This window comes from Corapipo altera, unplaced genomic scaffold (assembly GCF_003945725.1).
Source record: "Corapipo altera isolate COAL_440 unplaced genomic scaffold, ASM394572v1 44, whole genome shotgun sequence".
NCBI lineage: Eukaryota > Metazoa > Chordata > Aves > Passeriformes > Pipridae > Corapipo > Corapipo altera.
The window spans coordinates 18,128,474-18,200,562 of NW_020884880.1; the positions used below are offsets into that span (position 1 = coordinate 18,128,474).

At 39.8% G+C, this 72,089-nt stretch overlaps 1 protein-coding gene across 3 annotated transcripts; it reads left to right on the top strand.

Moving 5' to 3' along the window:
* Positions 1-2,749: 2,749 nt before the first annotated feature.
* Positions 2,750-49,550, top strand: LRRC3B (leucine rich repeat containing 3B). 3 transcript variants are annotated; one of them, XM_027639380.1, is made up of 2 exons: positions 2,750-2,855; positions 47,322-49,550. In XM_027639380.1, the coding sequence occupies exon 2, from the start codon at positions 47,485-47,487 to the stop codon at positions 48,262-48,264; it is 780 nt and encodes a 259-aa protein (XP_027495181.1). In that variant the 5' UTR covers positions 2,750-2,855; positions 47,322-47,484; the 3' UTR covers positions 48,265-49,550. The 3 variants fall into 3 exon arrangements, with proteins under 3 accessions (XP_027495181.1, XP_027495182.1, XP_027495183.1); XM_027639381.1 differs by lacking the exon at positions 2,750-2,855 and adding an exon at positions 3,601-3,619; XM_027639382.1 differs by lacking the exon at positions 2,750-2,855 and adding an exon at positions 14,738-14,755.
* The last annotated feature ends 22,539 nt before the right edge of the window (positions 49,551-72,089 follow it).

Below are 72,089 nucleotides of genomic sequence, written 5' to 3' on the forward strand. Positions count from 1 at the left end.
ATAGAGGACTAATCCTTTCACTTCTACTTATGTAAAAGGGACATGAGATGTCAGTAAGCTAGTCAGCGAATCTGCTAGTGGGTTTGTTCTAGGATCTAAGATTCTTCCACCTGGAATAATAATATAGTCTTTCTACTGCACACAACAATCATGACATCATCAATATTTCATTTCTTAAAAATCTGTGACATTTTTAACAGCAAGTAGCTGTCCATCCCTTTACAGTTATTTTCCTCCAGAAAAAGTACTTTCTGTCTGTTTCAGAGATATACTGAACACCCATTAATTTCAACTGAAGCTGTGACGTTTAGCTGCTCTCAGGAGTGAGTCTTTGAATACAAGCCTGCAAACCAGCTACTCATGTGCAGCTGGTCTAAAAACACAAAATAAGGTGCAATTTCAACAACAAAAATAAGTATTTCTATCTTTTTGTGAGGTTCTTTTTCCCTTGACACAAACAATCACACTCAAGTCAATACGATGAATAACATCATTGGCTAATGTGGTAAATTAAGTTATGCAAGCTAAGATCAGTTGTCTCATTGCTATAATAGCTAACTATGTTAACTATGTTCACTCCACAAACTACAACTAGAGGTTCAATTTTAAAGTGAAATTACCACATTTTTATTTAATCTCTTTTTTGTTTGGTTGGTTGTTGTTATTGTTGTTCTGTTTGTTTGGGGTTTTTTTGGTTGTTTTTTTTTTTTTTACTGTTGAGCCAAATGAAAAGCAGATCTGCTAATTTTTTTTTCATTAAAAAATACTTAAGAGTAGTAAGTTGTTCCAAGGAGGTTTGCAATGCTTGCCATATGGTGTATTGCAGGGATGAGCAACCAAGTGCATCCATTCTGGGTGCTATACCCAGTTCTCAGATACCTATATACTGAACAGTATAAATATGAGCACAAACTGAATTGTAAGAAAGGGCTCCTGCACATTAGATTTTGGATTTGGGTTTTCAGTAATGATTAATACTTTTCTACTGTATTAAAATGAATCTGAGTCAGTTTCAGCTAAAGGAGTAAAGCTCACAAAGCCTGAAAATTGTTTCCCATTGCAAATAATACAAGGCTGGTAGTTCAGTCATGGCTTCTTCTGTCTGTCTTCACTGGCTTTGTGACACAATCCAACACATTGCACATAGAAATGCATGCTCATGCACTATGCTTTTGTTTTTTAACTGATTATGTCTTCAAAGCTGGGTTGAGTCAGTCAGTGAGAAAAACATGTAAGAAACCGATGAAAGTGATTTTTATCAAGTTTCTTTGCATTTTTTATTTCCTCTTACACTAATAAGAATGTAAAATGACAGGCATAGATGAAAGCGTTCATAAATCAATTTGCAATAATTCTTAGGAGCAAAAAGAGTAGGTTTTGATATAACAGAAAGGCCTGTTCCTACATTATCTTGCTAATATCATTCAGACTTATTACTCAGGAAGGTAAATATTTACTTGTGTAGAGACTCACAGATGGAAAATGCTATTTAGCAATGTATTAGTTTCAAGTTTTCCTCCCCTCCCTTCCAAAGACCACCTGTATGTGGCCATAGTACAGGTCCTTCTGACTTAGGAGTTTCTTTTTAACAATGGCCTATATGGAGATAAACCACTTTGTATAGTTAGAGGCAAAAAAACCCTTAACAAACAACGTCCCAAAAAACCAAACCAAAAACCAACCAACCAAAAAAATAACAACAAAAAAACCCAAACAGAGGAAATCCAAGCCAATTAATTTTCTGTTCCATGCAGCATCTTAGACAGCTTTCACCTTAAAGCAAATCAGCTACCAAGTAAAAATGGATCTTTCTAAAACCCATCTACCCGTGTGATTTCACCTGGAGACAGGCAACAAAATTCTTTGCTGCATGAGATGCATAGAAAGTTTACTTTGCAGAGCCAGAATAGAAAAGTGCACAACAGAGAATGCACGTTAGAGTGAGAGAGGGAACCAGCTGGTGATGTTTCTTCAAGTCTGTGTTTTGACAGTCCACGCAATTGCTGCAACACAGCACATTTCACAGAAGAACCTCTCAGAGAATTGAGTCGCTCCGGCAAGAACCGTGGTAAACCCAAAGCAGGGTCTGAATAACTGGATCAAGGCAAAAAGTTGGTGAGGTTCGGCGCAGAGTAAGTTCAGCTATTGTAGGTGAACTGTGCTACAATACACAAGTCTGCCGAATAAAGTATTATACATTGGCAATGACAGCTGTTCATTCAGACTGGCAAAACAATCAACCTTATTCGTATTTTGCTGGGGAACCCGGCGGGCACTGGGGGGAGCAGAAGCACCCTCTTAAGGCACCCCGCGCCCGCTGCGGTGCTCCCGGTAGGCAGGGCTCTCTGCCCCTCGGCACCCCGCGGGAGAGAGCGCTTGTGCCCGCGCACTGGCCTCCACCGGGCGGCCCCGACTCTGCCCGCGGAGCTGCAGGGTGAGAGCCCTCCGTCAGCCCCAGCGAGAGACGGGCAGCATCACCCGCCCCGGCCAGCACCTCCCCGCTGTTCCGTGGGAGCGAGAGGGAGGTCTCTTCCTTCGCTCCCTCCCCGCCCCGCTCTCTCCTCCCTCCCTGCCCGCCTGCCTCCGTACCCGCAGCCGCAGCGGAGGGGCAGGAGGGAGCGGCGGCGCGGCAGCACAGCCGCCCGGCGGAGGCAGCAGGGCAGGGCGGGCGGTGGCCGTGCCCGGGCCCCGCCGCCCCGGCCGCGCCGCCCGCAGGCTCCGCCCGTCGCTCCCATGGCGCGGCGGCCCCGCGCCAGGTGAGGCTGCGCTGCCTGTTGCGCCGAGCGGAGCGGAGCCGGGCGGAGCAGCCGGGGGCAATAGCCGGGAAGTTTTGCGGGAAGGCGCCGCGCCGCGATGTGAGTTGCGGGGCCTCGCGGCCGTGCTGGGGGGACGGTAGCGCCGGGAAGAAACTCCACGGGAAGGGAGTGGGGGGGGGGGGGTGGCGAGCAGCGGTGCTGCCGCCGAGGGGCTACCGCCGTGCCATGCCGTGCCGTGCCGTGCCGTGCCGCCTTGCCTGGCACTGATCGGCGAGGGCCAGGGGAGATACTCTCTCCCCCTGCCCGTGCTGGCGAACCTCGGATGCCTGTGAGTGCTGGGGGGCTGACGGGGTCGGAGCTCCGCCGAGGCAGCGGGGGATGGGGAGGGAATCAAGAGGCGGAGGCTGCGGGAAGGGGGCTGACACCCCCTCGCTTGGGAGCAAACGAGGGATTTGAGACCCGTGGCCCCCGGTCCCGTACCGGAGCGGCATCAGAAAGGCGAGAGGAAAATAAAGCGCCCTCCCATATATCTCCGCTCCCAGGGCTCCTGGCCGCTGCCCCCCGGCCGTGTGCGGGGCGCGCTGCCGGAGGTCGGTCGCGCCGATCAGTGTGCGGGCGGCGGCCGGAGCGCGAAGCGGAGCTGGCGGGGAAGGGGGCGGTGGAGGTGGGGAGGGGTGGGAAGACGCCGTGTGTGTTGCCTTAGGATTTTTCCACTTTGAGATCTACCAAGACCAGTTGCTACGGATCAGGCGGCTGTGGCTGCGATGGGGAGGAGGGGGCATCTCCCTCCGAACGCAAGCAACAAATGGCAGCAGCGGGGGCAGCCGCGCTGCGAGGGCAGCGGCGGTGCCTGCTGCGCCCAGGTGAGCTGCGTCGCCCCCGCTGCACGGCGAGGCACCGGGCGGGACCGTAGCGGGCGGCGCTGGGGCTTCCCCGGGGGGCGAATGCCGCCCTCCGGGACGCAGCCGTGGCGGGGGATGTGTTGCCCCCCGGCCCTGCGCGGGGACCGGCGGTCGGGGGTCCCGCTGCCGTCCCGGCGCACCGAGCGGTGCACGGCAGCGACCTTAAAGCCCGGACAGAAACGTCAGGATCGCTTGTAACAACCGGGTGCTGGGTACTCAGTGTCTGTGGGAACCGCGGGTTCTTCTCTCGGCTTTCTGGCGAGCTACACATCCAGAATTTCCCTTGCCAAAAATTTGGAAAATGCCTCAGATGTGCCAATGAGAATTCTTCTTTCCTTTTTGGCTTCTGCCTTCAAAAATTAGATGATTTTAGAGTGCCTGTTAGAAAATGTCAAAGTGATTCAGGCTACAGGTTATCACCCAGTCTTTCTGATTGTCCCTAGATAGCAGAAATGGTGTGATTACAGAATAAAAACAGCCAAATAACTTGAAAAGCATAAATAAACCTTCTACTTAAAGACTCAGAATGAAAACCAAGCAAACAACATTTAGTGCTCTTCTCAAAGAAGTAATCCCAGAAGTATTTACATGTATATGAAAATAACAAAATAAGGCAATGCTTATGAGATTATTGTAATTATTTTAAAAAAATAGTTGCCATGAGAAAATGTTACAGATTTGGAAAGGAAAGGAAAATTACCTCTTTCCGAGCTGAAAACTCCAATGTGATAGCCTTTTCTGAATGCTGAAAACGAACAGGAAAAAATTTCTTCTTGTAGTAATCTGTCTAATAATTTGTACATTTAAATTGCAAGGTGTGCGTCATGCCCTACTGAATGTGGTAGCTTGGAGGCTTTGATATAGAACACCACAGTGTTCATATGGCTTACCCATTGATATTGTTCTTAGTAATTTAATTAAAAAGGACAGGAACACAGTGGGCTTCTAGTTTGATTTAGAGGGAAAGAAAGTAAGCTGTAGAATGAACTAATTTGCAAAACCTTTGTTATGTTCAGAGTCTAATTTTCTAGTTTAGTTTCTAGTAAAAGTGCTAGGAATTAATTATAACAATGTGATTGCTGCAACCCTTACTTGTGCAAGTTGCTGTGGGTTTCTGTGGGATTACTTCTACAGGTAATACCATGATGGCTCAAGATAGCAGGATCAAGCCCACTGTCAGAGAGTTCCAGTGTACAACACTATGTAGCAATGTGCTCATTGGTGCTAATGAGATGTCTTGGATTTTAGTAAGAGAAGAATGTGAGGTTAAGTCCAGATCTCTTACATTTATTCAGCTATTGCTGGTTGGGTCACTGAACCCTGATCTTGCCTTCCCTGAGGTCCGCTGTAAAATTTGCGCTGACTTCAGTCCAACTAAAATGAGCTTCTGTGTGTGATTGTAGTTTTCAATTGCCTTAGGGAGAGTTGAAGCTGCTCAGTATCTTGGAGATCAGGGCCTGAGTGAATAAGGAGGAGGATTGTACCTGCAACTATCAAAAATGAATGTGGTTTGCCTCAAATGAGAGACTAATCAAAAAAGAAGTATAATTTAATAGGCATATAAGTCTGTGGTCTGGATCCAGTGCTGAGCTAATACAGTCCGTGAGAGCTCTGCCATATATAAGCTGAATAGCAAGACTTAAGGATACATGTGCTTTATGGGCTCTATTTCAAATCTTTTAGGAGGTAGGGAACTCTTCCTCTTCACACTGAAACGCTGTTAGAGTAACTAGAGTAACAGAGCAAGTGCATGATATGTCAGCTCAAGAAATATCCTCTTGGCAGGAGAACTGAAATTTATAAAATTCCACTGTATTCAGAAGTGCTAACTCAGGTGTCTAAAGCTAGAGAAAATGTATTGCTTCATTACAAAAGCACCTTTAGATGTTCAGTTAAATAATAAGGTACTTCTGGGTCTTGCTTTTAAGGATATTTCCTGTCACTTCACTAGGAATATTTATGGAAGTAACACAAGGATACATGGCTCACTGGCAGGAAGGTTTTAACCTTTTTTATGAAGTGGATGATTTAAGCACGAAGGAATATGTGTAGAAATATTTGTTGTTGCCATTTCAGTTAATCAGAAGATGAACTAAGGAAAGTACTTATTCTCAGAGTGGAATATTGCATCCTGATGACTTACAGGATTTGCACATAACTACTGTCCTTGTCATCTGCATGAATGGTCTTTGGATCAACCCTCATTAGAGAATGTAGATTAAATTAGTGTTCTGTGGCTAGCAAAAATGTGTAAATTTGTTCGTAAGCTTAGAGAAAACTCTTACGGAACAATTTAGAAACTTACAATAATGTTAAACAGAATCTTTTTTTAAAATAACAGTATTTTGAGCCAGGAATAAATTATTTGAGTTCATGGAATATGTAGCATTTACTTTGGCTTGTTTGGCCAAGCATTTTAAAATTATATTTTATTTATTAGTAAAACTAACCTCCAGAAAGTGCAATTTTAGTAGAGCACTTTGGTCTTGTATGAATCAAATGTCAGTATGTCTACAGAAAGTACAAGCAAAAAGGATATAGGAATTTCTCGGCAAATTCAGTAAGTATTTTTATGGGGATTACAGTCTGCAAACACATGCATGAACAAGGTGTACCTTCTGCTCTTAGATCCAACGTCCCATGGGTGAAGTAGCATCAAATTTAGGGTTGTTCTGGTGAATTTAATCTCTGCTTCTAGTTTCAGTCCAGCTCTTTTCGTAAGTAGTTTCTGTGCCTCCATCTTTCTGGTGAGTTTGGTAGTCTGGATGTACAACAGATTTGTGGGTGCATCCCAGAGGAAAAAAGAGTGTGATGTGGTACCAGTTTTACTTGCTGCTTCATCAGAGCTCATGGTTCAGATGTACAATTGCTGAACCCACTGTAGAGGAAGATCTCATTATTTCACAACAGTTAAAGATGTATGATTGAGCTTCATGGGGATTTTTGTGGGTAACTGGTGGCTGTGTCTGTACTTGCCATTGATGACCTGCTCTGTTTACCCCTATAGACTTATCAACATTTGTATCTAGCACTGGCTTGCTTTACACACTTGGTTTGAACTTTGAAATATAAAAGCAATGCTTACCATTACTGAACAAGAAAGTATCTTTTATTCCTCTCCGCCTGGATATTTAAATGCTCCATTAAGTACCTTAAGCAAGCAGATCTTTTTCAGAAACTGGCTTATTTCTGACTGAGTTTGGCAATGGGCATGGGGAAAACCTTTTACCATAAGGATCAGTGCAGCTCCTGGGTTCTGTTTTCCATCAGCAAGGAAAAGGCAGTGATTGCTGAATTAAAATGGTATTCTTTCTCTGGAGGGTATGAACTTTTGTAGGGATGAAAGAAAGAGAGGAACCAAATGAGAACAGATGAAAAAGGCCAGATACTCTCAAAATAGGGGAGAAATAGAAGACAGCAAGGAGAAAGGTAGTGGCTGAACTATGTAGCTTGACTCTTGAAGTTTGGGGTGACTGGTGGGGTTGTACCATAGCCCTCTGGCTCAGCTCCGTGCTGTGCCATGGGTTTGCCATGGACCTTCAGAAAAGATGTTTTGGTCAATTTGAGTGAGACTAGAAGCCTTGCTCAGGAGTTGAATTTGGCTTTTAGTATCTCAGCTCCACAGACAGAAAGTAGATAAAAATGCGTCTCGAGGAAACAGGACTGGTAAAAGGCCTTTTCAGAGATACGTTGACCTGAATAATTGGTCTTTTTACTTAAACAGAGATGAAAATTAGCGCTGCAGATCTTGATTTACTTGATTAAGGCTTACCTTTGCGTTTCAGGGTCAATTCAGCTGGTTAGCATGTGTTTTAAAGAATTTGGCACTTCATTAATGACAGTTTCATAAAGCTGGTAACTTACCCTTTGGGAAGAAGAAGAAAGTTAATCTGTGCTTGCCAAATAACACTATAAAGATATGCTAACAAGAGAAAATGAAAGGTGATAGAAGTGAGTGATAGCACATAAGTGGGATGCTACTCTGGCTTGGAAGCAGGAAAGCAAATGGAGTCTATTTAATTATTTAAGGAACAATAAATGAAAAGTCCAGTTATAAAGTGACAGTAAAAGGAGAGACAAACAGAATTTTAAAAAGTTAGAAAAGGGAAACAACGCATAAAGAAAGCAGAAGGTGGACAGGAAGGGATCAAAGGTCAGGGGATGGACTTAAATTTCCATGGAGTTTTCAATTGGAAAATATTATCTGTATGAATCTGTATATTGTGGTGCTTACATAACAACCAGTATTTTACTCAAATTGTGAAAGTCTGACACAGAGTGTTCTCCTGGCAGGTCACTTCACGTTTCTGCTTCATCCTTCTGATGCACAACCTCAGTTAATAAGGCATGTGCTTTTAAAGATGGCATATCTAAGGTGGCAGGCTGTCTTAAGAAGTATAATTTGTGGATGTTATTTTTAATGGTGTTATCATTTACCTCTGTTAAAGTTGCTTTCTCCACCAAATCATGGCATTGATTTTAAAGGGAGTATTTTTTTGCAGTTTACCAAAACTGGGTTGCATACTTTTGCAACTGTTCTAAGTTACTTCATATGTAAAGATCATGAGTATTCAGCATTTCATTACAATGGTTGAATGACTGGGTGTTTAATATGCCTGCACTGGAAGTTAGTGGGGCTTGTGAACAGTGTGTGAGGGCTATTTCCCTCACCTAGATTACAAATGTGTATCGCTTTGGCAGAATTTGCTTCATGCAAAGTATTCTTGTAATACTTACAAAGTATACATTTTTAAATGCATGTGAATAATTTGCAGCAAAAGGGTGAAGCCTTTGGACATTCAAATGAATCCATGGTGTTTGGCATTGTAAAAGCATTATAATTAGAAGAGAAGGAAAAGCACTGGGTGAATAGTATTGAGTTCAGACAAGTACTCCCTCGCCTTTAAGAGCACAGGCCAATACTTCTTTCTCTTGAAAGAGGAACTGCAACAAAAATTGTATATGAAGTTGCTTGCTAGATCATATGTGGTTAAGCAAGAAAGGTTGGTTATATATCTTATTGATGAAACTTCAGCTTATCAACATTAAAAGCAAAATAAATTTAAGCTATTGGCATTTTAATTCTTGACTTTTTAACCCATTTTTATTCTGTGTTTGGCAATGAAAATTGTCACAATCTCTTTAGATTTCCATTTCAATTAATTTTATTTTTAATTCTTTTAGCGGTGTTTGTGTATTGTTTTCGATACAATTTTACCTTAAAAAAAAGAAAAAGGCAAAAACTCAAAAAAACCTTTTCTCACACTTTTAAAAACAGATTCTGTAGTGCTTTTTTTACTCCGAAGATTAATTTTGAAATGGCAAAAATGGTATTTGCCAAGAACAAAAATCTTAAAATTAGTATGTGCAAATGTAGGAGCTTCAGAAGAGGGAAGATACTCAAAGGCAGAAGACTGTTCACAAGACTGGGAATCAGTAAATCCAGGGGTCATCCCTTATAGTAAGTTTAGCTAGAGTTGGGTTTGGTTTTGGGTTAGGGGTTTTTTCCTAGATGTACTGCAAATGGTCTTTAAAATTTAGCTTGATTCCCATGTTTTATTAAACATAATTTATTAAACATAATTTGTTATTAGTGTCAAAAGAGAGAATGACCCTTAGTTCTTTTCTTCTGAAATGAACTTAACAGAGTACAACTGCCATTGCAACCTTCAGATAGTGTGTTTCTAAATGTCCTTTTTGCAGTTGTTTTCACCTTTGTTGACACCGAGTCATTGAGATAGGAATGGGTGACTTTTGAATGGTCTATTTTTAACAAGGTTTGTAATGGAGTATTACTGTTTCGATATGTGTAAGTCCCAATCTGCATAAGCACTAAAAAGGAAGGCATGTATCAGCTGTCTGCTTCTCATTTTCCGGTTTTGCTGTTCTCTGGGTGTGCCTGGTCCTGTTCTGTAGGTGGGAGTACCAATTTTCACTCTGCTGCTGCAAGGATATCCCCTATCTTTTAAAGCTGAGAGATCCCAAACTGGAATATTTTTTCAAAGAAATTATCTACATCAAGTTATAAAATGAGATACAAGTGGGAAATTGTTGTTTTGTAGGATCTTCTAGCTTAGAGTGAAACAACTCCCCATATTTCAGATCACAGTATTTCTCAGACCTTTAGTTGTCACTTCTTGCACACTGCGTGTAACCAAAGCACACCAATCCAGATAGAATAAGCTTTGACTGAAAAGCAGCACATGGATGACAGCATGCAGTAAATAGGCAATCCTTTCCCTGTGAGTATGTATTGAGGCTGCAAAGCTGACATGTCATGTCTCTACAGACCAGATTGCTGATCCCATTCTTAGTTATAAGCAAACTGTTGCCATTGAAAGGTTAATAATTTCTGTTGAGAAAATGTATTGGTCATTCTCTGTTTCCAGGGTATTTCACAGTTTTTGGCCTTTGTCAGAAAACGTTGTATGCATATTATGGTCATTGTTTTCATCATTTACTTGGTATGCTTATTGGCAGCCCTGATGCACAGTGGATGTTAGGAATAATTTCTTTACTGAGAGGGTTATCAAGCATTTTAACAGCTGTTTGAGTCACCATCCCTGGAGGTATTTGGAAGATGTGTAGATATGGCACTTAGGGACATGGGTTAGTGGTGGACTTGGCAGTGCTGATTTAATGGTTGGACTTCATGATCTTTTCCAACCTAAACAATTCTGTGATTCTATAAACAAGTATTTTGCTAAAGTAGAACTTGACAGGATTTAGATATGCAAGAAACCTAAATCTTTGGCTCAGAAAACAATCCTGATGGATACAAATGGTATTTCAATAACTTTCCATTTAAAAATTTTTCCTGCAAAGCAACATGACTGTTCTTCTTGCCAGTCATGGCAGGTGCTCCATCTGTACAAATAACACCTAATTTGAAGGAGATAAGCTTAACACTTGTTTTTTTTCCCCCTATCTGCCACATTTTCAACAATTTTTTTCTCAGTTCTTTAAACAAGTGTGAGGCAGCAGTGTGGAACAAAATTGACAGAGGCCAAGCAAGTCCTTAATTATAGTAGACTTTTCTTAACAAACTGGAAAACAACATTCAACTGTGCAGTGTCAGTAGCATTGCAACTTCCTTTGGTTGTGAGCAAAAAAGAAAAAAAAAAAGTATGAATCTGTTAAAAATTGAATGTATACTGTTGTGTTGTCTAATACCATCTCAGCCCTTCTCATTGTCATGCTGCATGAACAGCTATGAACATATCAGCTGTGTGCTGTTCTTTCAGTTTGGTTTGTGCAGCAATAATTGATGTACCCTCTCTTATTCAGGCTTTGTTGTCTGAGAATGGCCCTTTCTCACAAGCTTGCCATAGGAATATTTGCTATTACACCTTTGTCCCTGATTTCAGCTCACAAATGTATATTTATTTTTTCCATGCAAAAAGCTGTCATGCTGGGGATCTTTCTTGAGATGAAATCTGACCACAGATCAGATCCAATAAAATATGTTTTACATTACTTTCAGGTATAAAAATACCATTCCAATTTGGACTTTCTGTGTGGCTGTATCACCACAAACATACTTCTACAGACCTTGTCCGTTCTCCAGAGAACTTAGTCTTCCCTCAGAGAAAAACTCTCCATGCACTGTCATCTGAGTATTTTTTGCATTGTGGCATGCATGACTTGGCAAGCAATGCTTTGACGATATGTCAATTTCTTTAAAAAGTTTATGGACATTTGAGTTAGCTGGGAAGTCCTTAGAAAAACATGAGGTGAATGAGGACAGAATCTTTATTTTCCTCTTGCTGTGGAGTTGCAGAGCAGGTAAACTCTGGTGTTCTGTGGGGTCCCAAAAGGAGTCTTTTTGCCTGGAGTTAATATGTCTTGGTTCTTTTTTCACCGAAGCACTTTTTAATCTGCAGGCTGAGCCTGCTAGTTTTAAATTCTGATTCTAGATGGTATGGAGTGCAGCTTTGAATACTGAGTAAATGCTTGGGCATCTGCAAAGGGAGACTAAAATATTATCAGGCTTGCAGAGCAGTACTTCATTAATGTAAAGCATTGGGGAACTAAAGGCTGATTCTATGACCACATGCATTTTTCCATTCGTTTAGCTACTCCAAGTAGCCTCCTCCATTTCCTAGGCATCCATAGTTTCCTTAATTTATTTTTTTAAAGAGTATTATTGCCTTTCTTCTAAAACTATTTAAAGCAAGGAGTTAAAAAAGACTTCTGAATTTAATAAATAGCTGTATTGTAGTAAAACTAACATTTTTGTAAATTCAGATGTGTGTATGAGGAGTTAATGTGACTCTAAAAACATTTGGTCTCAGCCCTTCTGACGTTGTTTCTTCATTTTGCACGGGTCAGTTGCAGGTAAAGGGCACTGATAGAGTAATGTTTTAGCGACCTTAAATACCACAGCTGACAGAGATTGAATTTTTAAAGATCAGCTATCAGGAACTACATTTCGTTATTGCCATCTAGGAAAAAAAAAAGGGCATGTTTGTTTTTAATTACAGGTACTGAGCTTGTGGTCAGTTGATCTAGAGGTAGGCTGACTGCAGAGGTGGAAAGTTTGTGGTAGTGAAAATTGGAGATTGGAGAGAGGTGAACTTCTTGCTAACACTAACACTACTCAAGTTCACTGTTTTCACCCATATCCCTGACTGTTCTTGGAGTTACCCAGCAGCATCTTGGATAGAAGAGTTGCTCCTGGAAACAGTTTCAATCTGAGAAGTTAGCTATTAACTTTGACCCTTCTCCGGTATAACTTAGACTAGATGATTTTATTTGACAACTTAATAGTTGTACCTAAGCTACTCTCTAAAAATATTTTGCACTTGGATTTTATTAGTCTTGAATATATTACTTTTTCAGAAGAATTTTTATATTTATTACTAAATAAGAATGAACCTGGAAAAAGGAAATTAAAAGTGAGTAACCTGTGTCTTTGCTTCCAAAACAAATGGAGTACAAATACTTGCAGTATCTTTTCAACATTTTCACATCAGAACAGGGGAAAAAAAAAGCCCATCTTTTGAAACCTGTTTCCTGTGCCAAAGCCCTTATTTTTTCAGATTAGAGAGAAACACTGTATTCCTCAAGTGCCGTAAGGAGAATATTATGGCTGTGCTAACAAGCAAAGAAAACATGGGGCTGAACATCAGGTGCCCTGCTGCCTGACAGCAGCAGTGCCGCTACTGTCTCACTGTTAGTATTGTAGAAGGATGTAGGTGTTTGCAGGTTTCCTGCGAGCCTCCTCACTGCAAGGACATGTTGTACCTACAACCACATCAGACCGCAGCTTTGGGGCACACCTCTTTTCTTCAGGGGCTCTGTGGGACATTGTGAAGTTCACCTTGCCTCCTTATGCTGTGTTGTAGTTCCCTTTAATGGTGAGAGCCTTTAATTTTTCGTTTGGGGTTTGACCCTTGGTTCATTTGAAGGGTGAACTTCATTTCCTTGCCCATACAGAAAAAAACCCAAACAAACAAACCAAGCAAAGCACCAGCCTCTGTCAGCACTAATTCGTCAGATGTGGCAGAGGTTTGGAGTTGCGTGTCAGGCTTGGGGGATGGCACGAGAGGGAAGTGCTGTCTATAAAGAGCTGGCAGAGATGTACCAGATAAAATACCTGTGTAAGAAGGCTCATCTGAAGAGATGAAGGGCAGAAAGATCAGAACATGCTGAAACATTTCCTGTAAGATTTGTGCTTCTGGTGAGAGGTAAAAGATAAAACATGCTGCTAATACTAAAGCATGTCCTTGCTAAGCCCACATCTACTTTCTTGGCATCCCTGATGGAGGCATTTTGCTGGGCCCTGAGAAAATGAGTTTCCTGGGTGTGCACAGGACATGAGAATTTGTCAAGGCTGAGACATGGACACTGGTTCAAAGGGCAAGTCATGGAACTCCTAATGCATCCAGAGAAGCATCTTGGACAGGAGCTCAGTCTCTGGCCATCTGTGTGACGGGCTCACAGCTCTTAGCAGTAATAGGCTTCCCTTAAAAGTCTGTTCAAGAGCTTTTTTATACAAAAGAGGAGTTTTTTTATAGGATGGGTGTCTGGTCCAGAGTGTAAAAAGAATGATGGCAAGTTTTCTGTACCTGCTGCTGCCAAATTTAGTTATGCTTACTGCACTCTTAAAAATACCACTGTTTGATTTTTTTTTTAATATTGTTAATGTGAGTTGAGGGTTTTAATTGCTGTGGTTTTCATAAAGCCTTCAAGGTAGTGATTCAGGACTACAGGAAGGCTTTCCAAAACTGTACTGAGAAAAAAATGCTCAATTCTTCTTCCTTAGTGAGTGGCATGGCTTAGGGGAGGGTGAGTAGGTGAGATTTCAATGTTCTCAGCAATGGGGGAGTCCCATGTGGCATTTTGCAATGTGAGTTTAAAATGTTTTACTTGCCAGACATTTCTCCCTTTTTTTTTTGTTTTTCTTCCCCAGTACTTTTAAAACCTTGTTCTAGTTTTCCTTTGAACCAAAGTGATGTTCCAACAACAAAGTCCACTAGAGATGTTCTTACAACAAAGAAAAATATCTTTGAAGAAGCTTAGGAGGTCTGAAATGGGAGCTGCATAGGTTTTTCCTTTCTCAGGGGAAAATGTCCATTCTAAATAAGAAGGTAAAGTGTTCTCAGGTGATAGAAAAGTCTTAAAAAGGCTTAAACAAGTACAGCGTTTCCCAGTCAAGAGTGGAGAGATGTTTTATTATAGCATAGCACTGTAATGAGTTAATAAAAAGTAAACTTTGTGTAATTTTCCTTGCAAATATTTGGATACTAATGAGAATGTTTACAGTCCCTAAACTTTTTACTGTTTTCTTTTTATCTTACTGTCTTTCTTCCTCTTTCATTGCTGCTGCTTTCAGGAAAAGTTGTTTCCCCCTCTCTCTTAGAGCTGCCAGCTGCAGAGGACTCTTCCACTGCACCAGCTTAACACTTCGTGTGGGCTGAGGGTTACATGGAGCAGGGCACAAAAAGACTTTCAGTGCAGGTGCTTGGCGCTGGCTCTCCTGTACCTGTGCTGGAGCTGACAGAGAAGGAGCTTACAAGACAGATTCTTACAAGGAGTAAGAATGGGAATGTGCATAGGTTCAGACCTATGGGGTTGTACTGAGATTGTGATTAGGTTGGTATTTGTTTTGGAAACATCAGTATTGTGGATTTATTTTTCTTTTTTTGCTTGAGAATCCTCATATTTAAAGACTTGATGTAAACCCATGTCTAAGCTTGGTGAATTTGCTGTGATTTATGTGGGTGTAAGCCATAGTAGGTTAACGTCCATAGTGTGCATACAGTCTCAGTTTTTTATAGACTTATGCAAAATTGTAATAAAAACACCTTAAGAATGGATGTTATTTGTACTGATTTGAACACAGCATATTTCCAGATGGGAAGTGTGGTATTGTTCCTACCTTGCAATACAAAAATACTTGAAATAACTGTTTCTGGGACTTCAGTATTATCTGTTGAATTCATATCTACCCTTATCATCTGACAGGCTACTAAAACAAGATTCTGCTCAAAATGATAGAAGTGACAGTCATACAATGCATTTCATTCCTGCTGAGCCCTGTTATGTAGTTAATTCAGGGAGATTGGGATCTTGCTTCAGTCATTCTAAGGAAAGTCCTTTGGAAAGGATTTGCAGAATTTGTAATTGTGTCCATAAATCTCCTGGTTCCCCCCTGCAAATAGGGTAGAAGTTCTGTTGCAACCTACTGTGTTGGGGAAGCAGTATTTTTTTATTATTATTTTTTTCCCTTACTTGCTCCCTCTTTTTCAAATCCCAGCAGTTGTGATGAATTCCCTTTGGCACTGCCATAGGTCGTGCTTTCCTTCCTCTGCAGTGTTATTGTGGAGAATTGCTTCTGTGTTCTGTCAGCATTTGACCCCTTACAGCTGGCAGTGAATTGAAGAAATCATATGTATGGAGACCCAAACTCTGCCCTTAGCTACACTTGTGAAAACCTGTGGCATTATACAGTTGGCTTGGCAAGGCTTAAGAAATCCCATGAGATCCACTCCGCTGAAAGTTACTCTGTAAATGTTAGAGAAGACTGTTGTTTTGTGCTCGTATGTTTTACTTTGAAGCTGTACCTGAGCTGCAGTTGATGATACTGTTTCATAACATTGAAATAAAGGGACAGATCTGGAGTATGAGATGTGCTGTGCTGTCAGTGGAGTTTGTCACTAAAGCTGTCTTAGCTAGGTGCCGCGGCAGTGTCTGTGCTGTGAGAAAGATGTGCTTGGTGGCATTCTGGTTCCTGGCAGTGTTTAAGCTGCTGGTCACCATGCGACCATCCTCCTCAATAGCCTCATCTCTTTTCGGAAGGAGCCTGGGCCATCTGCTAGCAGGGTTGGGCAGCTGTAACGCCCAGTATCCTGGGTGCATCTTGGTGGACACTAGCCTTGTGGCACAATGAGTCCTAGGCAGCAGCGGATGTTCTCCTTCCCGGACCAAAAAAACTGTGTTTAGGTCTGCAACATTGCTACAACCATCAGTGGTACAAGCAAAGAGCTGAGGCTTGCTCTGGGGCTTCAGGCTCTGGGGAAGCTCTGGGCTCTGGCCCATGGTGGTGTAGCTGACTGTCCTGAGACTGTCAAACATAGTGTACGTACATCTCCATTTCTGCTGTTGTATGGACAGGCCCATATGATCTTTTTGCTTCAATTTTAGTGCAGAACCACAGGAAATAATGTTCAGCCTGTAGACAGACACTGTACTGACCACAGCATCTTTGACTCATACTGATCTCTGCGAGTGTGGAGGATACTGCATGAAGCTGGTCCACAAATAACAAAAGAGCTGAATAGTTGTATAATTCTTCTTTTAAAAAGTGTTGCAGTGATAGACCTTAGCAGATTGAAGTTGCAGTCAAAAAAGCCCTGCCCTGAGTCATTTACTGTAATTCTTGGTTTCTGTGTCTTGTGATCCTATGGAGACAAGAAAACAAATTATGAGACATGAGGAAGTAAATCAGAAGATATGATGAGAGGTATTATACACACCTCTAGTACTATATTTGGGTATTTTTATCAATTTCTAATTTTTGGAAAATTTTCAAAAATAAGAGGTTTGTGTATTTTTTTCCCGAGTGGAAATGTTTTCATTGGTTAATGTAGAAAGGAAGTTGGAAATATCAGAATTACATGTGACTTATTTATGTGTCCAATTTGCTGTGGTGAACAGATGAACAAGGATTTAAATGCTGCAGATTTTATTTCACCAACTATGGTTGTACTTGCAGGCCATGCAGCCTCCGGAGGGTGACCTAGTGTCATGCAGTCTAAGGACACTTCTGGAAGGGAGGAGGAAATGTGCCAAAATGCTCAGTGCTGAGTAATGAGGTTGCATCTAGGTATTTTGTCATGTTGCTGAGGTAACAAGTCCTGAAGATGAACAGCCTTATTTATGTTTCTTCTGTCCAGAACAGAAAAAAGAATAGAACAAAAGTTACGATTCTGTAGTACTGCATCTTCACATTTTTATTCTGTGCTTCCTATATTCAAGGGATTTCCTAGCAAGAATAGAAACATCTGCAATAACAGCTCCTATTTATGTTAATCTTTTCCAATCAGCATGCAGTCTGAAATAATTACAATAAATGCACCGTCTGCTCCAAAGACTCACAACTTGCATTTATTTCAGGCTTCTTGGCTTCAGAAGTCTGAGGACATAATCCCTCATTCTGCTCTGCTTCATCTCCTTTGCATGAATTTATCCAACAGTATCTTTTGTGAGCTTCATTAATAATGGTCATGCCGTAATAAATTACATAAATTGAGAAGTTCTTAATTAAATACATTAACCAAAAAACCCCACAAAGCATAATAAACTTCATTAGGTAACATTTTCCTGTAATAAGTTTGCACACAAAGTGTGTAATGAAGTAGGCCAGAGTAAAATCTGTAATCTGAAGTTTTTTAAACTTCATAGCTGCAGAAATATTTGTATTTCTTTTTTTTTTTAAATACATTAAGAGATCATGTGTTAAACATATCTTGTTGTGCAAAGGATTATGCAAACTTGGCAGAAAAACAGTAGTTACTGTCAAAGAGATGAGTATGTTTGAAACAAAGAAGACACATCTTCCAGTCTTTCCTCAGTTTCTGCTAGAGCTGCTCACCCAAGTCAGGGTCATTTTCTCCAACTTGACAGTGATGCTTTAGCTCTGTTAATTTTTTTTGGTACTGGGCAGAATTAACAGGTGTTTTTGGTCAAACTGACCAACGTATGTGGTATAAAGAGCACATTCAGAGCTGAGTCTCCATGCCAGTGCTGTGTGCATTTAGCTTGGCTGCTTGCCCAGGCATGTGGGAAGGAAAAGTAAGATCAGCCTTGGCTCATGTGTGCAATGCTGTGGAGTGACTCCTCAGGTGTCCCTTGCAGCTAACAGCACCTGCCATTGCTTCCTCTTTCCTAAACCTGAATCCAGAAATATTAAAATTGTTATGCCCTTAATGTTAAGATTGTTATCCCCTGCCTGCTATTCTCTTAGGTAGCTCAACCAGGCTGCTTTCTCTTGGGCAATGTACTCATCTATGGAACTTGGTTCAAAACCATGATGTCCAGGATATGCAGCTTTGTGACAGTAAATGGTGCTCTGATTTTTGATGGTGAGACCATGAAGGGATTGAACAAAAAAATAGTGGCAGAGGACACCGAAAGGAAATCTTTAAAATTATGAATATTGGTTTATGTTTTTCCCTGTGACTCTGCAGAGTCACAGAGAGCAGTGCAAAGGGAGTACACTGGCACATCAAATTCACTGTTTTGCTTTGGTGATGCATAAAGTCAGAGTAATGTTTTGTAATTGTCTTTCACAAGTGCAAATGACTGTGTATTGAAGGCTATGAAAAATAATTACCAGAATTTATTATCTCTGTGAAGCATCTTTCCTTTTGATATTTTAATTTAGGGCTGATTTAGAGAGACAGGTTTGATGTCAGCAACATTAGTTTACAGTTTGGAGTGATTTTCTGGTTTTTGGGGCCAACTCATGTTATTCTATGTATCATCAGACTCAAACCAGGTAATAAAAATTTTGGACATTCTGTAAAAAAAACACAGCATCAGGTCATTTGATTTGTGTGTGTGTACAGTTGGACTTACAGGGTGAGAAAAATATGTACAATGAGGGAGATAAGGTAAAAACAGCTGGGTCAGATTGTGACAATACTGCCTGTAGTGGCATTGACAGTGCTGTACCTCCACCCCCTCCCTAGTCACTGGTTCCTCATCTCAGGTCACTGCAGGGGTAGCTCAGTATTATAGGTAACAGAAAAAAAAGGTCTGTTGCATTTTAATACAGAGTCTGCCAATAAGATTCTGCTTTCGGCAAGATTTATGAAATATTTAACCAGGTGAGGTCTGTTGGGCAGATGAAATGACAGCTTATCTGAACTGGTGTATAACTTCCAAAATTCACCAGAAGGTTGCAAAGTTGTGAGCAGGTGGATTTCTTACAGTTCTCTGGCTCACAGACTACAGTTAATTGTCTACCAGAAGATATTATAAAGCATTTCAGTATGTCCATATATCCTGTCTCTGTCCCTGCCTTTTTACAACTGAGAGAGAAGCAGCTGTAATTCTAGGGAAGGTAGGAGGGCATAAAGTTTATGTAGCAAAAGCACATCTATTTTACAGAAAATATTCCGCTTAAATTTTGGGGTTCTACCTGAACAATTGCCAGGCAGCACTCCTAGACTTCTAGAGTATTGCACAGAAGTCATGACTGTAGTTCTTTGCAGAATTTGAGATTTGTAGCACACGTGATAATCTGGTGGTAAAGGAAAAGAGGGACACATGGTCTGGAAAGCAAAACCAAGGTGAAAGCAAAGAGTTAATGGGAACACAAGAGTAGGGGGAAAAACTAATGCACAGAAAAAGAGGGGAGAAATTAGTCAAGAAATGATAGGAATTAAAATACTAAGTGTTGGCTGAGAAAAGCAGCTCACTAGCAGTCACTTGCTAGGATGAGAACATAGAATGTTCAAGAAGAGACTCAAGCAGACCTTCCTCAGAGGTTTGGGAATCTCCGATGTGAAGGACCTTGGGATGAGCAGGAAGACACTTGCCCTCTTGAAGTGTTACAAATTAGATAGCTGAGGCAGAAAATTTTTTTCATAGTATCTGGAAAAGAAGATATTAGAAATTAAGGTCTTGATGACAGGAGTGTGTCAAATTAATGCATGATGTATTTTTGGAATTATACAATGTGTCATAAGCCAGTTTTGTTCTAGAGGAAATGTGACATCTTCTCCCTTGTGAGTGAGGTTTCCAAAGGGCTGAAAAGCAAGAAAAACATGAAGTCACATGGAGAAGAAAGGCATTGACTGTGCTATTTAAACTGTGTAAATCAGTGGTGATGTCTCCTGCCTCTCAACCCCTTCTGATAGCTCTGTGTATTTAGGGTGCTAGATCTGTTTTCCATTTTCCATACATTTCAGGACAATAGGTTTTTACCTTGACCTGTAAAGGCAGTCATACCCTTTTACGTAGCAGTGACTTCCCAGGAAGCAGAAACATAAATATACACTGTTGCCATGAGGTACATGCTGTGCCTCACAGCAGATTTGGTTTTTAACTCACAGAAACAGGATTTTGCTGGGCTGCTGAAAATATTTGAACTGCAATTTTACATACTGAATTCTTGTTTCTTCTGCTTCCAGAATCTGTACAGTTTAGAAAGGAAATGTAGAGTTAACATCTGCAGTCTGACAGTTTTTAGAAAAATGCTGTTTCTGGCATTCGTATTGGGAAAGGGGAGCCATCCTTTCCAAGACATTAGGTATAGTTATGAAAATGTTCAAAGAGCTGACAGTTAATAATTATTATTCACTGATACTGCTTTGCTTCTAGTACAGTGAACATATTTTTGGAGTAGAATTAAATCCAAGTCTCTCCAGGGGCTATTGGTATTTTGCTAATGCTAAATTAAAGTGTGCCATGTGCTGGGCACTAGAGGTGGTCAGTAGAGGCTTGACAGAACTTAATTGTGTGTGTGGCGGGGGTGCTCTGGGTCACTTCGTGGTAGGTGTGATGCAGCCACAATCTGGTGAGAAGACAATCTTTTCACAGCCGCTTGTGTTTTCATGAGCAGGAAGGAGACATTCCCAATCTGCTTTCCATCCTGACCGCAGGTGAGGTCCATCTCCTGGAGTGTTTATCCTGCACAGACAGGTTTTGTTCCTTCTGCTCATCACCTATCCCTTTACTTTTTCTATTCCCAAGCTGTAAATACTTAAAATAAGAAATAAGCTAATTAGAAACCATGAGACAGGGATGGAAACTGAGCTACCTTAAAAAATCAGTAAGTGAAGAAGCAGCTCCAGATTGGAGAAGAAGAGTTGTAGTCTTAATAATCTTCAAAATTATCTTCCTATTAAGTTGTTGAATCATGGGTTTGGAGGTATCAAAATAAAAATTTAGTAGTAGTCCCTCTTTGGAATATGCTGGTATATGTTGCAAGTCCTTAAATGGCATATCATCCTGTACTGCCCTGTTTTGAGCACTCATTCTCTTAATACATTTTTGGTATTATTTTTCTTGATGAGGTCCTCACCTTTCTCAGCCAGATACTTAGAGCATGTTCACTCTGCCCACACTGATGCAGTCAGTGCACAGTATGTTGCAGCGTGGCTGGGCTAAAGTGTGGGTAGGAAGAGAACCACCAAAATTAAACCTGTGAATCTTGCACCTGAGCCAGCAGTCACCGTGTGGGAAAGTTTCCTGAAGAGCAGACCTGAAGGCCTTATTCCCAGGCTCTCCTCCTTCCTGCTCTCTTTTCTGTCTCTCACTGAGGGCTAAACTAGCTCAGCCAGTTCTGCACTGACTGTGGATAGGGTTTTCAGGAGAGTGGTAGGCATGACCTCTGTATCATGCAATAACCAAAGGGGTAATTAATTGGATGCAATGCTCAGTGAGGTATAGGTGCAGGTGAAGGTTTTGGGGGAAAATACCCCTAATGTGTACTGCACCCACAACGATCCTCAGTGCTGCCTTGGAGCAGGGAAGAAGGAACTGTGGTTGCAACACAGTGCAGGTGCTGTGGCTGGTTAGGTGGAGACAGAGCAGAAGAGTTCAGGAAGAGAGCAAAACATCTGCAGATTCATAAGGCTAGCATGATGTTTGGGAATTACTATGTGGAATGGTGGCATTTTGTTAATTTATTTTGTAGTCTGTGATGGCAATAGCTGAATATTGAACAGCTTAAATCTAAGCAACTGTCATTTCATGCTTTGGTGAAGAGAGAGTGGGTGAGATAGTAGGGGTAAATTGTGAATAGGAGTGAAACCAATATGTGCAGCTTTCTCTGAACCTGCCCACCTCTTTCTTTGTGTAATATCAAGCAGCTGGGGCTGTGCTATCTCAGCTTATCATCACTAATCAGGCTATAGATCTCTGGGGACATGTTTTGCTTTCAGTTGCTTTGGTAGAAATCTAAACTTATACCTAGATTATTTGCATTTAGACCAGCAAAACTGCACAGATAGATTTTGAGTCTTTTTTTACCAGTGTGGTTCATGAGACATTCTCTCGTTTTTTGAGATTGCTGTCTTTGTTTAGTCAAAGAAGAAACCACTTGAACACAAAATGAGAAACCATTTGCACTATTGTTTTTTTTCTTCTATGAGGAAAACTATGCTGATCTTAGTAGGAGTAAAACTAATAGAGTTCATGATAAATTGTTTAGAATTACTTAATTTGTTTAAAAAATACATCTTCCTAGTCCATAATCTTTATGCCAACCTGCAAGAACATAGGATACAAGACTTGACCAGGTTAGTTACAGAGGTGCATGCTGCTATAATTGAATTTCTTCAGCTGCTTCAAACATTTTTCAGGGAGACTTTTCCCCTCCCTTGAATTCCATGGAGTTTTTCTCTGAAGTGTCCCACTGGATTCCCTATATGCTTTTTCATGCTGGGCTAGACAGGTATGTTTATGAGTTGCTGTCATAGGGTGCTTTCTCCAGAGGTGTAATTTAGAACCTGGTGTTTCATTCATTACTATTCCTACCTTGGTCTGAATCTACGATTCTGTCTGTTGTTTAACTTGCAGACTGATGACTCATTCATTTGCTTCATGGGATAGCTGCATGTGATGTTATCCCACCCTGAAATGAGCTTTGGGAGTTAGCTAACAAGAAATGTTTACAGCATTCAGCGTAAATCACAATTCCACAGAGAAACTTATTTTACAAAAGAAAAAAAAAAGAAAGGGTTTCTATAACTAGTAGGTGTTTCTATATCTAAGGGAGTTGGTCTGTTCTCCCAGGTAAAAAGTGACAGGACCAGAGGAAATGACCACAAGTTGCATCGGGGAGGTTTAGATTGGATATTAGGAAGAATTTCTTCACTGAAATGATGATCAGGCTTTGGAATAGGCTGCCTAGGGAAGTGGTGGAATCATGATCCCTGCAAGTGTTCAAAAGGTGAGTGGATGTGACACTTGGAGGCATGGGTTAGTGGTGTAGGTGGTTGTGGACAGGTTAATAGTGGGACTCAATGATCTTAGAGATCTTTTCCAACTTTAATGAATCTGTGATTCTAAACCAGTATTTTTAATCATTCCTCTGTTCAATTATGGCTCACAGTATATGCAAAGAATGTAAGAAGATGCTCTCTGCCCCTTTCTAACCTTCGTGAGAAAAGTCAGTGTGCAGAAGCAGATTGGTGCTTGCATTCAGGAATAGGGTATAGCAAAACCACCTGTGGGAATCCCCATAAAGAAAGATATCTTAGTGAGATGTCCATTATATTTGCAGGAGTTTTCTGTAGAAGAGCAGTTCCCTGCATGACATGTCCCCACATGACTTAGCAGCATCCTGTAGGTGTGAATGCCTGTCTCTGCAGAGCAGAATATGCAGAAGATGAAAAGATGAGTGGTGGAGGTAGACAGGGTGACTAACTCTTTATTCCTGGAAGTGCACCCTCCGCATGGCGGGCAGCATTAAGTTTGTCCCAGATAGGCTTCTCACACTGCGTCATTACTGTGCCATTTTCCCTGTGGATTCTGTACTTGGCAGAAAGCTCTGCAGGAAGTGGTAGTGTGCCTCCAGATTTAAACATATGCAAAAATCAGCACTTGCATAATAGGTTGATTCTTTATTTTTACCATTTTTGTCTGTTCTGTGGCACAAGTTTCAAATACTGCACATGTTGATTTTGCTCCTTCTGCCATGTGGTCCCAGCACGTGGTAAAGGAAGGACATTCAGACTTGAATTATTTCATCTTCCAGAATCTAGAAGTTTTACAATGTCACTTCACTTTGTTTTCTTCGTGTATCTTTTCTGGTATTTTTATTTAATTTTTAAAATATCAAACATTGAGTTTAGATTGTTACCTCAAAAGTGGTTGTTCCTGTTCACTACTAAAGATGATTAGAGAACTGCAACTGAAGGAATTATTAGGTTGTAATTTGCCTTTTGGGTGGTGACTAGGGAATTTGCTTACATCAATCTTTCTTCTTTGCTAAATCTGTGAAGACTGCAAAGTTTCATTTCTCTAGGTAACTCTAACTTGTTCATGCTGATTTTGAATGATAAGGGGGAATTTGCAATAAAGATTTGCCATGAAATGTTAGGAGTACCTCTATGCTCAAGTAAATAAATAATCTCTTTCCACATTTAGGTAAAAGTCGCAGTCAGCCCTCTTGCTGATGGTATCCTGTAGAACTAACCTGGGTTATTGTATTGTGCAGAGTGCAACAATGAAGTGACACCAGGCAATGTTTTAGTGGTCCTCTGCTTGTAAAGGATGCTCTTATGGTAGTTAAAGGTATCATAGAGTTTATGCTGGACACATTCAACCTGTCTTCCAAACGACTGTGTTCATATCCCTTTGCTGTCAGCCACTGGGGACCTGTTTTCACCTACTAAATGCTTCTTGTGGCCATTTGGAGGGTCTGCATGACCATAGTCCATAAAACCTTTCTTCAGCCTATCAGCTGCCAGCTGGTAAGGGTCAAAACTGGAATTTCTCTAAAGTCTGTAAATTAGGTTCCTTCAGAGCACAGGGAAAACAGCCTTGCATTCAACTGCATGGTCAAGTATAACTTACAAACACTTCACTTCTCTGTTTAGTTTAATAGCCTGGCTGTTGTTGAGCTTTTGCAGCTGTGAAGTCAATTGGATTCTTCTATACCAGATTCTGCAGAAAAATTTTTGGCCAATGGTGACTGATATGAAAGAGAAGCATGGACTAATTCTGTTTAACAGCTTGTACAAAATATATGTAGGAGTGTAAGGAGGAAACTGTCACTACTGAATCTCAGAAGAAGTAAATGTAAGAAAAATGTTTATAATTTAGGGAGGAAGGAGAAAGTGATGTGCACAGATTGAACGTGAAGCATCAAGTTCCTGTTCAAAAAGAGAAGCTATTCAAAGGCAGTTTGGGAAATTTGGGTGGTTTTCAGAGAGCATATTGTATTGTTATCTTGCTACCAATTAGCAAGTCTGTAAGTTTTTCATGCGTATTGTAGTTTTACTATGTGCCACTACAGCTTGCTGACTAAGGCTAGTGAAATTTGTTTTTACTGAGCATGAGTATCCTCATAGGACATGCACGAAGAGGTTGACTGATTGTATTCTTCTCCATTTGAGAGGGCTAAAATGTTCATTGCAAACAACTTGTTAAAAAGCAAAGAGCATTTCATTGATAGTGTTAGGTGAACACAAATTTCTTGTGTCATTTTGTATGAAGCAAACAAAAAATAAGCACAGCAGTTTATGAGCAACAACTAAAGGAAGGCTTTGGAAGAAAAAAGACCCCACGTATTTGGCTTCTATCAATATAGCAAAATATTTGCTTAAATGAGTGTGACTTCCATTTGGTGTTGTAAGGGAAAATATGTTTATACTTCATTTCTTCTCTTTGCCATAGTGTTTAATCTTGCTTACTTTTTGTAACCATGCTTGAATATACTGTATTAAGTACTACTTTTTTGAGTTATCTGGGCTTTTGAATTTCTTATACATGGCCCTTTTCCACCATGAGAAGATCTGTAAGCAGTGGTTGCCAGTGCTCAGAGTTAACGACTGGGGCAATGTGGTGGGCTGCCTTTTTTAGGCTTGGTGCCTAAGGGAGCTTCTCTTCAGCATAAAACAGAAGAAGGAATTAAACTTGTTGCCTTGAAATGGGAAACCAAATTGTTCAGGGCATTTAAAAGAAACTTGTCTGCTATCAGTGCTATCAGTCCATGAATTTGAAAGGTATTTCTGTTACTGTGAACTTGAAAATTGAGATGGTGCTTTTTTTTTCAAGGCATGAACTACATGGTCTCATGATGTAGCGCCTTTGCTTACACATAGAGGTTATCTTCATGTTTGACTCCCTCCATGACTTTGAAAGAAACTGGTAAGCAGAAGTGCTCCTCTTCTTAACACAGATTGTCTGGACCTGTAGAAGTGTTGAGTAGATGTAATATGCCTTGTTTCTTCAATGTCTTGCAAACTTTCCCTCAGAGCCAGGGCTCCTGGAAGCCCCTGGGATTTCTGGGTTAAGCAAATAGCCTGATAGAATGTTTGAATGATACCAGGAGATGAAAACAGTTGTGCTGGCTCTGCTGGAAGATAGCAAAAGGAAGCCACAAAGAATCTGTGAGTGAATGAAATCATAAGATATCAAACAGGTCTAGGGGCTCTTGGTTTGGCAAGCTAGGGACCAGCATAATAATAGCCTTATTCCTTTCAAGGCTACAAAACCCAACAAGAAGCTTCAGGGAAAGCCTTGGTGGCTTATTCCTGCAGAGTTTTTTTTTTCCCTTCACATCTCTGTAGAGGGATGTGAACTGGCCTCAGACAGGATTGTAAATGAAGGATGGAAAAATGTATTTTGTATTACAAACCATTTGACTGGCATTTTAAAATTAATAACAAAAAGTTGAATTTTAGAAAGCTATCGTGAGTTCAGCTCTTTCTGAAATCACTGGAACAGTTAACAACATACTTAAGTAGGGACAAAGTTCAGTGGATTGGGTTTGCTTTGCTTTGAAGCTTTCTAGCTACACTTTGCAGGACTGTCTTCTGTAATTTGGGTGCAGAAAACAGAACAAAATTTTCCCCTTGTTTTCTTGCTGGCTTTTGCTGCCCAAAAGCATTTAAAAAAGGGTTATACGTTTTCTCTCTCTCTCTTTTTTTTTTTTTTTTTAATTCATTTAACGGCAGTGCTTTTAAAACAGCTTGTATGAAAACAGGCAACCAAGTTAGCGTTTTGATGCATTGAATTCAGTTAATCACTTAATTGGTCCATTAGGTACTTAGGAATTTGTTTACCAAAATAAATTGACTGTGTGTGACTTGTTGTCATTTAAAAATCTTCTCCTTTCAAGAGTTTCCAAATAAGTTTATGCATATTTATTGAGGGTATTGTCATGCTATCAATTCAGTAATTCAATTTGTTGACTTCAGTTACAAAAATGAATAAATATTTGAAATTTTGGTCCTTTGCTTTTGGATGTTCGTATGAATTTAAAAAGGGGAATAATATTTTGATTTAGTGTCACAGGGCAATACAATAATTGTGTCTCTTCAGTGTTATTTTGCTAATATAACCATTTCTTAGGAAGTATTGTTCTTGTGGAAAGGAACATAATTTCAATTAATGTTTTACACTGTGTCTTAGAATTATTTTTTTTAAAACAGAACATCTGTAATTGGATCTGTTTACCTACTGTAGTCATAGTGGAAACTGCCCACCAGCAGCAGCATTAACCTCCTATTGACTAATAGGGTAGAGAGAGATGCACTGCTGTGGCCACCAAACCGTACAGTGGTATAGCTTTCCCCATATTTACAGCCAAATTCTGTTTTGGGGTGTGTTTATAATTCCCTGTTGAAAGTGAAGAACCCTGCAAAGTGCATCTACTCTTGACAGACAACACAGATTGTACAGCCATGTGTAACATGAACAGGAAATAAAAATGTACTTCGGTAGGATTTAAAAGTTATGCTGCAAACCCTAGATTTACCTCTGTCTTAAGTTATGCTGCTTTCAAGTATTTTCTTCTTGAATTGTCGTTCTTTCAGCTATTTTGTTTAACCTGATTGGAAATAATCATGGAATCGCTGAAGCTGGAAGGCATCTCTTGAGATTGCTTAGTCCACTCCTGTGCTCAAGCAGGGTCACCTGGAGCAAGTTGCTCAGAGCCTGTTGTCCAGCAGGCCCAGCTGGAGATGCCACAACCTTTCTGGGTAGTCTGTTCCAGGTCTGACCACCCTCACAGTAGAAGATGACTCACAGTAGGAGGTGACTTGTTTTAGTCCATGTTTCTCATGTACCATCAAGCCCAGGACTAGCCCCAGCTCTACAGAGCTGTCTTACCAAGGCTGAGTAAAGGGGGTGGATCACCGTCCTTAGCCTGCTGGCAATGATCTCTCTAATGCAGCCCATGATGCATTACCTTGCCCCAAAGGTACCATTCTGGCTTATGTTCAACTTTGAGTCTGTCAGGACCTTATGTCCTTTTCTGCCAACCTGCTTTCCAGTTGGACAGGCCCCAGCGTGCAATAGTGCATGGAATTATCCATACTCAGGTGCAGGACTTGGAATTCCCCTTTGTTGAATTTCATGAGGTTCCTATCAGCATGTTTCTCCAGCCAGTTCAGGTCCTTCTGGATGGCAGCACACCCACCTGGTGTATCAACTGCTCCTCCCAGTTTTGTATTATCAGCCAGCTTGCTGGGGACTCTCTCCCATCCTCTAGGTGGATCGTGAAAATGTTAAATGATGTTGGCTCCAGTACTGACCCCTGGAGTACTCCACTAATGAGTAGCCTCTAGCTGGACTTTGTGCTGCTGTGCACAGGCTTTTGAGCCAAGCAGTTCAGCCAATTTTCTGTCCACCTCAGTATTTACTCATTTAGTCTGTACTTCATCGGTCTGTCAATGAGGATATTATGGGAGACACCATCAAGAGCTTTGCTGAAGTCAAGATAAATAACATCCACTTCTCTCTCATCTCAGTGAGACGAACCAGGCATCTCATTGCAGAAAACTATCAGGTTGGTCAGATGTGATTTCTGCCTTCATAAATCCATGGTGACTACTCCCAATCATTTAATTTTACTCCATATGTTAAGGAAATTGTTCCCAGATTTATTTGCTTATCACCTTCCCAAGGTTGGAGGTGAAACTGACTTACCTCTATTTTATGGGATCCTCTTTCCTGGAAATAGGACTGGCTTTCATTCAGTCCTCGAGAATTTCCTCTGACCCCCATGATCTTTGAAAGACAGTTGAGAATAGCCTCCTGTTAACATCAGCCAACTCCCTTAGCAGTCGTGGATGCATCCCTCTGGATAGATGGGCTTATGTATGTCCAGTTTGTTTAAATGTCCCTTAGCTGGATCCTCCTCTACTGATGGCAAGTCTTTATGGCTCCAGACTTTATCACTGGTTGCAGGGGCCTGGGATTTCTGAGAATAGAATATTGAAGGAATAAATGCTTTTAAATTTATAACCTTTTTTCTGATAGTAGTCTGTCCTTCTAACTATCTAATGTGCTTTAAACACAAACCAGTTCTGTGCAGAATGTGTGTATTAAGTAAATTTAGACTCTATTGATAGACCTGTATTTAGAGCTAAACTATTAATGTCTTTCCATGGTTACACTGAAAAAGAAAAATTCTTTTGCACAAAGCAATATGAATCTACCAAAAAGGTGAAAGGTTTTTCTGTGTGCTTCTCTTGTGTGTTGGCCTGGCTGAATACTGACTGTGCAGAGACGTGTAACAGGAGTGACTACAGACAGTGCTGTGATTTCAGTGATGGTTTTTATGTGTCAGAACAAGGTGAATTAGTCTGCAGTCACATTCATGTTGCCATCGAGAGCTGTCGTCTGTGCCCGAGCAAGGTTACTTTAAGCTTTCAGTGCTCTAACAGTTCAAATCTACAAGTGTTTATGTGCAGTTGTCAAATGGGGTAAAATAAAGAAAAGAAAAAAAGTGAAGGTTGTGCCTCTCAGGTGCAGCCATCGATGGGAGGCAGGATTCTGTCTCCTGGCTTCTTCTTGAGCTCCAAGCCCAGCCACAGCTTGGGTATCTCACCACTTATGGGAGTGCAAAGCACAGATCATCCCTTTCCTACTGAACCATCAGTGGGGAACATAGATTAGTCAGCCCTGCCCTCCAGAGAGACACTGGACATCCCCACTGAATGGAGACAGAGCTGAGGAGCCACCCATCTTTGTCAGTGTTCATCTACCCTTCCAGCATGGCTCTGCCAGCTTTAAGTCGGTTATAACTTTTTAAAAGTCTTTCCATTTCTTAGGGTTCCTTGAAGAGCCAGTGACTCTGGGGGTTGCACAGCACTGAGGACTCAGCATAGCATCACATGGGGGTCTACCAGAGTTGCTCCTCATCCTGCACACAAATGAGATGGCTCTGCATGGGAACTTTGGTACCGCCTTAAAACTAGTTGGAGGCTGCAAGAGTTGCAGTAATTATTCCCAAGAGTAGCTGTACCAACTTTTGGGCTGCTTTCTGCTGGCACTGTTACACAAAAAAGGTAATTTATTTTCCTCAGCATATCTTCTGTTGTCATCACATCTTGTTAAGAGTTGCAATGTGTGTGTCTGTTCACGGTAGACCATTCATAACATACCCCATATTAGGTGTCTTGTTTTAAGAGCATTTTGTCTGATCTCACCACAACCACCTGAGCTTCTGCTTCAGATCATTACTAAGATCTTGAGTGTAAGCCCAGCCAAGCTGCATTCAGTGGGGCCACTTTTTTCACCTGTTCATAAGGGGCTGTAACCTTTAGCATACCAAAGTAGCACCTTCTCTTAGTTTTGAAGAGAGTTGACTGTGAAAGCTCCAAGTGGTAGAACTGCTGAAGAAAAAATACCATCTCTTCAGAAAGACAGAAAAATGCCAACATTATTTAAATTTTCTATTTTGATTGAAAATTTTCATATTCTATAATGGTTTATACAATTTTTAAAAAGTTTTTCAAGTTTTTGAAAAGTAATGTTTTATAAAAATGGTTTTCTTAGAATCCAAGAAGAAAATACGTATGTCCCAATAACCTTAAAATATCCATTAAAGTTTTAGTAATGCATTTGATACAAATGCTGTGAAAAATGCAGCAGAAATAAGAAATTACTTAAAGAATGCCACTGTTTAGGGAGCAATATTAAATTATTTTTACTCTTTTTTTCTTCATCCACCATCCAACTTTGAGTCATGCCCTATTTTAATGAGTAAAGGTAGGAAATAAAATTTTGCCTGGAAAGTACTTGATTGACTTTAAATAAAATAATTTTTTACAGGTTATAAAGAGAATCTTTTTTCTCTCATCTTACTGCTAACATTGATTCTAAAAGAAAGCTAGTATTTCTTTGGTTATGAATAAATGATTACCTTATTAAGGCAGATGCTAAAACCATGTATGGAGAATTAATTGCTCATTCTTAATGAAGTTTTTTATACAACTGTGAAAGCAACATCATGATACAAAATGATGATCTGGTGAGTTAATATTGTAGTTGAAGTTGTAACTCACCTTTTGGGTTGATGATAGACTTGCTCATTTCCTCTTGTTCTCAGAGGTGCTTGCCAAAGTACATTTTAGTGTGCAACTCTGAAGAATTCTAGAATGGTTGTTTGCGAGATGACAGTTTTTCAGTGGAAAGAGAAAGGAAAGGTTGTATATCCTAATGAAAAGGAAAGCAGGTGAAGTGACTTTTCAGGGCTACCTCTGTTTCTCTCTTCACACTCAATGTGGTGCATGTCACTCACTCTAGCCTTCCTTTCACGAGGTGCCTTGGACACTCTTTGGAAAAAGTGGTTTTAACCTCAGAGTTCATTACTGAGGAGTGTTCCCCCTAGAGCTGTGACTGTATGCTTTCATGCTAGAGAGACAGCTCCTTGTGCCCTGTCTCCATAACATCCAGTGGATAACATCCAATGGTTTTTGCAAACGTAGTTTCTTTTTCCTGTCTTTACTAACAGTCTTCTGATGTTTTGAAAGCAGCAATGAGGCCAGTAGCAAGAAGCTGAGTACTGAACAGGATGGTACAGGCATGGGACTAAGGTCTGCTGCAGTCCTGTTGATGAAGACACGTCCACTGTGGTGACAGTATGGGGGGACTACTGATGACATGGCTATGAGTGTCTTTCTCTTTTGTGCTCTGGTGAGACACTTTTGAGCACAGAGCACCGTGAGAGCTCTGGTGGATCAGTAACATATGGCTATTGCCATGTAAACACCTACTGCTTACACAGCTCTCTCATCTATCATGGAGCAGCTTGAATATGGGTTGACAGCACTGCGTTGACTGAGGTTTAACACTGGGCTGCTCCTCAGGCTAGCAAAGGATGCAAGGTTTGAAATGTAGGATTACAAGGACAGGCTTCTTCTTGCAACTGGAAGAGGTGGAAAATCTGTTATTTTCAGGAAGCATCCTTTTGGGATGCAGGCAAACTGTCTTTGGACCAGAACAAGTGGCACTGAAACTGTATGGCAGCCCTTCATTACGAAAGTTTAATCTGTTTTGTTGTCCATGAACTAGTCTGTTATCCTCACTGTCCAGTGAGATGGGGCAGAATGGAACTGGAGAATACCTTTGCCTGACTGAAAGCAAGAAGGGAAGCAGGGAGTGCTCAGATGTGAACCAGCTTATGGAGGTGGCTGCTTGTTGCTGCAGCACTGTGGCACTGCATCTATGGCAACTAAGGAAAGGAGAATGAGTAACATAATGCTTCCTGTGATGGGAAGATTGAGGAAAAGGATTTGAAAATTCTACTCTCAAGTGGTACAGTTTGTTTTACTCTTTGTTTTGCCATTCTTGGTATGTAGTCTGGGACTTGGTAACAATGTTGCATAGGCCATTTGGACTTCTTCGGGTGTCCTGGACTCTTGACTTGTATTCAGATGTGAGATTTGAGTGCATGAAAGAGGTAAAGGTGCCTTTGAAAGGAGGAGGGCAGTTAACAAGGTGCTTTTCATTATTTTGTCTCTTGCTGTGAAGATGTGTAAGTATGGGGAAAGACTATACCACTGTATGGTTTGGTGGCCACAGCAGTCCGTCTCTTTCTACCTTATTAGTCAGTAGGAGGTTGATGCTGCTGATGGTGGGCAGTCTCAGGTTTGTCGTGTAACTCCCAGGAAGATGGTATAATTTATAGAATTGGTTAAGGCTAGGCAATTTCACTGGGCTCCAGGTTGTAAGGATCTCAGCCATCAACTTATGAGCCAATGTGGTCTCTCATGTGAAACTCCCACATCTGGCTTCCTTCCTTCACAGTGAGAGCACAGGTGTAATTTCTGATTCTCCTTCTTCTTTGCTCTTCCTGCAATTCCACAGGCTTTTCTGACAGCCTTGAATGTTCCTGTCTTCTAGTCCTTGAATTAGTCATCTTGCCAGTGAGACAAAGACTTTCACTGTACCTGGGCCATCTCTATAAAAAGCCCCTAAATCCTAAGGTTTGTTTCTGAGGGGGGAAAAACGTGAGTGAGTGGCTTTGAATTCATATGCTTTTATTTGGGGCAAACAAAAAAGCAACCAAAGAAACAAACACCACCACCGCCCCCCCCCCCCAAAAAAAAAAAAAAGAAAAAAGAGGCAAGTGACAAATAAAACAAACAGGAAAAAATTTGTCTTAATTTCAGAACAATATCCATTATTTATTTACTCTGCCATTATATTTCATTACTTCTCCCTTGGTTTTTTTTGGAAGGAATTGTTTTAGGAGAGGAAATAGAAGTCTCATTTTACCTACCAATGGCCAGACCATTTTGGAGAAGTGTAGGACACAACTGACACTTACTGGCAGACAAAGCCACCATCGTAGCTGTGCTCAGTAGACCTCTCTGAGAGTAGCTGTTGCTTCAGGAACCGGAGGAGAAGAAGGGGAGAAGGAGAGTTTGTGTGTGCCGTGCTCCAGGCACAGATTCCCTTTGCTCTGATTTGACTTTTATACGTTTTGTTTGAAATGAGTGGGTTAGTGACTGGGCAGGGATTGCAGGTGACACAGTGAGGCTTGGCATACCAAAGAAAACCTGGGGCCACTTGGGGCCTTGTACTGAGTGAAAAAATTCAGCTTTATGGCTCTCCTGGAGTTAGACTGAAATGAGACTGGTAGTAAACAACTTCTGTGCTAATAGCAGGGTGCCTTAGCGTGCAGGTGGTTTGGAACAGAAGTGAGTGCCTTTAAGCGTTGTTTTATGGTGTTGTGCATTTCAGACTGAAAAATGGCCACAAGCTTTATTACTTTAATATTAACACTTTTTTATTACTCTCTCTCTCTCTCCCCCTTCTGCAAACTGTTGCCTTCATCCATTATAAAGTGGCTCTTTCTTTTTTCTCCTTCACCTGGTATTTTTCATAGCATGAGAAACATGGGTGGCAGGAGGGACAGACAGTTGAGGACATAATGGCACTGCATCTGTTGCCAAATGAAGCCAAAGCCCAGGCTGCCACGAGATAACCTGTTGAGGTAACTTGAAAAGTCCTCAAAGATGGCAGCATCCCTTCTGCCATTGCTGCCACTTTCTAGTGACCTGCAAGGGGGCTGTACCTCTTATTAGACCTTCTCCCATTAGGTTTTTCCATCCTCCCTCCTGCTTCTTGATGGCAGCGGCTTTGCAAGTGCAGGTGTTGGTTTCTATCCCTTCCCAATGCTTGCGATCAGGTATTTCCACCGCGTTTGCCACTGAGGGCTGCGTGCCAGGGTGTTTTAAAATTGGGAAACAAGTAGCAGTGATTCAGAGGACCGAATTTGCCCTGCTTTCCTCTGCAATTTGGAAAAATGGTGTTAATTTTTTTTTTTTTTAAAATCCTATTCTTGTATTCTCTTTCTCATTCCAAGTATGTCAAGTTAAGTTTATGCTAGTGCCAGTACCAACTGTGACCAGAGTTAAATTAGCCCTCCTGTTAGCACTGCTTGGTTTTCACTTTCCAACAAGCCTTAGTAAAATAAATCATGTCCCACATGTCTTTAAATTTCATTATCATGACCTAACTTAATTTGCTATAAATTATTTCTACCTGAGCTTCTTCAGCTGTGAACTTGCAGCCTCCAGTGTCTTGCTTATTGGATCATTGCCCAGCTAATCAAGATTTTTTTTTCCTTCACAACTCCTGCTTTTTGTATCAGCTAGCTCTGCCAAAGTCAACTTGCCTGTATAACCTCAGAGGGGACACACAAAGAGCTGGTGTATTCTCTTTAAAATAAGGGTTTTATTGAACCGAGTTTTAGTCTCTTCCTGTCGTGCTCTAGTGCAACTGATAAAGACCTCTTTTCCTTTAGAATAAATATGACCTCAACGATTTGTTCTCATCTTGGAGGCAGCCATTGCAATACTTTCTTTTGGCTCTTGCTTTCTTTTCTCCTTGGATAGAATGACTGACTGACTGGAAAATCTCTGTGCACTCAGTATCAAGCAGCTGTGCCTTGGTTTTGGTTTTCTTGAGCAGCTAAATTTCATGTCTGATAAAGATTAGTGTTTATTTCCACTGAAAAATGCAGATTTTTTTTTTTCTTTAGAGCTGTTCCTTTTATTTAGCAACTCTTGATAAACAATTTCTATTTCAGCTCCCTGAACATTGAAGGCTTACCTCTCACCAAGCTGCTGAACTGCAAGCAGGCTGAAGATTTTTGCTGAGTAAGGGTTAGAGAACCCTTAAAGGATTTCAGTCTGCTACATCAAGCTGTAATAACAACTTGCTATCATCTTATGTCCTCAGAAGAGGAACTTACACAGCGAGTTTTTTTATGAGTTTGGAAAAGTACTCTGTGGTTAAAAGAAATAATAAATAAATTACCTGACTTCCTAGTAAGCCTTGGGGACGCTCCAGAGTAGTTATTTCAAAATGAAAATGTGCTGATTGTTGTTTAGATGTAACACATGTAATTTGCAAAGTCCTTTAATGGCAGTTGAGGGCCTGATGTAACTCACCAGCACATTAAAAAATAACCAGTTTTTCTAACTTTCATTTGGAGACATGTAAGTGTTTATGATGAACATTATCTTTCAGTATAGCTTGTCTTTTGAAAACAGAGACTCTTGCTTGATGTCTAGATCCTATTGGAGCAGGTACATCTGCTGGAATAGTTTAACTGTTATGGTGGATGAAGATACAGGATGGTGCAAGAGCAGTGGGTACAGAAGGTACTGCCTTGGTGCACAGCCGTCTCCTCAGTTCTGACATGCTTTAGTCTGACCTAAATTACTGGGCTCAATATGAGGTTTACCGGGTAAAATGATACGTCATGTAGTAGGCAGGGGGTCAGATTAGATGATCTAGCGGCTCCATCTGGCCTTAAACTCTTAATTAGGGAAATGCTGCCAGCACAAGATGGCATTGAAGCTTTACACTGCTAGATTTCACTTGCTTGGGGGATCCTCATCTGAAGCAGGGTTACAGAGGTTGCTTGGGCTAGTCTCTTCCTCAGCTTCTAATGACGGTAGCAGCCAGCAGAGCTAAAATCAGGTCCTGATGGGAACCTGGTAATGTTGCTGTCATGGTACAAGAGCCCTGTATCTGACTATTTCAGTCTCCCACATGTTGAGTTTTTAGAGCTATAATGATATCTAAATATAGAAAGAAAATCTATTATTAGCCCGGTATTATGGCATTCAGTGACAGAAAGAAAAGAAAAAAAAAGGTAAGTTTTTTTGGCAAAGTGATGAAAAAGAAATTACAATTATTTGGATCTGCTCATGGATTAAAGTATTAAAAGTGAGGATGTGGTTTTAGTGGTGGGTGGTTTGGTACAGTAAACATTTATGATACCTTTGCTTGACACCTTTGGTGAGAAATGGGAAGTACATTGTGTGTTTGTGTGTTGTAGATGTGCTCTTTGCTCTCTCAGCTATGCAAGTGGCAGTGTGCAGGTCTGATAACCATTGACACAGCAAAACTAGCATCACTGATCAGCCAGTTTCTTTGGCAAGCTCAAGTGGCTTGTAGTTAGCTCAGTGTGTCCAGATTCTCTAAGATCACTTAAATATCTTTTGAAGTTGCTTAATTGCTTATTGATCTCATAATTATTCCATGCTTACTCTCTCTTTTGCTATTTTCTGAAATGCATTGATAAGTCACAATTTTAGTTTCTTTAATAGGAGATTGTGGTTTTGTGGTGTTTAAGTTTAGAGCTTTTAATTGGAAGTTTCAAACTTTTTTGGTTTCTTTTATATGCGGTTACACATTTTATTTTTCTTGCATTTTTCTAAATGAGTTACTCTACTTCTGCATGCCTGTTAAAGGTCCTGTTATTATATAGCTAGCATATTTCAAAGCACAAGGAGCTGAATTAATAACTGCTGAGGTACTCTGTTTTAACTGCTGTCCCCTTTTGCTAATTTGTCTTGTGGGGTTTTTTCAACCCCTTTAATATTTTTTCATAAAGAGTAATTACTCTGGAAGTATGTTCTTTTTCTTTGTAGTCTTATCTTGTGTATATTAATCAGATTGCTTCATTTTAGTAGTAGCTTCTACCAGCTTCTTTCCTTGAAAATTCCTTGTACCATGGATTATTGCTCTGTGTTTGTATCACTGGGCAATTGTGCACGGAGAGAAACAGCCTTGGTTTCCTGTGGTTTAACATGATGGGTTAATCTAAATCCCACTTTGAAAGCAAGAGTTTGTGAAGCTGGATGTTAAACTGCCCCTGGGGCACTTCCTCTGCTCACATGTATATTTCCTTTTAAGCTGTCTAACCCAAGAAATGTGTCTCATTGCAGTTCCTGGGAACCTGCTCTGTGACAGAGGGTCAGCTGGAAAAAGAAACTTTCGGTCATGCTCTGCTTCATTCTCCTCCTCCCTTGTCTTACTTTGGAGTCTGTAACACATCTCTTCTAGGACTCCCCAGTGCCCAGGTATCTGCTGCCAGCAGCTGTCTTGCTGGCTGCTTTGTGCAACGATTGTCAACTCTACGAAACCACTAGCATGTTCCTTGCTGAACGGTCCCTTCAGGTTTGCATGGTTATTTCTGCCTTGCTGACTTTATTATCAGCACAGCTTCCCCAGCCTAATTACAACTCTCTGCCTACTAAGTTGCAGGAACATTTGGATGAACATCAAATGAGACTGAAGATCATAGTACACAGAACCAAATAAACACCCCTAAAAGTGGAAGAAAGACATCTAGGTGATCTGAATCTTGTCTTTGCAAAGTGGTTCCTTAAAGGCCTATCAGCTTCTGATAAACTTTTGTTACCACAGGTTAGATTTACACTTTGCAAAATAAGAATGAGATTTTCAGTTGGACAAGGACACCATCTGCAGTCACCAGATGCAGTTATCAAGACTGAATTGCAAGACTTGCCACTGATTATGCTGGTAATCATTGAGGTGATCAGTGTAATTAACTTGAGATCAAGACGGCATTTTCTCTGTTCTGATACTGGAGAATTAAGTTGAAGGAACATCCATCATTAGCTACTGGATAAAGTCAGGGTATGGCTCCAACTGGGCGCTTGTCTGTTTCACTTCAGTCATGGTTTTTTTTTAATATGGGAGAAAAATAGATCAGCAAATATTGTGAAATTGCCATTTTGCATTGGAAACATTTTCCCTTGGATTATATCAGATTTATTGAAAACCTACTGCAATCATGAAAGGTGCCTAGGTATTCTGTTCATAACCAGTCTTCAGAACAGACTTTAGTCTGTGTCTCTCTACCCAAGGAAGACAAAGTATTTCCAGTTCAGGTTATTTTAAGCTTTCAGAGTATATTTTTTTTCTAGTATAGATCATATGGAGGATTGACTCAGCTGCTACTGGAAAGAGTTTTCTTGCTAAACAGAAGCTTGTTGATGTTGTCTCAGAAAATGTGACTGAGACTTGATAGAATATAATCCCGAACTCTTAAAAATGTTTTTTGCTTTAATGCACACTAATAATTAATCTAGAAACAAATTATGTGACTTTGGAGAACTCTTCACAAGTAGTCATTTGCATGTGTTGGAGCATTTTCCTTAGCATCTGTAATGTGGTTCTTCATGTTCTTATATAGTGATAAAAAAATCATTTTGCAGATACGTTTGCTGAGAAGTAACTGGCATATTTTGAGCCAGTTTGAGTGCATTCTTCTATAGGTTGCCAAGACAATTTCTCCCAAATATAGTGATAAATGATGTTGAAGATTATGACGTCTCTTACATCTTATGCCTTTCATTTTTAACTTAATGTTGCCACTACATACGCACCATAAGTGTATGTAATGTTTTCTTTACTTTTGCAAGTGGCATAGATTTGCATACAAAATGTTGTTTATATTTCCCATCAGGTTGTATTTCTCAGGGAAAGGACTGGAGCGTTTTGTAGTCTACATCATATGAAGAGGGTGCAGGAGATAAGTGGGAAAAGTAGGTGTCACTTTTTAAAAGCAAGTGATTCAATCTTTGTTAGGCCTAAGAGCATCCCCTACAGCTGTTTCTTTCATTTCCAGCAAGTATATAACATTTCATTCCAAGAAACGTGTTACCACAGAAGACTTCCAAGAGCAAAACATCATAGGAAAGTTAGGAGATGATTGGTAATACTTTCCTGTCATTGATCTATTATTGTATCTGCTAAGCTTCACACAAGTATTTATCAGCTGAGAGTTATGAAATAATTCCTGACGTGACGTGAAAAGGGAGAAAAGTCAAATACATTCTTTAGCATGAACTCAACACATCAGTCTTAAAGTGCTGATTCATTTGCCCACACAGTATAATTAAGCTGTTAATCTGTAATAAGGAATGATAAATTCAGTGATCTCACAATCAGAAAGTAATTATAGCTTAAAATGTTCATTTGGCTCTCTCCTCAACGATTTTATTACTCTTTGACTGTTAAGAGAGGGCATTCATAGCTTAGGATCTATAAAATTTTACCTATACAGTTTTCTTCTGCAACTGGAAGTGTCTTGCCTGAACAATTATACACACATAGATGTCTACACTAGAAGTTTTTTGGGAACAAAATGTCAACTGGCATTCTGAGTTCTATCTTTGGGGAGAATATTATAGTTTGAGTACATTTGGTGTTTCATTAGATAATGAATCCATTATGCAATTGAAGTTCAGGCTTACACTGATTAATCATGACATTTCAATTATTCATAGAATTGGTGATCTTTTGCACTCCTTTTTTCCCCCACCTCATTTGCCGTTGGCTTCTATTAATTTCTCTTCTTACTTCTTTAAGATTTCATCTTGCCATATTGTGCAATCGTGAGAATCTTTCACTGCTAGAGACTTTCTTCTGGGAATTTAAATCACCTGGCACCTTGCAAGCAACTCGTGGCATCTCTGGTGTGGTGCTTCATAGCATTTTAACTGCCTACCTTCAAGGTAGCTGAGCTTTGAAGATACCAACACATTTGAGGAGTGACAGAGAGAGAGGCATGAAAGACAGAGGTTGTCCTGAGACTCAAAAGGAGATTCTTGTTTCATCTGCTAAATTAAATTTCCTCATGTAGTCCTGGAGCCATGGAGAAGGTTGAGTTGCCTGACTCAGTGTCCGTCTGTGCAGCTAGTGAGATTGCCCTTAGCTGTGGTGTGCTGACAGTACACAAGTGGTATTGTTTTGAAAAATTGTGTTGTTTGTTTGAAGGAATTTACTTGCTACCATGAAATTTGTTGTTCTGTAGTGCACAGACAGCACAGAGATCAGAAGGGGCTTCTGCATTCTCCTTCGGGTCTTGCTGCTCCTGCACAGCTCTAGCTTGTAAGTATCATCATTTTCCAGCTCAATACCCACTCAGTCTGTCACATTGCCGTGGTGTAGTCTTATCATATGTCCATAGGGAAGTAGAAAAAAAAACAAAACAAAACTTCTTTTTTTTTAATATTTTAATTTTTATTATTTTGATTCTGTCACTTTTGAACCATCATCTAAATCTTGAAACAGAATTTAGAGTAAGATATGAAAGGAGGAGGCTCAGCATTTTTACATCAATCCTCTCAGTTTTTTAAAAAGTTTGGGCCAATTCAGCCTGCCAGATGTTAGTGGAGCCAGGCAGGATTTCATGGAGGTTTTTTCCCAATGTGCGCAGATTCTGTTAGCCTCCAGAGGTTCTTCTGTTCTCAAGCATGGCACACAGATGCACAGGAAATCCCAACGTGTAGCTTACTAGAAGGTCTGTATTTACCAATAGTGTAAGATTGATTAAGGGTAGGATGTATATAAATAGTTATTTCTGTACATATGTTCTTTGTCATAAGTATGCCATTAGTAATTGTTAGGGAGTAGTGGTGGCAAATCTCTTTATTTGGGTTCAGGTAAAATTGTCCTGTCCTTAGTCCTCTAGCAAACTGGACTTTTCAGGTAGGATAATCACCCATTAACTTTAGCCTATAGTCTCCAGCTTATGGCTGTCTTGTTAATACTAATTGCAAGGGAATTTTTTTAGAGATAAAGTAGTAGATGGCATTTTATCACGATGGGAAAAAAAAAGAAAAAATATTGCTCTGTGTGAATGTGGAAAACAAGGCAGATGCTTGTGTGCAGTTTGTAACAAGCAGACTGGCATTACAAGAAGCAGAACTTAAGGAAAACAATGTATTAAAAAAGGGAGAATTTTCTACTTCAGTGGGTACTTTGCTAAACCTGATGTAAAACAAAAATGTTCAATATGACAAAGTTAAGGCCTGTTTTAATAGAGAATAGGAAACTAGATTTATCAATGAGCATCTTTTCTATAAACCAACATAGTAAATGTCTTAAAGAGGGGGGAAAAACTTATAATGTCAGGTCTTTCAAAACTATAAAACATCTCAGTAATTTTCTAGAAGTCAGATAAAACAATGATCTTTTTACAGTGTTCCCTTTTAATGGAGTTTTAGTTATAAAATTTTAATATTTATTCAAAGTGCAAGTTTACTGTAAAGGATGTCTAAAAAAAGAGCCCTGTAAGAGTCTTATTTCCTGGACTTTTCTAATTCTGTGTCAAAATTCCAATGCTGGCACACAAGAAAGTTGTTACTCTGAAGGGGAGGACTTTACTTAGACCAGGTTTGAAAAGTTGAGCTATTTTTTTCAGGGATCTCTTGAAGGCTTACTGGGAGCTGAGTGTTTCCTTTGAAGGCAGTATTGCTGCCCACAGAAATGGGAGCAGTCTATAGATTCATATGTGAGTTGTATGGGCTGTATGTGAGGAGGATGGGAGGCAGCTCGCCATGTGCAGTGCGTGCCTGGTGTGGAGGGCCAGCAGTTGTTCCCGGGGATTCCTTTGGTGTTGACTGAGGAAATTGATGTTTGTTGTGGACTCTTGTGATTCCAAGGAGTGCGAAGCTCTGCGGTGCCGTTTGGCATCCATTTCCAAATGAGGACATTTCTGGGTACTGTGCCTTAAGTTAGTAACAGGTCATTTAAGTTTTGTAGCTGTACATCATCAGAAGCATGGTGAGCCTAGGCAGGTGAATTGTGCATCATCCTCTACAATCCCTGTTCTTGGGAAGCTGAGTTGTACATATTTTTTTGCAATTTTTCTGGTGGTTGAAAAGTGACAGACCAGACAGATTGAGTACAGTCATGATGCAGCCAACAGCCCACCCCCTGTGGTTGATCTGTTGGCTTCTTCCTTTTACCTCTTCTGATCTTGCCTGCTCCTTTGAGCACATAAGCTACAGTAACAAGAAATTCCTCTCTAATCATGGTGCCTTCAAGTAACTTTAAGTACAAACTGTGTGTGCAAATGCTGAGCATCGGTAGTTAGCTGTGACCCCTTCAACACTGCTGGAGTAACAGATGCAATCTTTTTCATCAGGGGATGCATCTTTTAAGAGGAGACGTTATTCTAGTACCTTACATTATTGATACCAAAAATGGAGTTGCTATCCCTTCATTTCCTTCACAGTGAGATGTGTGCAGCTCTTTTTTTTTTGCACATGCAAGAGGATGGTGTAGTTGCTCAATTGCCAGTGAAGGCATAATTTACCTTATGGGATCTGCACCAGTGATCATGCATGAGATGGAAATATCACTCGACATAAGAGATCAACAGTGAAAACCCTTTGTAGCCAGACCTTCTGACCCTAGAAGCCAAATAAAATTCTATAAGTGGCTGCCAGCTATGCTCTCACTTTCATACTGTTGCCCCAGACTTGACTTCATAAGCTTGCCTTTTTCTTGTGCCCTCACTGCTTCCCTCAGGATCCCAGTGTTACATTGGTGTGTACATGTGTGATCCTGTTTTACAGACTTAATTTGTGGCCCTCATTCTGTTATTTACAACAGGAATCAACCCGTAAAGGTATTTAAATACATTGATCGAGGTATTTAAATACATTGGATCGTGGTTTTGTCTTTAACATTTTGATGAACGGTTGTCAGGAAAAGGGTGGTGTTCGTGATCTTTCTTCAGCAGAAATGTTTGGGTATTCACCTGAAACTATCTGAGCATTCAGGTGAAATTCTAAGTGGAAGTTTTGTACTGTTGGAGTGACTTGAACAAAGATATTTGATTGTCACAGGTAATTTTTGTAGTGCTAGAAAGGAATCTTTGAAGGACCCTGCTGAAATGTAGATACACAATATCTGGAGAGGGCATCTCATGAACAAGTAGGGAGTAAATCCCTCTCTCGCATCTGGAAGATAAAAATTTCCAGGAAGAGTGTCATCAAGAAGTGGCTCTGCTGATTTCACCTGATGACTGAGGGGGTTGTGTGTGTGTATTCAAAATACTATAGGCAGAATACCTCCTAAAGTTGATTTTAGTCTATGCTTTTGAATCCTCTGACAGCCGTGGCGGGCCCTTAAGTGCAAGGGTCGGCAGCTCTTCCACTCTCTTTTTATGGAGGCATGGGATGTGTGGAGGGAGGACCAATAAGGAACTACTCATACATGTGTGAGTACTTGGGTAATGACTAAAGCTGCCATGTGGACACTGAAAGTCTCCACCATAGTAGAAACCTCTTCCCCTAGTCAGACATCTTTAACTGTATATATGTTTGATTCTTTTTTTATGCATCTTTTGTTGTCTTAGTATTGTCCTAAACAACAAAAAGTCTCAATCTGTGTCATTTTTAGGCTGTTCTGTATGATAGTTGTCGGATTTCTTTTCCTCCTATTTCTTACCCTGAAGACAAAATATAAATTAATATTGCAGGCAGTCTTGTTCCTGGACTGTCTGTGTAACTTGGCTAAGTCTGTGGGCCCTTTTTCCATGTTGGTAGTTGGAGGCACTAATGCTTCTTTATTCTTTACATCATTATTTTCTTGTGGGGAGAAGTTATTAATCAAACAGATAATTTAGTAATATTGCATTCCGGTGCTAAGATACAGTCTCTGCACCTTTTTTGCTGTAAAGTACCTGACACCTGAAGCTCAGTAGAAATCTCACTATGTATTAAAAGCAATGTGCTTTCCCTGAGGATTTCAGGATTTGTACATTCTATGCTTTTGGATGTTTGTATTGAGTGAATGGTCTTGGGGGAGCATGAGAAGAGTAAAGCTTGAAAACCCATTTAAATTGCAAGACTGCAAAGAACTCTTTTGTGCAATCATCTGTCTCCAGTTTTATTGCCCTGCAATATTTGACTTGTATGTTAGGTTTTCTGTGTTTGTATTTGTATTTTAGAAATGTACACAAAAAACCTTTTTATAACATGCTGCTACCAGTGCTCATTGGATTGCTGTCACTTCCCTGTACCTTTGTTTACTTTTTAATTTAGTTTTAATTTTGTTCTTTATTTGCAGATTTATAATTAATTTATGTATTTATTTTAATTCTGTGTCTTTCATCCCTTTCTCTGTAGTCCTTAGTGTTTCTGTCTCTTGTGTTAGTTCCAACTTTGCTACCTTTTTTATTTTTTGTATTCCAAGCAGATGAAATTAGATGGATGTTCAAGAACCCATAAATATTCCTATTGGCATTAGAAATGTGTAGATCCTAGTTTTCTTTTCTCTTCTTGCAATGATAAGGAGTAAAGAAAGTTCTTGCTGTAAGTTTATTGTTGAAACCCAAACCTCAGATACCTTGGATCAGATATTCTGATTATGGAAGCAAACAAAGCTCTGTTTACCCTGACTGTTGCTCAGTCCTATTGCATTTCTTCCAGTTAATTTACTGAGAATTTGCTGATCTTTGTTCTTGTTCAGCTAAGTTTTGTTGACTGGGTTGTTCATTATGGGTTTAAACTTGTATTTTCTCTTTCTAACAACTTAAAACATTGGGAGCTTTTCCCCTCTCTGTATCCATTTACTTGGTTATGTCTTTTGAAGAGGCATTGCTTCATTAAACATTTTCCTGCTTAGTCTGTAATGATCCTACTACTTCCACTCTAAACCCATTATTACATTAAATAGTTTCATTTGTCTTCAGTGGGATGAAGATGTTCCACATTGTCTTTGGTTCTTGGGGCCTCTTTGATACATGATCTTCAGTGGTGCACTGTGGAAGATTCAGCAGGGTCTGTGCCCTAATTCCAGGTTGGCAGGATTTTTTAGCCTGTAATGGAGCAAATATGTTATTCAATTGTCATGCTCTGGTGACAACAGTATGATTATGCTTCTACAAAATTAAACATCTGAGACTACTTCAGGTCTTGTCTCTTTCACCCCCGTCTATTCCAGCAGTAGGACTCGGGTGTTGGTAGTGGGAAGCCACTGTGTACGAGTAGTAGGTGATGAGATGATGCTCGTTCTGTGGCGATGAGCTGGACGACTTATGTACTCTTTTGGTGCAGCCCAGTAGTGAGACATGTAAACACGAAGGGAGAAGACAATAGGTGTCTGTATCTCCAGGGGATGGACCATTTTGCTGCAACACCCAGGGCTGCTGGAGGGAGAAGCAGAATGTCAGCTTGGAATGCCGGGGGGAGCAGCTGCCAGCTCCAGCTTGGCCTCCAAATGGGCTTCACATTTTAGCAAGTACTTAGTGCTTTTGGGCAGACTGGGAAAAAACAACTTCTGGAACTTATCTCCTTCTGTAGCAGATTTCTGTCTGGTCTGAAGACCAGGCACTGCAGCGACCAAAGAGCCAAAGGGAGAAATGGAAAGGATGAACCCACTGCAGTGGGGTTCTTTCACATTAAGCCCGTTTCTTCCACAGAGGTCATGAAGGACTCCATTGACTGGGGAGGTGCTACCTCACCTCTCTCTCCTCAAAGGGAGCTTTTCATGCTCTGCTTACTTCCCTTCTTAATGATTTCACATTTCCAGGGTTAACTTCACAACTTCTCATTGCTACAACCTTTTTAGTTTTAGAGTAGAAGTTTTATGGAGTCCAAGTGTAACTTTCTGTTTAGGTTCTTGGGCAATCTCTGACTTGAACAATAGGTAAGTTGAGGATTAGTAGTAATACACTACTCTCTGCAGTAGTTGCAGTGAGTGTGTGCTGAGCTTTTGCCATTCCTGAGCAATGAAGTAACCACGCATAATGTACATGCTATTAAGATGTGTTTTAGTTGTTTTTTATGTTTTTTCCTGTGGGGTTACTGAATACTGTGCCTCAGCAAAAAGGATTAAATAAAACTTGAGCTATGGGTTTGAAATTCTGCATGAAACATCTGATCCATATTACTGCAATGTTCCAGAAACTGTAGTTGGTATGTCAATTCTGCAAGCAAAAAATGATTGCAATGCAATTTCTTCTTTTTCGTGTAAAATCGTACATATCCTCCCTGCAGGGATTTTCTTGTTTAGCGGACTACAGTGTGGATTTGGAAAAAAATATAATTCATTTGTATGTAAATACAACCTGAAGGCTGCAAATATCTGAGCTTCTACAAAGACAGAGGGCATGTACATGAAAACAAATGGACCTGTTGTCGTTAGAAATTCATAGTTTACCATAATAGGTGTGGGGGAAAAGGTTGTGTTTGAAACCCTATAGGTCAGCATTTCAGACTTCTGTGTTTGTGTTCCAATTAAAGGAGAAAATGGAAAAGCTTCTAGATGTTTACTATTTTTAGGCTAACTTGAGAGGGGAGGAGCAGGAACAATATTTTTCATATGTTCCATTAGCAAAATATATGCCACAAATAAGATATTTTTGTGTTTGGCTCGTACATAGATTTGTGTGAGTTTTATTTGGTTTGGAAGTGGGGTATGTGAATTTTTGGCAGTTGTTCCATTTCTTTTTCTCTATGTTAAATGCAAATAAATTTTTCAAGATAACTGAAAGTAGAAATTATGTCTGTGGGTCTCACAAAATGCTGGAAAGTACAGGAAGTCCAGCATTTGAAAGCAGAAGCGAAGGAGGGGGGAGAGAAACAAGGAGGTGGTGGATGTTTGTGGTGTCTTGCAGCAGCATTTGGTTTACCAAATTTTTGTTCCTTCATATAGTAAAAATATTTTGTTGCTAAAGTATTTTGATTTAGACTTACAATAGCATAAATTATTTTGAGATAAGTTCACATTAACCACCACAAATTCCTCACTTACCTGTCACTGTTGCTGGGGATACAACTTTTGGCTCCTATTAATGCATCTTCTACTTCAGCAAGGGAAAATGCAATTTAGTTTTATACCTGTTTTAGAAAAATCTATGATAAAAGTGAACCAGTGCCTTCTCTAATAAGTATTAAAGACCAAACCTGTGCAATTTGTAGTAAGTGCAGTCTATCCTCTTAAAAATGTCCAGGGGATATATGCAGTAAACTCAGATTAATGTTAATAGGAGTTACCTAAGATAATAACTCATTTATTTAGTGTTGCATTTCACTTTAATTTCTGTTTTCTTTTTATGAAAACAAAGTTAGGGTTGGAGTTTATGGTATAAAGAACTTTTTTGCCTTCCTCTCTGTAGGCATGCTTCTAAGAAGAGCACTGACCATGAGGAAGCCCATGTGTTAGTTGTTTTTTACTAAACCCACGGAAGAAAATGGAGCCACATTTCAGCTTTGCCGAACCTTTTTCCACCACAGTTGGCTGAATGAGAAATGGTCATGTGATTATGCTGACACCCCAGCATGCATTTGGTAGACCTGTGGTTAACTCGTTCCCTCTCCATGTGTCTGCTCTTACAAAGCTTTGTCCTCATGATACCGTGCTTTCATTCTACCATTGTGTGCCCAAAAGGCTGCTTCTGTTCCCTCTCTGGAGATCTGTATGTCAACTGTAGCAATGCAAACCTCAAGGAAATACCCAGAGATCTTTCTCCAGAAACAGTCTTACTTTATTTGGACTCCAATCAGATAACATCTATCCCCAATGAAATTTTTAAGGACTTGCACCAACTGAGAGTCCTCGATTTATCAAAAAATGGGATTGAGTTTATAGACGAACACGCCTTTAAAGGGGTGGCAGAAACCTTGCAGACTCTGGATTTGTCTGACAACCGGATTAAAAGCGTGCACAAAAACGCTTTCAACAACTTAAAGGCCAGAGCCAGGATTGCAAACAATCCCTGGCACTGTGACTGCACACTGCAGCAGGTATTGCGGAGCATGGCCTCCAACCATGAGACAGCCAACAACGTCATCTGCAAGACTTCTGTGCTGGATGAACACGCAGGGAGACCATTCCTCAATGCTGCCAATGATGCTGACCTCTGCAACCTTCCTAAAAAGACTACTGATTACGCCATGCTGGTCACCATGTTTGGCTGGTTCACCATGGTGATCTCCTATGTAGTTTATTATGTCCGACAGAATCAGGAGGATGCAAGGAGGCACCTTGAGTACTTGAAATCCCTGCCAAGCAGGCAAAAGAAACCAGACGAAGCTGATGACATTAGCACTGTGGTATAGTATTCTGAATACAATGACTGCCTTTGTGATGAGAACTAGAACTGGATGACGCTAAAACCAGAGGTTTACTTCTAAGGTTCATTGTAAACATTAAGACTTTTGGGGTTGTTTTTTTTTTCCTGTTTAACTGAATTACACCACTGTTGAGCTTTCTAACAGAAAGTTTTGTCTGGGTGGTATACTTCAATTATTTCTCTGGTGGTATCCTAAAACAAGTGAATTAATATGTAAACATTAGTTTAGACCCATTCCACTATTTAATAATGAAATTTATTTTTTTAATTTAAAAACCAAATAAAAGCTTAAATTTGAACCACGTAAAGCAGAGTAATTTATTGATGAGAAACCTGTGCAGTGCCAGAGCACACTTGGTTTCTTCAGAGGAATGATGATGAGGAGGTCCAGGAGTGGAGGGTCCCTGAAGGGCACTTCTCACCCGTGGGTGCAAAGTGAAAAGCTGGTGAATGGTAGCCTGTCTGGGGGTCTGCCCACCAAGATGGGAGAGGGGCGCAGTGTGAGGAGAGCAGAATGCTCTGACTCCAAGTGTAAGGGACTGATGCTTGGTTAAGACCTCAGAGGGCATTTAGGCAGTGCTGGGGAGGAGAAAACATAAAGGAGCTGCATTTCAGGATGTCAAAGAGAGGTAAGTTGGGGGAATGTGGTGGATTTTCATCTTACACCTGCTTACTGCCTTGTGTGAGCTTCATGCGACTGTCTTCAGCACTGGGGAGTACAGCAAGAAGGCAAGAGCAAACTTAGTATACTCTGTTTCAAACTGTTCAAACTGGAGTACCACTAGTGATGATTAAAATAAAACCTAATAAACCTGGGGTTTTTTAATCTGTATATAATCTGTTCATAACTAAAAGTGACTTTATTTTTTAGGGTATAGCCTTTTTAAAAAAAATTAAGGAAATAAATTAATATATAGGCTAGACATGTTCTGTTGTGTGATAGGAAATACGTGTTTTTGTATGATTTCATGACTAAACATTTGGGAAGATATAAAGCCCACATGCAGTTAAACTCAGTGTTGCATATGAAATGGATATTTTAAATCTCTGCTGTCTTTAAAAATATGATTTTTTTTTCATAGATAAAGTTTTCAAAGGGAACAAATTCTCAAGAATGTATTTGTCTTGTTCTTTATTACCATAATAAAATGATACTTGTCTCTGGGTCCCTGTAGGTCCCATCTAACTGACATTGGAATGTGTATTATGGAAGGGTGGATAAAAAAATATATAAAATGCTGCTTTGCTAGAACAAGTGTTAAAAGACAGCCTAAAAATTAAGAAAAAACTCTGGAATCATTTCTCCAGTTAGATTATCTGTTATTTCTGTTACAGTTATACTCTTTTATGTTTTAGAGGGCACTACCTTGTTTATCTTATTTCTTTCAGAACATTGTTAAAAGAATAGCTAAAATCTGTTTCAAAGCAAGTCAGAGAGCAGGAAAATGAAGACGATTTTTTTTCAGTATGCATAGAGTCAACCTTTTATGTAATCTTTGTAGACTAAGTCCTACCTGGGTTCTTGTGACCAACTTAGCTGTTTGCTTTATCTCCGTGAACAGTTTTTGGCAAATCAAGAGAGTGTTAATGTTTGTAAAGGGCACAGTCTGTCTGATATTTCTGTTCCTGAAACTACCTCCCTTAAGTAAAAATTTTATTTTCTAAGCTGAGGAGACCGTTGATTACACATCCTCCTTAGTTAACATTTTATGCTTTCCTTTTTCCAAACTCTATCTAACTATATACCCCAGCCCCCCAAGCTCTGCATAGCCTCCTTCAGGAGCCAAAAGCAGTAGGGTTAAATACACATGTGATTCTGAAGAGAGCATATAAAATATTGTACTCTACTGGTAATATAACAAACCCTACTGAATGGGATGTGTAGTGCCTCTGTATAGGCTGAGCCAAATTTGTTCCTGATGTAATTCTCCTAATTTCTCTAAAATTTCCTTCAGAATAAAACTGGTTTAGTTTCTATCACTGTGTTCCCCAAGTGATATTTAGGATCCAGCTAGTATGCTACTTTTGGAAAAAGCAGGGGGGACTAGCTAAAAGAAGGAACTGAGCTGGAGGTACTAATATAATCAAGAATTCAATGTTTATTCACAGCTGAATGCAGAAATTTCTACACAAAATTTGGACAAAATTATTTAAACAGCAACATCTACAAAATTCTGGATGGTCCTAAAACACTTTAAAAACACTTGCAGGTTTTAAAAATTATATTTCAAGTAACATTTTAAAAAAGAACCCCTCTTCCCAAACCTGACTGACAAAAATGTAAAGAATGTATCTTTAGTTTTTCTGGCTTTCCACTTTATTACTTGATCTGCAAGACAGCATCTGGAGCTGGTATAGATTTAGCCAAGCTGAATTTCTGACTCTACATCTTTAAATCCAGACCAAAATTAATTTAAACCAAGTTAAGTGTTACTCTGTAGAAACGTTTTGGAAGGATGGTTTCCCGTCAGTTCTCCAGGTCTGTTGATTTTCTTTAATTGATTTCTATCAAACATCTCTCCTCACAAAAGTTTTCCTTTGAAGGCTGTACTGAAATCTCTTTTTTTAAAGTGTGAGAATCAAGGCAATACTCAGACAACCAATAGATGCAAACTCATCAAGCTGAATTTAGCTGATGAGGAAAATTAATTAAATCACTGTTCCTCAGCTATGTGGACCTGACAATGCAAGTTTTCCTGTCAGCTCAAATATTTGGGCTATATCTCTTTATTTCATTGAAAAGAAACAGAAAAGAAAGATAAAAACTTTTAGCATGAAAAGATGCATTTTTTTTTCCACATTTGCTACACACCTTTCTGTCCAAAACTACCCTGGAGAAAAGCCTACACTCTGCCCTTTGAAGTCAATGGCACAAATTTTTAAACTTTGATAAAGTTTAACACTTCAAGGAGTTATTTACAAAAACAGTTTTGCTCACAAATGAGTAAATTGCTGTGTTTTTTGCTGTGATACCTTAGCATGTAAATGCAGATGAGAGGAAATTGATGTTTCCTTATTCACAGGAGATAGCATGTGGCAGAAAATGAAGGACATGCATAACACAGTGATTTTTTATTTTTGTTTTCAATTAAGATAATTCAGGAAATGTAGAGCTGGGGCTTAATAACTTATATGTCATTAATTTGTCTAACCTGATTTTCTTAAAAAAAAACTTCCCTAGTTTTTGTTTCAAAATGGTTAATGATAACTCTCTCAAGCTTGAATTTTTTTTTAAACTAATGATGATTTTCCTCTGTTAGTTTTCTAGTGTTATTATGATCTGTAAGATCTGTGATAGTGCATTGGGTTCATGTGTATTTAGGCTCAGACTTTATGTTTTTATTTTGCTCTTAGCTTGATACAGAATTAGATACAGATATCTTCATTGTTAACAGACATTGTGTTTTCAAGTCTTCATAATAGCAAGATTTTGCACTACAATTGCCATAAATTTCAGAGGCTGAGTATGGACAGAAAGTGTGGTGATCCAGGTTCTCATCTTCCCAGGGACAAAAGAAGAGAACAGAACCCTAGTTTACCAAAGAGATGCCATGCAGAAAATCTACCACATTGTTTTTCAGCTTGTTAAATTGTAAGTATTAAGAAGCAAAAAAGGAAAGTAAAAGGAACAGCTGTAGTCTTAAATGCTTGAAGATGTCACGGAATCTTGCAGCATGTTTAGATGTGCAGTGGGGTCTCAGAATTTTAAAAAGGGTGTCCCTTGACTTCCACACCTGGAAAAAGAGCTAAACTAAACAAGAGTAAATGAGATTTTCATGAGTTAAAAAGATAGTCTTTAAATTGTAAGAGGGAAATCCAGAGAAGGAAAACAGGATATGAATTCTAGTGAGGTTGGATGTAAAGCCATAGTATGGCTGAAACAAATGGTAACATTGTTTTTTTTCTAAGCAAATCAGAAACAGGAGTCCCACTTAAGCAAGGGCCAAGAGTTAATTGGGTATTAAGGAGCACTGTGGATAGACAGGACAAATGTTCTGAAAGAAACTAGGCTAGCATGTGAGAAGGGGAAAAAGTCATCCTATGAGTTAATTATTGGTTAAAAGATAAGAAACAAAAGTAAGAAATTGTCCATTTTCTTGAAGGTGAATGGTTACTGAAATTCCTGAGAAGATGTCTCAAAGGTCTCAGAATAGGACCAATGCTGTACGGTGTATTTCTGGGTGGTGTGGAAAAAGCAGCTGATAACATTTGTGGATTATAAACAGTTATGGAGGGCAGTCCAACATACAGTTAACTGTGAAGAAATACAGAAGGTTCTCACATTTCTGTGTTGGCAGGTGATGATAAAATGAAGGTTGGATTTGGTTTGAATAACTACAAAGTACTGCAGATGGCACATCCATAGCTATGAACACAAAGATATTCTCTAAATTGGCTATAATCAAATGGAAAAAACATTTTGGAGGCACAATGGGGAGCTCTTCAATGACAAACACCATTAGGAGGGAAATAGTCAAACATCATGGTGGAATGGCATGATAAACCACTGAATAAAATCTGTGATGAACTCACATCTGGAGCACTGCATTCAGTTCGGGTTCTCCTTGTCTTCAAGTAAGATGAACTTATATCTGAATTACTGTGTAGAGAAAGACAGTAAGATCATGAAGGATATGAGGTTGTTTCCATAGGGGAAGACATCTAAAATCCCCAAGCATGGGGGTGAGACGCCATAAGATAATAACTGGAGTAGTACACAAAAGGTAACTTCAGGAAGTCTGATCTCTGTTTCTTGCAACAGAAGATAGAGCAGTTCTGATTAGACAGTGTTAGGCAAGGGGTTATGGGTTTTTCTTAAAATACTTTTTGTAGAGAGCATGCATTTAAATGATGAAGTTCAGGGTACTGTAGAGAAGAAAACACAAATTCAAAGGTAGGACTCCACAAATTCTCAGAAATCAAGGTTGTTAGCAGTTAACAATACTAACATTATGTAGATACAATTCTTAACAAGGAAGGTCTCTACTCATCCCAGGAAGCAGGGATGGTTTCCCTAGGAAAGGCTCACAAGTCTATGCTTCTCTTATTCTGTCTGAGGTGCTGCTGTGGGTGTTTGTAGAAGAAGAGAAGGTGGGCCTGATTTGTATGGCACCGATGCTCTCACACATTCAGTGGGATGCAAATCATATTGCCAACCTGTGAGGCTTGAAAGGGTATTTGTTGTGGACAAGGAGGTTTCACATGTATGGAGTCGGAATGAAGTCCAGGAAAAGCAAAATCATGTTTAAATGTTGGTATCTCCTCACGGTGAATTGCAGTACTGACGGTTAGACAGGGTTTGGACTCTCAGTGTAGAGTTGTGCCAAGATCGTGTTAACTAAAGGAGTGACAGCTTTCCACTGGGGACCTGTGGGAAAGTTATTCAAAGACCTTGCCTGACATATCAAGTTGCATTGATACTATTACAGCTCACCTGGTGGTTCATCTAGAAAGGATGGGAATTTCCCTGCAGATTCTTCATTAAAACGAGGCTAAAGACTTCTTTTTCATGAAGAAATCCCTTCATCCTTGTTTCTTCAAGTGAAAACTGGTGTGATGACTTATTGAAAGTATAAGTACTTCACAATGCCACTTATTACAGGGAAATCCCCTGGAAGCTTTGGTTTTCTTTTGCCCGAGTCAGTTAATCTGAGGAGTGAAACCAACCAACAAGCATTAGACACAGCTTATACGTGCCGTACTATAGCAACATATGAAGTAGGTGGTTTTTGCATGGCAATAAATACATGAGTATGTATCTGTGCAGGTCATCCATACTTCTCTGAAATTCACTCATTTCCCTGCGGTTAGGCAAGTGCATAACTATATCAGATATGTATATATACACACGCACACAGATAAAACAGGAACTCCTTTGGATGCTTTGATTTCCCGTATTTAAGCATGAAACATGTTGCTTTGTTGCTTCAAAACCATGATTCACGCTGCCTCTAAGCCAAGTACACCTCCGTCCTCAGCCTTTAGCAATGTTCCCTGGTCCATGTACCAGCTGCACACGATGTGGAAGAGAATGTGACACTGGCACAGCTCATCCTCTTTCTGAGATCCTTAGTCACATCCATTGGTTACCATATCAAGCTGTTACAGACCTTTGTGAACAACCTTTTGTTTTCCTTCTGTCTCAGAAAGCAGTACAATTTTCTAGAAAGCAAAATAATTAGGTGGATGATGTAAGGCCTTCTAGCTCATAAGGAACAGTCCTGTGTGCAAAAACCAGTGTGCAAGTGGAGCTAGGGTCCCTGAATCTGTTCTCTTCTGCACTTGTTAATGCGTAGATTCTTGGCATTACAAATGTGTTTGGCTGTGTTTTTCTCCTAGGAGATAGTTATGGCCCTTGGAGGAGATTTGTTGAGATGCTTGTGAATCTGAATACAGCTGTTAATTCCAAAAAAACTCCAGAATGAAAAATGAGATGGTTTTAAGCTTTCCCTACTGCAAGGAAACTTGAGAAGCAGTTAATTATTTGGGAAATCAAACAACTGTGTTATTCTTAATGCTGTTGTGAGAATTCAGAAGCACATTGTGAGCATCCTACTGCGTTGGTGGGGCAGTCTGCAAGTAGATTTTGTAACGATGCAGCAATCTCCAAATTGAGATTAAACTCGACATTGAGGGGAAGACAAACAAACAAACTAAAAAACCTCAACCAACCAACCAAAAAAAAAAAACCACACAACAAAAAATGTTCATCTTCATCCTTCATAATTATTAGTCACTGCCTCATAGTCAAAGAGTTTGTGATCTCTAGACTTCTTCATAGCTCCATCTTCATTTGGAAAAATAGGTCTTTTTAACTACATCTTCCCCAATACTGGCACTGTATGACCTCACACTAATATTTAAATGGAGATTGAAGTTTAACATGTTAGCTAAACCATGTCTCACTGAGGTCTGTTTGTATGCCTGTCTGCACATCTGTAAAAAGATATTTAGGTATATATCAGAAAAATATACATTTTCTTTACATAGGTGTGGCTATAAAACCATGCTCTTTCAGATATGCTCTGAAAGTTTTTAATGTATAAAAGCAAGGAAAAAAATTGGAAAGGAAAAACAGGCTTCAGAACTTTCAGGTTGTCTTCGGACATCAAAGCTAGACAAAAAGGAGAGAAGAAAAAACACTACCACGACCCATTCTTGTTTCTTCCTTTGAGGATTAGCTTTGTGCTCAATGCTGCATTTCATGGCTTACCAATTTTTTATTTCTGTACCTAAGCCAGATTAACTTTTTTTTCAGCAAAGTCTCTTTTAAATGGAGTTCTTAGCTACAGAGAGTACTGAGGCATATCAAGTTGGCTGAAAATAACCTGTGACTGCAACAAATAAGCTCTCTAGACAATATCTCTCTACCCTGTTAATTAAATTTAGTGGCAAAGGAAAGGAGTTGTTGTTGAATTAAGGTAATACTAAGGAGATTTCAGGTTCTCAAGTAAATGCTGGCTTTTATATTCTTAATGTGGCTGTATATGGAGCAACCAACACACCTTTTTTTATCCTATTTCAGAAGCTATGGATCTGGTTGCTATTACATTACACAAAACATCTTGTCTCTTTCTTCATGTAGTCCCTAAGGGTGAGTGCTTTGGGAAATACCATACCTGGGAAATGCCACTCTGAGAGCAGTTTGTCTGGAGTCCCACCTCAGCACTGTGAAAGTCTGTGAACCCTCTCCTTGAAGTGACTTGGTTACCACTAGTAGCAGATACACCACAGGTCAGGATCCCAGACAGCTGATCCTTTAAAACCATAGGGAACTTTCTTTTCTACAGAGCGGTACAAGTTAGTTTTGGGACATCGAACTCTTCCATACTACAAATGGAAAAACACCAGCACAGCCAGTTGGATTTCCAAGAAGAGGGTGTCTAACCACATCACAGCTATATGCGAACTAGATTTTTCCCCCCCCATCTTTAGTCTTTTGTTATTTAGTATTACATTTGTGGTTCAATAAACTTCATGACTCTTCAGACTGAATCTTCAAGCAAGTTTGTTTTCACTTATCAAAAATTATATCCTGTTGCTATTAACGTTAAACCTCACTAGGAGATATGTGCATGGGTGGGCAGAGATTTGGTCTTTTCTTGTGTTTTTTGCAAGATTCATGAACTTATTAATATATTAGGGATTTTTACAAAGCAAATACGATATGATATGTATACACAAACTGTTTTTAAAACATGGCTAGTCATTAAATGAATAAAGTGAAATTTACCATTTTACATTCTGAAGTTTTGAAGTAGAAAAAGGCTATCTGCTTAGAAGAGCTGGTTAAGGTATAAAGGTATTCCTTCAAACAAAGAAGCTCTGCAGTACCTGGAAACATCTGTTTCTTTTCAAAAGCTGTGGCAATGCTGAAACTATGCATGATAGTGGATGCAAATTGCAATGCTGAAAATAATTTATTTTTAGATAATTAAAGGAAAACGATATCTGTCTTGGGTTTTTATGTTGTAATGCACCAAAATTCCTGGCTGAACTTGAATTTGTGCTTGTTTTTTTAGAAAACTTTCTTCCCACACCCGGGAATGTACTTTGGGCTGCTTATGAAACAGAAGTTTTGCTATTGCCTTCAGTGGGATCAGCATTTCTGCAATAAATGTGTTATTGATTTGGAGTGAACTGAGTGACCGTTCTGGCAATTGCTTTTGTACTGAAGGGGTTAATTTGAGTTTAGCCTCTAAATAATTATGTCACAGAGGTCTACAGTGGTGCACTCTCAGAATTCTAGAGTGGCAATGAGGGACTAGCCTTTCCTTATGCTGGTGACAATTAGCAATGACAATTGCCTTAAATTTTTATTTCTTATATGAAAAAAACCACATTGTGTCTTTTTGTATTTTCCTGTACATAGACCTCTGGAATCCCTAAGTGTGTGTAGATGAGGGCAGGCTTTGTCAGTGAAAAAAAAGAATCTAAGAGGGTTAAGTGCGTGTTACTAGCTTCTAGCAATGGGTCACAGTTCAGGCAGCATCACTCACAAAGTTACTTTATAGCAAAATTGCTGGAGTCAGCAGTCTTCTGGAAAATACCCACCATTATTGTTTAAATGCTTGTATTCCAATATTTTTTCCAATTACTTTTGTTTCTGCACCATTGTGTTCTCTGTGGATACCACTGTGGAGGTGAGCAGAAAGTTGCTTTGGGATGAACAAACTCTGAATTTCCAAACTGTGAGGGTGTGGAGGAAAGGGCTTTCATGGAAAGTACCTCAATTAAAAATATGACTGTACATAATTGTGGACCTGAGGAGACCTGACACACATTTCATGCCTGGCCCCTGACTGTCTCAGTAAATAGATGCCATACTTAGCACAGAGAACAAATTATTTGGGCTGAGAAGAGTGAGTCATTTAGAGCTGAGTTTCTTTTCCTGAAAGCACACAGAAATGCAATGATTAAATAGGCTTTACATTTGGAAAATCCTGCAGGCAAGTCTTTAATCATTGTTGAAATGCTTTTCCTTCTGCTGCCAGTAGATTTGTTTTGGCATAGCACAGTGATGAGTATAGGTACAGCAATCAGTTTTAGCTGGTAGGGGTGTATGGGTGACAACTGCTCACGTTTCGTGAGCACAGTATTGGGTGTCTGACGAGTGTGCTCCTTCTGCTGCAGGTGCTGCATTGAGCTCCACAGAGAACCAGCTTTTCCACACAAACTGAGAAGATGCCTGCACTGCGTGGGCTGGCTGAATTTGGGGAAAGTGAGCAGATGGCACCCCTTACTGCAGGCCTGATGATGCTGTTTCTGATGAACTTGGTTTGAAACATCAGTTCTCATCCCTTGTGGAAAACCACAGTGGTTCATGAAGCATGGACCTCAGCTGTTCCAGCTTCCTGTTCCCATACACGTGTGTGTAGACTTGTGTGGGTGCAGCAGGATTTGACTCAGCTGGGTCTTGCTGGTAGGACAGCAGGAATTTTTATGCCCGACATTGTGGGTTAGTGCGTATAAAGATGATGGGCTTGGGCAGCATCCCAGGGAAACTATCTGCAGACATGTTGGAGAGTGGGTGGGAGAGGGTCAGAGGGTGCTTGCTGTGCTCATGTGCTATTCCAGTATTCATATAAGAGATTCATGTTTATTTTGTTTTCTATTCTCTTACTGGCCTAATACTGGAACCTTTTGTGTAAAAATGAAAGCAGAGTAATTAAATCAATACTTATCACTGCCATAATGCAGAAACACTTAATTACTGCATGATATATGTCATGTCAGAGCCTGCCAGGTTGCTTTTGTCTGAGGTCACTACTCCAGGGCAAGGAGTCAGCCAGGTTCTTGGAACATCCCTGACTGAACACAGGACATCTGTGTCTGAGCAAAACACACTTTGTTCACTAGGCAGCTACACCTGGGGGGGTTCTCTGTCTTTCAGTGCCAAACTTGTCTCTCAGACATTGTGCATGTCCACATGCAAACTTCATTTCCTATTGGAGAAAAGACATTGTTCAGAGGGCCAGGGTGAAGCGTGATGTGAATCTACACCTTGTGCTCCTAGGGAGAAAAGAGTAGCTGGGGTGGATAAAAGAGGACCTGATTTGAAGCAAGGGGCTACAGGAGTGCCTGGAAAAGCCAGTAAGACTTGCCAGAAAGCTGGCAATCTATATATGGGAGAAGCCCTGCAGAGAGAGAAGGAAAAGGTGAGAGAGGCTGAGATAAGAAAACTACCTGGAGAGGATGGATGGAGATATGCATTCATTCAGGCAGCTGCTGGGAGGGAGAGGGGGATGCAGAGGGAATTCTCCTGTTCAGTCACCACAACCCTTGCTGACACCATGACTTGTTTTCCGCCTCCCATAATACCACTGATACTGCTCTCTACTCCGAAAAGGCCTTTTGGGGGCAAAGCTGAGCTAGAAGAGAGGAGTATTGGGATACTTATGCTTCCGATGAGTAGGTCAGTTCCCCAGTTCCATTCGGGCTGGTCAGAGTGTTTCTCCCTTGCCACCTGCAGCCTCTGAGACCTTAGTGGCCTGGTGACCTGGTTTGGGAGAAGGCATCCCGCTGCTGCAGCTGCTGCTGCAAGGCCGGTTCCCACCAAGTGGGGTAGGGGAAAAAAGGTGCCATCAAATCTATGGTGGCTGCTGGGTTGATCCCACAGTGCCATATTGCGACCCCACAGCTTGACTCTTCAAGCTGATACTTGGTTCTTCCCTGCTCAGCCCTCATCAAAGACTGAATAGGAAAGATATTTTTCCTTTCTGGAAGCAATTTGTAAATAATGTCCATGCTCTGCTTTCCCACTGAAAACTGTTTAAACCAGCTGTATGTGCTTTTGAAAACACAGGGAAGATGCAGTGAAGAAGGGAGCAGGCTATATAATCAAGTCATCCCTTGCTTGCTCCCGTCTGCTTTGTATGTCTTTTTAAAAATTTGTGATCTGGGAGACCACCTATCCCTCTGTAATGCCTTCCTGGGTGAAATCCAGTAGTGTAGAGGGTCAAATCCCTACCTGCAGTAGTTTAATGTAATTCCATTAAAATCAAAGAAGCTGTTCTCATTTATCACATTGAAGGTCCTCTTACAGAAAGCATTTTTAACTGCCAGCATCCTCACTGAGCATGAGGGAAAGAAATCCATGGTAATTTGGGGGGAATATTTAACCAGTCTAGTTTAAAGGTGCTCCTATTTCAGTTGTGCCTAGGGATTCCTATCAGAGAAAAAGATACTGATAAAGGGGATGGTTTGGCACAAGTTTAATTCAACATTGACTTAAGCTGTCAGGGCTAAGTAGATCAAGAAGAGTAGCACTCAAATTATGACAGCTGCAAGGCTTTATAGATAACTAAGAGAATCTAATTTTAATTATGTTCTTCAGGGAATTTTGAAAAGATCAGATTCCTTCATCAGTGCATAGGAGGACAAGAAGCATCTATATGAACTGCTCTCCCACCTTAAAGCTAGTAACAATCCTGGCTTTTAGCCCAAAGCCTATGAAGGCCAATACGACTTTTGCTTTTTTCCCTGAAATTAATAAGTATAATATTATTGTTGTTATTGCCATACTGCAAAGTTATTGCCATACTGCAAAGGTATTACCATACTGCAAGGACAGTAAAACAGAGCTAAGAAACAGAAGTTATAATCTAACTAAGAAGTACCAGGGAGTGGTGAAGACTCGTGTCTCTGCTCCTTCTTATAAGTGCCTGCTAGTGTACCACAAAGACACGGAGGCAGAAGAAGTAAGAAGTCTCTGTGTTCAGAAGGCCTACTATGACCATGTTAGTTTTGCTTTGTATTTATCCTCTTAAGTTGAGAGTGGACACACATGTACATAGCAGGGTGAGTGATATCTTGTGAGCACAAAATTACATACTCTGAACCATTTTTTCTGATATTTTTCTCCAAGTTTCATACCCTTCCACCAATTCCTAGCATGCTGATGTAGCTAAATCTTCCCTGACTTTTTTCACGTCACATTAATTGTTTGCCAATGAACAGGGTCTGATTAGCAAGTTTCTAAAACTGAACCTATGAGATGCTCTACCTTTCATGCTAAAACACAAAAATTTTCTTGTTGACTCAAGACCACCTTCCTCCCAGTCTGGAGATATCTCCCTCATCCAAAAAGATTTTTAAAAATTGAAGAACTTTGAAAATTTCAGTCTCAGGCTTTGTTGTAAGTTAAAAACTGTACTTTTGAACCAGAGGTTAGTGGTTATTAAGGTTAGTGGTTATAATGCTAGTATTATGTCCATTGCTTCTATAAGGAATTTTTGAAGAAATAGTTTGCAAACAGGCATCCTACATTTAAAAATAACCTTTTTTTTGAAGACTTATTTAATGTTTTAGGTACAGTTGCTGTCTCTACATAAGATCTTTATCATTGTCAAGGAAATGAGAATTACTTAGGACTATTATCACTATTATTCCATGAAATGTACTCAAGTCCATAAAGGTAAACCCTTGTTGCTTGCTACCAGCCTCTTCTAGGACCTCATCATTCTTAGATGGGAATGGTATGGATGGGAGACCTGTCTGCTGGGATGCTTGATATCAACAGACTCCAAATGAAATACGGGAGTGTTCTTCAACTTTTAGACAAATGCACCTTGGTGCAGGTCACCAGCAAAGGAAAAGATATATGGAGGATGCTTGGAAAGGTGTTCAGAAAACAGGTTCAGTTTTATTGTTTCTCTCTTGCTTACTTTTCACTTTTGAAATTGAAGTCCTACCAGGACTGCAAAATGTTACAGTGATTGCAGAAATAGCAAAGTAGTGAATTGCCACAGCCAAATGAGATGATGTTTAACAAGAGAAATGAAAGAGGTTTTTTTAAGTCAGACTGGCTCAGACTCAGCCTGTAATTTTTTTTCAGTGGCTAATTAACTTCAGATAAAAGAGATCATAAAGTTTTAATAAAAATTTAGGTTCTTCGTGGAGATGCAGCAACTCAAACATCCTTGATGCATCCTTTATCAAGTCTTGGAAAGCGTGAAAGACTAAAGTTGGTATCTTTCAGAAAGATTTAAGGTAAAAGAAAATCAAGAAGGGTTTAGCTTTATTCTCTTCATCTGTACTTTACCCACCTGTAATTTAGCCACCAAATCAACAGGGGAAAAAAGCTCCATACAAAGTATGTGTGTTCTCTCATGTCAGCTACAAGGGAAGGAATATTTGGTGTATAGGTTTAAATTTCTTTTAATTCCCTTAAGTTTCAAACTGATCTGTGTTCCAGCTCCAAGTACACTGATACATAGGACCAAGTTTGCAAAACCTCAAGCAAAAGTGTGATTGAGTTTATAAATCTGGCCTTAATGAGGAAAATTAGAGCTGGATTATTCAGATTGTTTTGGAAGTCAAGGCGATTAAAAATTTGTCTTAAAGAACAAGGCTCCTTTAGCATCTTCTTAATGAAGACCCTAAATTTAGAAATACTCATTTAGGAAGAAGGTAAAAGTCAGAAATAAAAGCATCTTTCTTTAAAATAATAAAAAACAATTCTTCATTTTGAAAGTGCAGGACATCCTGGGAGAATGGAGCCAAGCCCAGGTCCTCTTCTTCTTGTGCTGAGCTATGGTGCTCAGAGTTGCTGAGTGAGGGTCTGTGGGGATACTGCTGCCAGCAAGGTGGGAATCAAGTGGATAGGAGCTGCTCTTTCTAGCTCCACCTGGAGTAAGGGCAGTGTGTGGGCTCAGTCAGTTTGGTGGGTTGTCAACCTGGTCATCAGCAAGAGTTTTCACTGCTGCTGCCTCCATGCCCCACCATGCATGGGACTCACCCAGATCATCTCCCAGATCACCCCTACGTGTGGGGATGTTTGTGACAAGTGTGTTTCTTCCCATTTCATTTTGCTTTTTTCCTTCCTGTCAGTCACTGAAGCCAAGATTCAGTTCTCTGCATCAATACAGAACAGTGACAAACCCCAGTAGAGTCTAAGGGCTGGGGAGTGTTCTGCAGATATATCCAAATCCAAGCTCTACAGAACAGTTTATCTAGCCCATTCATGATTCCCATAATGGGAGTTTCATGTTTCAAGAACACTGTTTTCTATGTGCAGTGTGTTAACTGTATCTCTTGTGCACATGGTTAGAGGGGCCCTGGCATTGTGAGAACAAAACCCAAAGAACTCCTCTAAAACACATGCAGCTTGCTAATGACCACTTTTAAAGAAAGGACATTCCTTTTATATCTTGTTTTCTAAGACTGACTCCAGGGTAAAACTACATTGACTTTAGTGTCTCAAGTGAGGATTAAGGGCTCAGAGTATCCGAATGCTTAGCCACTCATTACAATTAAAGGTCTTGATGTCAGACATCATATCCTAATGGAGTATGTATTAATCATCTGGCAGGGAAAGTCTAGCTTTAGAAATATGTGACATCCTGAAGTGCTTCCACTTGGCTCATCAAATTCAGCATGAAGATCAATTTGTGCATCTGCAAGCTCTTCAAAAGTAGCTGACAACAGAATGGCTTGTTTGCTCAGAGACAAACTTCTCTGGCTTGTTACATGGTGTATGAGTCTCTGAGTTTAACTTCCTCTCTTGTTTTTGCAGTTATCCTAGGAAAAGGGGTTGGGGAAACAACAGAAAACTTTAAGATAGATTAGGATAAAAAAATATACTCTGTGACAGAATTTTAGGATCGAGATAAACTGTGTTTTATGTATTACCCTAATGCACCCAGCTGTCTAAGCTTTTTTTTCTAACCTGAGATCTGTCAATGTTAGGAACATCTAAGATGTTCCACTGCTGGTGACAGATATGCCATTGAGCAAAGCAGTTGAAAAATTTCATATATAGGGGAATGCAATATACTTTTCCTGATCATCTCTATCTACTATTAAAGAACACTGAAGGTCACACACAGATTTCTGGTTGGTTGGTTTTGAATTAAATTATCAAAGATCTTACATTTCTCTTAAGTCCTCGAGCACATTTGCACTTACTGTCTTTTGCTTACTGTGCCAGTTATAAAAGTGAAAAGGTACTGTTGTTTCTTAAACTTGTGGATATAGCTGAGAAAAAGGGGGGGAACCCAACAGACAAGATCTTGCAAACTGCAGAAATTGAAAAAAATCTTGCTTGGTTTTTTTCTCCCAATTATTTCAGTTGGCTACAAAAACATGTCAACTTCTCCCACATACCTTGCCGGAGGCCTTATGACAGCTAAAACAATGCTGGTGCTGTTAAAATGAATGCAGTGTTTCCAACTATTGAGAACAAATAGTATTCATCATCCCACTAATATTGATAACTGTAGAGGAGAACACTGATTACCAATCAACTGCTTATTTTACAATCCTGTCTCAAAACATCCTGAACTCCACTGGCCACTTTGCTAGATAATCTTGTTCTAGCTCACTGTCAAACTGGAGAACGCACAGACTGGTAAATACGTAATAAGTGGGATTTCAAACAATCCAAATGTAATGATTTTCACTAGATGGTCAGAAAGAGTTTGCCTATTATTAAACAATGTTTGGACAGATTTACTGATCACATCTTGCGTTGCTGCAAACTTGATCTGAAATTTGTGCTACTACAGAGCCTCAGGCCCCCGTGTATCTACCAAAGGAGTATAAACTCACAGTGAGGCTTAGCATTTCAGTGCCAGTGCACAATCCTAAGCATATTTCTCATGCCCACGTGCAAGTTTAATGTCAGAGTTTCAAGTGAGAACAAGAAGATTCTTGTGCACAGAAGGCAGAGTGTACTCATGTTTGTAATGTACAGGGTCAGTACCTAGAAAAGACTTGAACAAAGTCTACGTTTATAGAATGGAATAAAAGAAAAGTGGTGACAGTGTGTGCTTAGTTGTATGGTTTCTGATATTTCTAAAGTGCTTAAATATAAATAATCAAACCATGAGCACGTTTTGGCTGCTCGGCGGACATCTTAGAAGCACTTGGCACCATTGTGTGAGCTTTGCAGTGACAGCTGATGACACTTTTGTTGGAGGATAAGGTAATGAGTTCACAGCATCAGATCGGTATTTCACACAAAAAGAGACTAATGAAAAAAATCCTTAGGACATTTCTGGGCAAAACAAACTAAAGAGAACATATTAGGAGAACAAGGAGGATTATTACTGTATTATCCTACTGCACTGTGTTTCATGATGTTGCAACATAGAATTGAAGTTGATGCCAGTTCTTTTTTTGGCTCTTAGAAGAGGTTTCTAAGCATTTGATGAGAGTTAGTTCAAAATGATGTGAAAAAAATTGACTTTTTTTTTTTGAGATGTTTTGATGATTTGCAAACAGCTCCAAGTGGTGTTGAAATTTTCCTGCTTTTTTTTTTTTTTTTACTTTTTTGTTGTTGTCGTTCCTCTGTTGGAAGAAAACTATATCTGTTATTTTATTACTCTGCAGAAAAATTTTCTTTTAACCTTGAGGCATGTCTATTAGTTTTATTTCACTTTAGCCTATTCAGTTGCAAAGCAAGTATAGTGAATCAAAGCTGTTGGCTTAGCTATTTTATTATTTGTTGGCTTCTGTTTAAAGCCAATAACCATAGCACTTCCATAACACTTTCTGGCCTTGCTAGTTCTCAAAGAAATAACACGCTCATACAGATTTCATTGATCTTTGAGAAGACTGGAACTCTATTTTGTTAATAAATGTATTTTCAAAGCTATTAAAAGTTTCAATTAAGCAGCGTGATTTTTGTGCTATTTAATTATTCCTTAACTTTATTGAAACAAGAGCACTTTCTGCCCTTTATCATAACTCTGTTGTGTTGAAGTACACTGTTCTGAAACGGTTCATACAAAAGCTGCTCAGCTATGAATGTGCAAAATGGATGCAATGGCCCAACAATGCATCTGGGGAGCTGGCTCTGCTACAGGGCTTTGCATTTAGCCACCATGGGGGAAAACTGCTTCTGGATGCAATTATCCTGGCGCTGCATGAATTCAAGTCAAATAGTCCTGCAAAAACAGGAGTCACAGTCTTTGTAGGTTTAAACCTGTGTAGTACCATGCTACGCTGCTTTAGAACAACAAGGGTATCGCACTCAGTCTTTACAAACCTGGCAGTGGTAACACTGAGCTTGGGTTCCTGAAGCAGAGCAGCGTTGTAAGGAGATGGTCTGGTCTCAGCTCTCCAGGAATTAAGTTGTTCCTTCAGTGGATAGGAGCAGTTAAGCTCAGTTGCACGAAACATATGTTGCTTGCATAAGATACATTTCGGGTGAAAACTCTGCTTTTAATTATAGACAGTTGCATAAAATGTTAGTAATTAAAGCACAGATTTAGCAGTATTCTTGGCCTGCAGGATACCAGCCAAAAAGCATGTTTCTCCTCCTGTTTACTCCTCTTGTAGCAGAATTCCTCCAACTTTATGAGAGTTTTCTATTCAAATGAAAAAAAATTAACCAAAGAGGAAAGTAGCATTTCCTCACCTATTCTGTCTCTCAAAGTTTCTCTACAATGAAATTGCTCAGGAGGTGAGCAGGACTGTTTTGAAACAGGGAAAATCGGAGATGTAATATCTCACCTCAAAGCAAGAAGGCTAAAATTCAAGTGTATGTTGTCTAAGGCAATCTTAGCCTTTCATATCTTTTTCTCCATAGGCCAATGAGGAATGCCCATCCTTTAAAATCACCAGTTGCCTCTGATAAGTAAAATTCCTTCAGTAATTCTCCTGGGTCTGAGATAATTATATCCAACACATAACTGGCAAGGTTTGAAATGTGATCAGATATATATGCAGCCTAGCATGATCCACTTAAGTATTTGTTCTGTCTTAGCCATTGTCGTTCCAAAAATACTGCCGTGGAGGAAAATATAAACATGATCCCTTCTTTTTTAGGCTTGTTACCATCTGTATCATAGTTACCAAATGCTTCTTGCTTAACTTATATTTAAAATTAACCTAATCTATGCATCGCCTGCCTTTACTGTAATCATAATATAGTAATCACAGCTCTGCTCACAGAATGTGGTCTACTTCGATAAGCATTTTTCTCTAGCTTTGAGTAATGTTTTTTGACAAGTGCTATTTTTGCCACTTCTTCTATAAATATGTAAGTTCTTATTATTCTGCCATAGTGATTCACTTCTGTACTCATTTCTGTGAATTATACCAGCTGAGGTTAGGGCCTCTACTGTGCTTTTCAAAATGTTTTCTTTTAGTGTCCTCTATTTTTAGGTCAATTACTGAGTCGAAATCACATTGCATGACTGAAGATAGCACCTGTCCTTTTATTTATATCCTCATATTTTCTGAGTTCCTGTTGCTGCTTTTTTTGACCTCTCTTTCCCATGTAACTTGTTCTCATTGTACTATTTCCTGATTTAACCCAGATTATGCAATATTTTTGTAGATTCAATAATCCCTTTGAAAGAACTAATTGAGCAGAAAATGCTAGCGGGAGACCTATGGGTTAACCCCAGTGAAGGCAAAATCCTCAAACACATAAGGAGGATATTTTCCTTTTTAAATGAGGTGTTTAATGCTAAGATCCTATCTTACTGTGAATGCTGTACACAAATTACTTTGGCAACCTTTGTTGAGAGAAAAATCATGTTTAAAAGAGTATTTACTGGAAAGCCAGGTTCTGCCTGATTCTAGGAAGGATCCTTACCACCAGGAGGGGACGTAAAAGGCTGCTTTCCCTTCCTAATCTCCAGCTTCTGCATTTCTTAAAAGGGCTGACAGAAGTCATTTGATTCACAAGGTAGTTGCCAGCTAAGCACTGCCAAATGTTGGAGAAGTGAGGAAGAGCCATGGATGTGGCTCTGGTCTCCGTCTGTAGTCAGACTGGCTGCTTGTGACAGAAGTGAGAAGAGAACCAAAGCAGCATCCATCTGACCCTCAAAGAGCACTCCCTTTGAGTTACCAAGTTTGTGCTGTCAAATATAATGGCCAAGAGCCAAGGCTCTTCTGTGAGAAGTACCCAATTAATAGCTGAATGAGTATTTGGAGGTCTTGGCATATAGTCAGGCTTTGTTATCATCTGACCTTTTCTAATCTAATTTCTGATATGTCATACATAACTTTATTTATGCAATGTATTTTTTATCTTTAATTATTATACTTTATCCTCAGAAATAAGCATATCTGTGTCAGCATAAAACTAGAATTACTCACAAGTGTGTCTGGTTTTAAATATATGTCCAGTATGATTTATAGAGATAATTTCATATGCACAAAGTAACTTAAATTTGAATAAAAAGCAGCTCTCCCAAAAACCTGCTAAATCACAAATCTGGATGGGCTGCAGTATATTTTAGGCAATTTCAGGCTCTTCAAGCATCAGAGTTCCGCACATCAGTATTCAGTCTCTATTTTACCATGATCAAAATAAGGCTATCAGTTTCTTGTGCTGCGTCTTTGATTCTGCATCACTTTACCTATAAACTGCTACTCCTATTGTTTTTCAGCTGAAATTTGAGCTGTACCAGCCTTATCGTGACTTCTTGAATCCCACAATGAAATGACCATCTAATACCCTAAAATAAACAACAAGTAAAATAGGAACAAAACAGTAAAAAATGGGTATACAATTTTTCCAGTGACAGATGAAGCCCTTTTCACAAATATGGCACTGATTTTAGCACATTAGGAACATTATATCTAATTGCCTGTTTCTCAACAACAAAGTATTGCAATTACAATTTTGATTGTGAAGGTGTGTATCTAAAATTAAACCTTGAGAATAAGGTTGGAGTGAGTTATATGGCAAAGGTAAAGAGTTCAGTATGAGTTTCTGAAGAAAAAGTGCAATGTTCTCATTTTCCAGTCAGTCTGAACAAAAACAGCATCTGAAGAACATTTATGTTTATGGTATTTTGAGCTCCCACCTCTGGTGTTGTTGTTACTGCTGTTAATTACCTACTTGGATTTCTTTTCACTTAGTCCTGATTCTTGGCCCTGGCAGACTGACTCACTGTAAATTGACTGAGAAAGATATCTTTCTTTGTCCTCAGAAACTCTGAATAATTAATTTTTATTTTAATCATTATGCTCCTTAGCCGACAGTCTCTTCATGAAAGAAGGAAAGGGACATGTTTAATTAAAACAAGAAAGTGCTGAAGTTAAACAACATGTCAGTCACTCCAATAGCTGAATAACATGCTATTTTTTCAGGGTTATATGCTTGCCTTCTTAGCACTATTTACTCTACCACTAATGCTTCCAAAGCTTCTTTTTGCAGTAATATTCTGCCAAAATCTAAGTAATTTGCAATTAGCAAAGAGGAAGCTTTATGTTTGCATCTCAGAAATATGGAGAATTATTCACTTAGGCCTGGGAAGTGCCAGGAATGGAGGCTGAATGGGTGCCCAGAAGCAGGGGTCAGAGCTGTGCCCTGGACGGACACCTTCCCCACACAGGTGTTCTCAGTGGAGTGAATTCTGAAATATCCACTTCAGTGAGTGGTGCATTATCAGCACCTCATTACCTACCGTACTGCAAGGGACCTGCAGTAATTGCATGGGTGTTATGACCAGAACCAAACATGCAGTGGTTTGTAGTTGCTTCAGGCTGAGTGAACATGGGGGGGCGGGGGGTGGGATTCACTGTGCAGTTATGAAGGTGCATATTTTTTCTTCCTGCTTGGAATTTTTTTTGGTTTAACAGTTTGGCCTTCATTTCTAAGATGATCCAGAACATTGTTGCCTTTATTGAAGATCTAAAAAGCACCAATTTAATCTGTACAGGCTCTTCATGCTTAGTCTCCAATTTATCTAAATCTCTTCCAAAAACACAAGGAAACATGTCCCCCCTCCCAAGATGTCTGCTTCAAGAACAAAACCTAAAGTCAAAAAAGAAATCACTGAAGTGGTTAAGCATTAAGCTAAATGGTTTAAAAGTTTCAGTGTAAATTTGAGTATCTATGCACTTTAAAAAAAACTAAACCAAAACCAAAGTAAAACTGCCACATGATTTGTGCATAGAAGTTGTATTTAAAATGTCTGTCATGAAATAACGTGTTTCCAGGCCTCGCTTTATGTGAATAAAACATTCTGGCTTTCTTGTACACAAGTCAAGATCACTAGATGTGTTGAAAAATAATCTAAACACTCCTTTTCAGTGCCTGCATGGATAACTGCTATAGAGGTCATCACTCTGATCACAAAAATTACCAAACTGGAAGCTGATCACTTTGGGCAGGTTCCTCTGCTTATGCAGAGCAATGTGGATAGCAGCATACTGTTTTCAGGGTGGCATCCTCCCAGCCAACAATGGTAGTGTGCTTTCTTCAGTTTTGGGAGAAAAAGTGGTACGTACAAAATTCTCATTGGTGCCAACATTAGGTCTTCTCTGCTTACCAACTGGGTAGTTAGAATGCCTGCAAAATTCATCTGTGTCAGAGATAACCGGATTGGGATAGAAGGGGACTTGCCTAGAGCAGAAGTGCAGGGTGCATAATGATCTGTGCCAGTGGCTGGACAAGACATATTTGGGTATAGACATTAACATGACTGATATGTTGAAAGAACATTGAGAACCTTCAGGACTCCAAATCAGGAAACCCAATTACTGCATGATGTGGGAGAACTTAATGAAAAAGTAATGACAGCAGTGAAACTGTAACCATTCTTTGCAGTGCTCCATCAGAACTGCAAAAACAGATCTTAAAAGAAACAAAAGGAAGGATCAGTATAACAAACTTCAGTTCAGATTTCATTGGGCTTGAGCCAGAAAAAACAGCAGGACATGCTGTAGTAGTGATTCCTTTTTAAAATGGCAGCAAGGGTGCTAGGAGCTGTGCTTCCAACTCATACCAGTAGAAACATTCCTATTCCACAAGTAAGGCAACCAAAAACATAACCATTAGCCTCTTGTCTAAATCTTAGAAACCCTAACCAGATTTCTGAAACAACCATGGAGAAACCTATCTCTAAATGACCAGCCCAGATTTTTCATGAAATACAAGGGAAATGAAGAAGAGGAAGACTGAAGAGATCCTTTGACCAAATGGAGTTATCTCCCAAGTGGGAGAAAAAGAGATGCTTTAGAGCCCAATTCCTCCTCTTCTGAAGGTGGTGCTTAAGCGACAGATAGGACATGCCTTGCTTATTCCATTGACTGGAGGGAGACTACATTAAGTTAATTATTGTTATAAATGTCTATGCTTTAAATGTCTAAGGTTGGGTGAGATGAGCCTGCTTGAGGAGTACCTAATAAATATGCTCAGTGAAGCTTCCTCTCTAATACCAGGATGAAGAGCCCACTATATATGCCTTGGTATATATATTGAATGGATGCTTCTGTGCACCAAAATCTATAGAAAGAATTCTAATGGATTCCTAAAAACTGGACCTGATACTTTTAAAATTATGTCATGTACCTTTTGCTGTTCAGTTTCAATGCCTTAAGTTTTCGGTTATGTTACACTCCTGAAAAATTGGTGAAAAAAAATGGTGCAGTCATGTGGTTCTTCCCTACAACCAGGGGTAATCAAAGGAAATTAATTTGTGTTTGTTAAAATGAATTGAATCTTTCCTATGAAGACAAAATCCACATTAAACTTTCTGATATTTTATGCATCAACATTTGTTTTAAACTCATTTTTCAGTGAAAATAGCCTTTATCATCCCCTCTTATGCCAGTGTCTTAATTTGGAATGTTTTCCAAGGCACCATAATCTGAATAAATGGATAGAATTTCCCTACCTACCTCAAAAGCAAAAAATTTTACCTTTTCATTGCAAATTAGGTGCTCTAGAGCATCCATCCACACCAAATTAAGGTCCAGGGTTGTAAATCTGACTTTGCCATCTGCTTTGGGCATGGAGTTCAACCAAAAGCCTTCAGGAGTGAAACTGAGTCCATCAAAGGGTAGAATCTGTCTTCTAATACAGAAACTTGGCCCCCAGTTATACAGACTGGTACAGCAAATGAAAGCACAGGAATCAAAGCCAATTTGGGATCCAAACATATTAACTGGAAGAAATAGCTAGAAGCATAGAAGAGCACTTTTCTCTAAGGTTAACATGTGCTCTGATTTGTATCTTGCACCTATCCCTGACCTTAGTGAGATTTCACAAGCAAAGTGTGTGCAAGTACAGAATTTGTTGCTTTGCATTTGAAGCTGTACTTTCAATTCAGTTGATGAGAAAATGAGAAAACAATTAAAGAACCAGTTGAGAAAGAGAATGAGGAAATTGATGGTGACAAACTAAAGGCTCACATATAAGCAAGGACAGACACTCTCACCTGAATGTTCTTAAAGAGCAGGCAGAGAAAATTACAGAGGCATTATCAATCATTTTTGACACCTCATTAAGAGCAGATGAATTTCCAGTGGACTGAAGGACAGGAGAGCCAAGGAACAGCCAACAGTTAAGTAGGTAATAAACAGGAGAGACAGATGTGGACCTTTGAGGCAAGCTTCAATACC

Excerpts from the sequence above, each read along its gene's own strand:
- LRRC3B (XM_027639380.1), top strand. The coding sequence starts at position 47,485 with ATGCATTTGGTAGACCTGTGGTTAACTCGTTCCCTCTCCATGTGTCTG.